The sequence below is a fragment of the Pituophis catenifer genome, unplaced genomic scaffold (genome assembly GCF_029215685.1).
Source record: "Pituophis catenifer annectens isolate HBS135680 unplaced genomic scaffold, rPitCat1.0.hap2 SCAF_1, whole genome shotgun sequence".
NCBI lineage: Eukaryota > Metazoa > Chordata > Lepidosauria > Squamata > Colubridae > Pituophis > Pituophis catenifer.
Genome location: NW_027256881.1, coordinates 161,848,571 through 161,920,659, shown reverse-complemented (window position 1 = coordinate 161,920,659; position 72,089 = coordinate 161,848,571). Strand labels below are relative to the sequence as shown.

The 72,089-nt window shown below is 39.5% G+C and overlaps 2 protein-coding genes across 3 annotated transcripts in view; both read right to left on the bottom strand.

The window, feature by feature from the left end:
* RCBTB1 (RCC1 and BTB domain containing protein 1) overlaps positions 1 to 8,332 on the bottom strand; it is a 24,875-nt gene extending 16,543 nt beyond the window's left edge. Inside the window, exons 1-4 of the mRNA XM_070956736.1 lie at positions 8,300 to 8,332; positions 5,206 to 5,394; positions 2,307 to 2,457; positions 1,052 to 1,218 (exon numbers count right to left, since the gene is read on the bottom strand). Coding sequence (XP_070812837.1) covers positions 1,052 to 1,218; positions 2,307 to 2,457; positions 5,206 to 5,331 — 444 coding nt within the window. The 5' untranslated portion in view covers positions 5,332 to 5,394; positions 8,300 to 8,332. The remainder of the gene's footprint in view (positions 1 to 1,051; positions 1,219 to 2,306; positions 2,458 to 5,205; positions 5,395 to 8,299) is intronic.
* A 17,359-nt stretch (positions 8,333 to 25,691) lies between these two features.
* KPNA3 (karyopherin subunit alpha 3) lies at positions 25,692 to 69,516 on the bottom strand. Of its 2 annotated transcripts, XM_070933131.1 has the most exons (17): positions 69,401 to 69,516; positions 53,786 to 53,830; positions 50,441 to 50,530; positions 49,272 to 49,301; positions 49,135 to 49,187; positions 48,947 to 49,042; positions 39,504 to 39,589; positions 38,013 to 38,099; positions 37,511 to 37,680; positions 36,629 to 36,673; positions 35,772 to 35,903; positions 32,637 to 32,765; positions 31,317 to 31,421; positions 31,152 to 31,223; positions 30,898 to 31,060; positions 28,563 to 28,657; positions 25,692 to 27,805 (listed from the first exon to the last, which is right to left on the bottom strand). In XM_070933131.1, the coding sequence occupies exons 1-17, from the start codon at positions 69,473 to 69,475 to the stop codon at positions 27,707 to 27,709; spliced, it is 1,572 nt and encodes a 523-aa protein (XP_070789232.1). In that variant the 5' UTR covers positions 69,476 to 69,516; the 3' UTR covers positions 25,692 to 27,706. The 2 variants fall into 2 exon arrangements, with proteins under 2 accessions (XP_070789232.1, XP_070789234.1); XM_070933133.1 differs by lacking the exon at positions 49,272 to 49,301.
* Between the last annotated feature and the right edge of the window lie 2,573 nt (positions 69,517 to 72,089).

The window sequence follows — 72,089 nt, the reverse complement described above, 5'->3', positions numbered from 1 at the left end:
TGGCTTAACACTTTTTTAAATGTTTTTAATAGGTTTGTTATTGTTCTTTTAATTATGGGGCCAAACGCATATATATCTTTTTAACTGTATGTTTTTTACTTTGGCTGTACACCGCCCTGAGTCCTTCGGGAGAAGGGCGGTATATAAATATATATATATATATATATAAATAAATAAATAAAATAAAACTCAGAACAAATAGCGTTCAACTCATGAACAATGATAAAAGGTAAACTAGCAACAGGATCTACATATAAAAAATTATCTCCTTGCTAAAGGTTATAGCACTTTTATACTAGGCAATTTTCAAAGGTTTATATCTGATATCTTCAAAACTAATTGTAAACTTTCAAGACTTGAAATGGAACATTATCCCCTTCATGCAAAACAAATAATCTCTAGTACCTGTCAGATATGAAATTAAACAGGCTTAGTCTCACAGAAGAGACCACAATACCTCCAAATATTATCCCAGAGTCAGACACTTTCCTTAAACACGTACCCACACAATTTAAAGGAGCCAAGTTCCATATTTATGCATCTATTTTTCAGAAATTGGTCTTCTTGTTACTAAAACAGGTATTGTATATCTATAAAATTTATTCTATCCAGCTGAAAAATTTGGAAATTTCAGCACTTGTAATTTCCCAAGCAAAGGGGAAATTCAAGTATCATTATTCCAAGTTTTATTTTTGAATCAGAAAACCTACTAGATCAAAAGAAAATATGTCGCTGTCTCACTGGGCACCGAATCAATTAAGTCCATTCAACCTTTATTTATATGTATGAAATCTTGTTTTTATTGTTGCTACTGAAAACTTGTACAAAATATAAAACCCCCATGAAATCAGATTGCCAAGAGTAGCTTATTTCCTCTATAAATATAAGAACTTTTATTGTCAAGATAAAATCTGAAATATTTCACTAAGAAAACACAGATTAATGGTAGTATCAATACCCTTTCTTCAAGGACAATTTTCAGACATTTGCCAAACAAAGAACATTCTTAACAGCAAAAACCTGAATAGCTAGTTAGAAAAGCAGAACTTACATCTCCATCAGATGATAATGCAAGAGAATGGTGGGAACCACAAGCTACTTCCGTTACTTTCTTAATGAGCAAATTAGTAGAAATCTGAATAGGCGTCACACCCTGGTTGGTTGTCCCATTCCCAAGCTGACTATATCCATTATGTCCCCAGGCATAAACTTCACCATCTACCCAAGAATAAACAAAGTAACGACAATGAAACATGCAATTAGGCCACATTTGTACACCTACTCAGACAGAACAAGTTTATTGCATTTTAATAAGCACTGTCATTATGTTTGGTTGCATAGCTGGTCAGTTGTGTAGACTGGGTTTGGCTTTTTTAATCTACTTATTATGATTATTATGGTCATTTCTCTAATGACTTGTTTTATGGGAAGATAAGGCAGTGGTACTGGAGAACTTGAATGAATTGGTATTACTTGACTGGGAAAAAGTTAAACAGCAATTGGCTAAAACTAAATGCACACATTCTTTCTGAAGTGTGAAGAATGTAAATGAGCAATATACTCTTCATCTTTAAAGCTTATCACATACATTTATCCAAACATTAGAGTTATTTTAACTAAGCAACTTCATTATGCAAAGATCTGACTCTCTTCAGAAGTTTATAATGCCGGGAAAAATGGAAAGAAAGAAGAAAGAGGATGACCAGAAGCAAGATGGATGGTTGAACTTAGTTACATCATCAATGGGTGCATGGTTGGAAGATCTGGAGCTAGGTGGGGGGGGACAAATTGTCTTGCAGAAAATCTATCTATTGGTTGAAAAGACTTGACAGCAACTTGATGGGATATCGTTTATTAATCAACTAAAGGAACATAAATGAGAATGTTATCCAGCATGATCACAAACTAAATTTCCAACAGGCTTTAAACATGCACTTACTTTAGTTTTAAAAACCTAACTTCTAAATACTTGTTGACACAAGGAATGTTGTTTCACGATATATTTTTTAAAAAAATTAAAAAGGAGTGAACATTCAATTTCTGTTTCCTGTGGAGATATAATTATGCCACCACCACCCTATGACCCTTAGTCACTGAGAGAAACTCACTCAAAAAAAATGCAGCCCATGGCTGCAAAAAATCTGTCCAGCCTACTTGAGGGGAAGAAAAGTGGCAAATGCAATTCACACCAAGATGACGGCCCCCACTGACAGAAGCAGACTACCTTTTTGCATGCTCCAATTCCATAACTAAGAATCAGGTGCTTAGATTTGTGCCTCTAATACTATTCAGAAAAAGTTTCCCACCTTCTGTACTAAGGATCACATGTGGCCCACTTCCATAGCTAAGACTGCAGATCCTCTTTCCGCATAAACCTTCAAGTTTTTTTGGTACAATAGTACTCTGATTATCTCCAGTTCCCAGACAATTACTGCAGTTTAGTCCAAATACAAAAACCTGGGTGGGGGAAAAAAGCAAAACCAATGAGCTGACATGGATATGTTCATTTATGGCATGTTAAAAAAAAGTCTAAATTGACTTTGCGATGTATAACAGATTTACAATGAAACTGAGATTTATAATAAATATGGAATAAGGGACTAATAGAAGATAAATCAGGTTTAAGAGCCTACACATCATTTCAAATTCAGACAGGCTATTTGGAAGTGTCTTGGGCTTGAAACAGTTTCAAATTGAAAATGTTTCCAAATTACCAAATTATTTCTCTGCCTTTTATGCTTCACTAGTTTGTTTTCACATAGCAAAGTAGCGATGTTTAGCTACTTTGCTATGTGAAAACACAGAAATATGTAGCTATTTTTGTACAAAGTAGCATCCTATAGCAGAGTTTGAAGTACTTTCTTAATCTGTAGTGTCTCATGACACTTGGGTATTTTTTTATGTTAAGGTAACTGACCTAATTTTACTTGTTATTTATTTCAACTTGCAGAAAGGTTAGGGTTAGTTCCTGGCTGCTTTCTGGTTTGAAGCCAGTCATATCTTGTAAAGTTTCTGTTAATATTTGAAGGAGTGACCAAAATATATTTTATCTTAACACCTGATGTGGATAGTAATAACAGTCCCCATATAGGCATTTCTATCTGTTAGAGGACAGACATATATCTATGTGATTTGTACTCTAACGTGTAAAGCAACTTGCTTGTTAGATATAGGTGACCTTGGAGAAACAACGCAACAGTTAGCAACGTGCTTCAAGCCCAAAAAAGAAAGAGAAAGTTTGAAAAGAAACTTAAAGCTGATTTAGCCTTAATTCCTTTGGGTATAAGAGGGAGGGAAAAGTAAACACAATCAGGCTTTTCAAGATTCCGTTGCCATTGCCTATCTCAATAAAGTAGAGATTGATCACACCTGAGCAGTCCCTTTCCTGATTTGGCCACCTTGAAGAGCTGACACCAAATGTGGTGGTGGACGATAAAGATGTGCAATATGAAGGTTTGGCCACAATAATATCCAAACTTGCTTTCAAATAAATAACCTAAGTTGTTAAAAATTGTAATCTTTAATGTGATAGAGGAAATACTTTTCTATTTTTTAAAAAAACAATCGTATTAAGTGTATTGAATTATATCTAAGTAAAAACTAAGACACTTTTTTTGTTCCACTCCTTTTCATATGCAATACCTGGCCTATCATTCAAAATTTAAAGATGCCTTTCAGCACAGAAAACAATGTGTGCATTGGCTCACTTTCCCATAGCAAAGGAAGAATAAGGCAGCTGAAGATACATCCATGTTTTGGACTGGGATTTTCTCTTTCTCCCCTTTCCCTTTCCCTTTCCTTCCTTTCTTCTTCTACCAAGTCATTAATTTTCTAGTGTTTCTGAATTCTCCCACTGTCTACCTGAACAGATTCTAACTTCCTTCTTTATAGTCCCTTCATGCATGCATGCCTTTTTAAGTGCTTTGAATCACTAGGTGGCTCAGTGGCTAAGACACTGAGCTTGTCGATCAGAAAGGTTGGCAGTTTGGCGGTTCGAATCCCTAGAACAGGTCTCCTGCATGAGCAGGGGGTTAGACTAGATGACCTCCAAGGTTCCTTCCAACTCTGTTACTTGTTAACTGTTAACCCTCCCTTGTTCAAAGCCCATCTTTCTCTAGACCTCCTGTCTGCTTCAAACTTCATGGATGCCTGGAATCAAGCTGCTTAGAACAAGCTACTTCTCTCCCCATCCCACCTCTAAATATCACACAAGTCAAGCATTAAACAGAGGCTCACAGTTTAAATCCACTGACATTAGTGGGCCCTCATTAGTTTTCTAGGGGACCATCGACACTTTAGGATTTTTGCAGTAAGCAACTCAACTCTGAGTGTCTTTTAATCCCATTCCAGAACACAGCAGTTTCATCCTGTGGTTTCCTGCTAGATTTCTGCTGAATGGAAAGGGAGGAAATTGTTTTTTTCATGATAAATTCTTGGATCTTCCATTGGTCAGAGATAGAAGGCATCAGATTAATTTACAGAATGTTAATGTATTGGACCATTTGCAGATCCAAGGCACTGAACCTCTATGCAAGTAAATTAAACAGACAGGAAATCCAAAAGTAAAAATCACAGAGCAGCCTTCCCAACCCAATTTCCTCCTGATATGTCCCAGTACAGTACTTTCTTTTTTTAAAAAAAAATGCAGAAATGGAGATGTGCAGCAATTAAAGAGTAACAATCTGGATGGGACTTCATTGCACTGATTGCCCTTGGCTTCAGATTCAGAATGGAGACGTTATCTACTTCCTGATGAAGCCCTCCATAGAGATATGAGCACAGGACAGTCTTCTGGGGAAAAAAGGGTTTTGTTTTGGGGTTACAAAATATGTGTTCTGTAATTGTATGCAGGGTATTTGAAAGTGAACTGAAGTAAAGTAGGAAGTGAGTCCTACTTATGGCTACCTATTTTATAAAATCTTGTTTTCTGAGGCAAGAGAAGCAATCCATATTTGCTCAGTGGAAAGTACTCTATGCTCAGTTTTATTTTTCAATGGGTTAAAAATATTAATTTTAGCTGTAACGAAAAAATACAATATTCATCTTCTTTAAACTGAGATTTATGTTTTAAATACTGATTAATTGTATGTGTATGCTATTGCAATCTTAAAACAAAAGTTTGCTATTTTTATATTACCCAATAGATATCCAACAATGTTATAGACAAAGAAAGTGGACACACCTATGTAAGTACTATAATCTTACCTCATCGCTGTGGGTGATATATATAGCTTCATTGGCAGATGTTCCAAATACACATGCCTTTCGAATAGTTGCCATTTCTTGAGGTGAAAGCAATGTAAATATAGGCCACTTCCCAACCTCCATCATAACTTTGCTGGAGTTATGAATATGTTATATTATCTGTCATTTAAAATGATCTCATAGTATTCTCTGGAAAAAAAGAGAATCCATTTTTATTCAAGTATGAATAAAGTCCATTTCTGTGGTGGGATCTTTCATGGGTGTCATGATGACTTTAGGGCTGCTCCAAATGTTATTAGACAGGTGGTCCAAAGAGGGAGAAGAAAATAATTAAAATAAATGTGTAAATAACTTTACTATCCATTTTTACAAGACATGTAATTCATTTTTACAAAAATGAAAACTGGAAATTCAAGGAATCATTCTTTAATTTTGAAGGAAAGGATTGCTTTTTAAGGAAATTGAAGATTCAAAATGTGCAACATCAAAAGTTATACAAAATGTGATCTATGGTATTAAAATATCTAAATAATAAATCCAAGTTGCAGCTCCCAAAACTGGAGAGTGCTGCCAAGTTCATGAGAGAGACACAGAAAGATCTCTATCCTTGGAAATTGCTGCAGGTCACTTTCTGCCAAATACTGGACTTTTGTTTCTTTTTTGCTCACCACTAAAGTCTCATGCCTGAAAAGTTTTTGCCTACCACATTTTGCATCAGTTGGTGCAATATCCTTGTGATTACAGTACAGGTACATAAATCCACAAAGGTAACTGTCAACTAATCATCAATATCTATGACTCTAAATCTATCCCCATTTGGTGGGAAAAAAACTAGAGAAAATAAGTGGATGTGGTAGAATAGTGCATGAAACTCACTGTCAGGCAAAAAGTCTGAAACAAGAGTCAAATTTTGATTCTGTTTAGGTAAATATAAGTACTGTATCCTCTACCCTGATCTTACTGACTTGGCACCTCCCTTGTGTTTAACTTCATCTCCTGAAGCAATTTGATCTAGACTAGAAGACAAGCAGCTAAGCACCCTGCCTTACCGGAAGTTCACCAAAGACTATTCACAGAAGGAAACCGATTATAACTAACTGGGAATTTTGCCAGGACAAAGTGTTGTAATGCCACACATGACACCTTAATGAATTTGTCAGAAAGCATACTTGTATATGTGTGATTACAAGTAATACAAATTAGGACATTCATTTTGATAAGTAGCATACATGTTTATTCTGCCTGCCCCTGCAAAAAAATGTCAGGGATTCTTTCACAGCACCAAGATTTTTAACAAAAATGATTCTTGTTACAATCTTTTTCCCAATAGGGGGAAGAAATGGGGTTTGATAATGGAAGATTCTAAATTAGGTCATTTTTCCTGATCTGAAGATTTCTTGCCCAATTTACGTCACCCTTCTGTAATACTACAAGAACCTATTATTAACAATGCCCCTCTCTCAGAGAAACCACCCATGCTCAAAATATTCATCTTGAACTAATTTATTTTTTCCCCAATTTATTTTGAGAAAATTTGAGGCAATTTTGTTCCTTACATTTGCTGCATGTTTGTACAATTAACTGAAAAAAGAGCAAGGCTACTCATATCACTTACAGGAAAACAGGAACTCGTAACTATCAATGCGTCATTCTCACTTATAGCTTCTTGGTACCAGCATTTTTTCAAGCTACATTCTGAAAAGTATTACAGTCCTAGATAAATCTCTAACACTATTGAATCTTTCCAGCATCTTAAGTGCTAATATAAGTCACAATGAACCTATTACAAAAGCATTAAAGAATAAAATAGATATACAATATGAATATTAAAAAAGCTAGACATAATAGAAATAGAGGAACAATACCATAGAGGTTTCTGAATGCTTAACATGGCAGTCAGAAATAATTTCTCAGCACATTCACAATCTACAAATATTGTGCAGAATAACATTAATAAAATGTATCAGCTTATTAAACAATTGAGCCACTGGGAAAGCTTGTCTCATTTAATTATTTGAAGGGATGAAGTATGAGATGCTCCTAACTCAGGATGCACAAATGCATCAGGACATCAACAAAAAACCTTGCAGGATTTTTCCCCCTTTCAGAAAGTTACTGTACTATAACAAGTAAGGCTTGTGCTTAGAAGAGGAGAGGTGTATTTCTCATTCAGTAACTCACATAAATCCCAGCAAATTTTGCTTGGTTACAATGGAAAGCCAGGAAACGTATGATAAAAACAAATATATATTGTTTCCTAGATTTCTGAGCAAGCTAGTAACCACGATGCTCTCTTTTCTGAGTTGGGAGAGGTTCACAGACTACTCCCTCGTAAAGTCCAGGAAAGGCACCCCGTTCGCAGTTCGTGGCTCATGGGCAGCGTTGCCAATGCAAGATTTTTAAACCCAGATCTGAGTTTTTCAATGTCTGTCTGGGTTTCTAGGGTTTTTTTTTTTTTAAAAAGTTTAAAAATGTAAGTTATTCTATACTTACATTAGGTTGTACGTATTGAATAGGTAAAAAAAAAATTAGTTCAAAACTGATTTATTGTGGGGAGGGCGGGGGGTTAATCTGGGTCTTTTGGGTAGAAGCTGGGTTTGTTTGAGAACGAAATCTTGATATATTTTTTTTCTTAAGAAAACCCAGCTGGTGACTTTGTCCCGGACCTCCCGATTCTCCACCCCTCCCCGAAGACTCGAGCCAACCCGGAAGAGACCGAGGCGTGTGCTGTTTATTTCCCCAACTGCAGCCAAGGAATCCTCCCTCCGCTCTTTTCCCTCTCTACGCAAGAGCCAGGCGCTCCCGTTATCCCGCCACTTGCACGCGTAACAAGACAGGAGAAAAGAGACCAACCCCTTCTTTCTGCAGGAAGTCCCCGAAGAGAAAAGGGGGCAGCTGCTAGTTCTCCTCAAGTCACCCGCCTCTTCCCCGGCTGCTTGCAGGCAAGAAAATAGTCGGAACCAGCTTAGCGCAGGGCGGGCCAATAGCAGGGAGCGGCTTCGCGGAGCGTGGAGGGAAGAAGAGGGCGTCCTTCGGCGCCTCTTTTAAACCAGGGGCGGAGCCCCGCCCAGCCGACCCTCACGCCTCTCCTCACCTGTTGCAGGTTTTGCAAACGCCGAGTCTGCCGAGCTGCCCTGGAGCTAGCAGGAAGCGGAGAAGCAAAGGAACTGACCCACCACGAGCGCATGCGCCGCGGGCAATGCGTGCGATTTATAATGCTAGCGTCTTTCCTTCTTGCGCGTCTTTCTGCATGCCCTCTTCTGATTCGCTCTGGTGAAGAAAGACGAGGCAGAAGAAGCTATTTTCGTGCTTTTAGTTTTCCTGCCCACCCCCCCCCCCCCCTTTTTTTTTTTTTTTAAAGCAAAGTAGGTTGTCTTTACGATTAGTAAATCTGGGCTGCAATGTTGCGGACAGCGCCAGCTGGGCAAAAAAGATGAAGTTTTTGTTTTCTCTTTACAACGCTGCCATCTAGCGGTTGCCTGGAGCTTTGCAGCCCAGATCTGGTAGCACTCTCGCTCCTCACTCTGCCTCGGTTTTTCCAGGAGAGAAATCATTTTGGGGGGACGGCAGAGAGGCAACAGCTGCGCTCGAATCGTTCGCCTTTTCAGTTATTTCTGCTCTGATCGAAGAAAAATAATGCAAAAGGTCCACAAAGTCAAAAGAAGCATTTCTGTCATAGAACTCATTTTAGAGAAAAAGACTAGTTTCTCATAATGCACTGAAAAACCTAGTTGTTTGAATTGTGGCTTGTTGAGTAAACCACACTTGATTGACTTATGTAGGATAGTAGATTTAAAAAGTTGTCCTGAATAACCATACTCTGCCCACTCTTTCATTTCCTAGGAGAGCATCATACTAATATTTCACATATATGGCTCTTTTATTTTAATTGAGGGCATACCCGCCAGTGGTGGATTTCAAACTTTTTTACTACCGGTTCTGTGGGCATGGCTTGGTGGGCGTGGCAGAGGAAGGATACTGTAAAATCTCCATTCCCTCCCCAATCCAGGGAAAGGTTACTGCAAAATCCCCATTTCCTCCCAATCAGCTGGGACTCAGGAGGCAGAGAATAGAGGGGGCGGGGCCAATTAGAGGTGGTATTTACCGGTTCTCCAAACTACTCAAAATTTCCGCTACCGGTTCTCCAGAACTGGTCAGAACCTGCTGAAACCCACCTCTGATACCCGCAGATTGGCGTGGAAAGGAAGAGATTGTTGTTAGACCATTAATAACCCAGCGCAGGTATTGACAGCAAACATGCCCTGAACTTTGGACATCTTGGAGCAACTATGCAAAAACTACCTATCTCCACTCCCTGCTCACTCGTTTAATCTGGATTTTCCTTTCATTTGAAGATGGTGGAAAGACATTTTCAATGGTTGCTGTACTACTACTAAGGCTTGCTTGATATCACATTGAGAACTTTCTGGCTGCCTTTTGTAAATAATAGTCCCCCCCCTTCTTCAAATAACACTGATTAATTTTGTTTCTGCCTCTATGTTGTTATGCAAACATGTATTTCTCAATGTTTCTCTCTAGAGAAACATGTATTTCTATAAACATGTATTTCTGCATCTATCTATTGTAGCAAAAGAATAAAATTTGAGAAAGGACATTTTCACTGATGCTGCTACATACCTGCATTATGGTCTTTTTAAAGCCAGGTAACATTTTTGCATTTCCTAGGCATATTAAAAAGAACAGTTGAAGAACCTAATTATTTTATTGCTATTTTATTACAGAGATATATCTATATGCTTCTAAACTATTTTGTCTGTTAATTTGTAACCTTGAATTGGATGAAATTGTGTGTCACAGGGCAACAATTTTTGAACCAAGACACCTCAAATGGGCCCATTTACAGAATGCCATGACTCATGACTCCCATGGGAATGAAATTTGGGAAAGTTGTTGCAGCTTCAGCAACACTGCACTGCTGCTGCTTCAATGCTATATGATCATTATTTCCAAAGTTCTCTGGTAATTTCTTGTTATCAATGGAGAAGCCAGCAGGAAGTTGAAAGTTGATCAGGATTGCCAATGCTCCCTGACAGCTTCCTGGTGGTTGCCACTGGCTTACCTTTATGCGCCCTTTGAAATCCACATGGCACCTCCTACATACCACCAGATACTCACATGCCTTCCCTAATCTCCATGGCCTCTTGTGTACACTCATGCACACTTCCTGATCCACATTGTGCTCCCATGCAGTCTCCCCAACTTGTCTAGCACCTCCAATGCATCTTGTGTCCTCCCATAAGAGGCACCATGTTAGTCAGGGAGTGGGTCCTCCATGTGAGTTGGGAAGGGTGCATGAGAGGGGGCACACAGGTTGGGAAGTGTGGATGGGGGTTCACAAGAGGAGCTGTGCAGGTCAAAGAGATTGCACAGGGGTGCGGCTCTGGTTGGGGAAGGTGTGGGGATACATGAGGATGCCTGAGACTCACAACATGGTTAGGGAGGATGTACAAGTGATAGGTAAGTGAATATCTCGGAAATAATAACTCAATGTATCATAGTATATTTATCTGTAGTTCTTATTTGTCTTATTTGTGGTGCTGTCAGGTATGTAGGCAGTTGGTCAGCCATTTCCTTTGAAGATCCACTTTCGATTCCTTGGAAGACACATCCTACAGTGGAAAGAAAAAAAACACCTCCTGCATCTCCCCCCTCCCTTCGCCCCATAACTAATCCCTCCCCCGTTTCTTATGGCAGCTGAAGCAGGCAAAGCTGAGGTTGACATTTGGCCCCTCTTGCAGAAGAGACATTATTCCTAAATAAGAGGAAAGAAAGGAGAGAGAAATAGAATATATACAATAATTAAGGTTTATCTGGGTATTTGGTATAGAATTGCTGTACTTTCTTGGGAGCTCGGACATCCCGTTTATTCACCCATTCAGCTTGAGACAAAGGGAAATGTTTCCAGGCAATCAGATATTGGACTTTACCATGGTGTTTTCTAGAGTCCAAGATTTCTTTAACTTCAAAATGTTGCTCCCCCTCTATGAGAATGGGAATGGGAGGGGTGCTTTGGTCAGCCCTTAGGGGAGACGAGTGTTCAGGTTTCAATAAACTAACATGAAATACAGGATGTATACGTCTCAATGTTTTTGGTAATTCCAATTCAACTGTTACTGGATTAATCAGTCTAATCACACGGAATGGTCCTACATACTTAGGCCCCAGCTTTTTGGACTTCTGGGTGTCTGTAAGTATTTGGTAGACAAATAGACTTTGTCCCCCACTTTATAAATGTGAGCTGGGGACCTTTTCTTATCGGCTTGCGCCTTATGAGCCCGGTGTGCCTCATCTAATGCCTTCCGAGTCACTGCCCATGTGCTCTTTAATTGTTTAATCCAATCCATCGAGGGATTTTGGGGATCATCTTGTGGTAGCTCGGGAATGGGTACAAAATCCTGGCCCGATGCAACCTTAAAAGGGGTGAATCCGGTGCTACTGTGTACAGAATTGTTATATGCCACTTCTGCAAATGGCAACAAGTCTACCCAATTGTCTTGCTGGTAATTTACGTAACACCTAAGGTATTGTTCGAGCACCCCATTGGTTCTTTCACAGACCCCATTTGTCTGAGGGTGGTGACTGGAACTTAACCCCTGTGCGGAGCCTATCAATTTCAAAAACTCCTTCCAGAAACTGGAAGTAAATTGCATACCCCTGTCAGAAATTATTCTTTTCGGAGATCCATGTAGTCGGTAAATCTGCCGAATAAACAGTTTTGCGAGGGTTTTTGCTGAAGGGATCTTTGAGCAAGGGATGAAATGTACTTGTTTGGAAAACAAATCAGTTACTACCCAAATGACAGTGCAGCCCTCACTGTCTGGTAAGTCCACAATAAAATCCATAGATATTTCCTTCCGTGGGGCGTTCGGTCTAGCCACACTTTGCAGTAATCCAGGGGATTTTCCTGGAGGTCTTTTAGCCGAGGCACATACTGGACAGCTAGCCACATATGCCTCTATGTCCTTTTTAAGTGCAGGCCACCAAAATTGTCTCTTAACAAGATGTAGAGTCTTGACAAACGCAAAGTGTCCTGCGGCCTTGGCATCATGAGCATATTTCAATACGCTTGTTCTTAATGTGGCTGGAACATACAATTTCGATCCAACCCAAGCTAGTCCGAAGTGTGCATTCATTCGAGTGGGCCTTAAACCACTCATCAGTTTTTTGCGCTTCTCATAATTTTTCGAGCAAATCCCCAGAGAGTTCTGGTTCGGTTTTACTCTGCGCTCTGGTAGTGATAGGTGTTGCCAATTGCGTTAAGGGGATCATTGGTTGAACCACTTCTTTTTTTATGCTGTTGTACTGCGGCAATCTGGAAAGTGCGTCCGCCATGAAATTTTTTCCACCAGGAAGGTAACGTAAAGTGAAATTGAAATGCTTGAAGTGTTGGGCCCAGCGTGCCTGTTTTGGTGATAGTTTGTGTGGTGTTTTTAATGCTTCTAGATTCTTATGATCAGTCCACACCTCAAAAGGGTGTTTTGCCCCTTCTAAAAATTGTCTCCATGTTAACAGCGCCCGTCTAACTGCAAACGCTTCTTTCTCCCATATGGCCCATCTCCTTTCCGTGTCTGATAGTTTACGGGATGTGTAAGCACAGGGTTGTAATATCCCGTTCTCATTCTTTTGCAAGAGTATTGCTCCTACAGCGACGTCGCTAGCATCAGCTTGTACTACAAAAGGTTGTTCCATGTCGGGGTGTTTGAGCACAGGTTCAGCTGCAAACAGTCGTTTCAGTTTTTCGAAAGCAGCTTGACAGTCCATAATCCATTCTAGTGGTTTCGAGGGTTTGGGTTTTACTTCCCCTTTGGTTTTTAGCAAGTCTGTAATTGGCAGCGCGATTTTCGCGAAAGAGGGGATAAATTGTCTATAAAAATTTGCGAACCCTAAGAAACTCTGTAACTGTTTACAGGTGCGTGGTGCGGCCCATTCCATCACTGCCCGGACCTTTTCCGGGTCCATCTCTATTCCCTCATGCGATATACGATATCCAAGATAGTCGATTTTGTCTTGGTGGAATTCACATTTAGAAAGTTTGGCATAGAGTTCAGCTGCTCTGTTTATTCAAGACCGCTTGAACCAGTCTTACATGGTCGGCCATGTTATCAGAATAAATTAGAATATCGTCCAAATAGACCAACACCCCCTTATATAGGTGCTCATGCAGCACTTCGTTGATCAACTGCATGAATGCAGCCGGGGCTCCCTGTAGTCCAAAAGGGAGTACTCTAAACTGGAAACATCCCAGTGGGCAATTAAATGCTGTCTTCCATTCATCTCCCTCTTTTATTCTCACTCGGTAGTATGCCTCTCTTAAATCCAGTTTGGTAAAAAATTTTCCCTTCCCTAAATGGGCTAACATGTCCTTCATGAGTGGGAGGGGATAGACATTTTCTACGCAAATGGTGTTCATGTTTCTATAATCAACTACTAATCTGAAGGATCCATCTTTCTTTTCGTGGAACATTACTGGCGCTGCCACCTTGGGTTTGGCTCATTCGATGAATCCCCATTCTAAGTTTTTATCAATAAAATTTCGCAATTCCCCCAATTCTCGAGGTGTCTTGGGGTAAATTTTTGGTTTGGGAAGCTTCACCCCAGGGAGTATTTCAATGGTGCAGTCAGTGGCCCTGTGGGGAGGCAGAGCATCCGATGCTTTTTCGCTAAACACTTCCTTGAGGTCCCAATATTCCTTTGGAATTTTCTCTTCTCCCTCAATATGGTTAATGGCTACGGCCGCCCTTTCTGATTTTATGTCGTCCCTCAGGGGGGGACCTTCCTTTCCCGGAGTTGGTTCTGCCGTGCGGATGCATAGGACCCCCATTTTCCAATTTACTCGTGGGTTCCATTTGCGAAGCCAGGGCAGTCCTAGAATGAGGGGTCTTTCCATACCAGGGGCTACAATAAATCTGAGATTCTCTACATGATTCCCCAACTGCAGTTCAAGGGGTTCAGTCATAAAGCTAGCTGGGCCCCCTCCTGCAATTGACCCCTCTAATTGACAAAATGCAATGGGTCTTTTTAAAGTTTTTAGTCTCAGTCCCATTTCCTCCACTACTTTGGGGCTAATTATGCACCTAGTGCACCCCGAGTCCAACAGGGCTAACAATTGCGTGTGAGCCCCTGTGGAGGGCACCCTTATTTCTACGGGGATGAGTAAGGGTTCTTCCGTGTGACTCACCCGATCGTCGGTGTCTGAGTCGGAGTCCGTCTCGCTGTCGTCATCGTTGGTCGGAGTTCCCAACTCACCCTGGTTTCGGGGAGTGAACTCAACGACTTCTCCTTTCAGGGCGGTGCCGTGGGTTTTGGCGGGTATTTTGTCACCTTTCTTTTGGCCGGCCCCAGAAACTTTTGGCGGTGGCTTGGAGAAACATTCGGCAGCCCGGTGACCCTCTTTCCCACATTTGAAACAGGTGAAGGGCTTTGACTTGGGTTTGAATTCGGTCTTCCCGCCAGCCATCTTGGGTGCCCCCTTACGGTGGAAAGAGGATGACTGGTCCCCCATCCGCCTTCCTCGGAGTTCGCTCCGTCTCAGCTCGATCTCTACGTCCTTAGCTACTATGTACCATCTATCCAAATCATCGGGGACCCCCATGCTTCTGTAGTCTCGATATATCTCTTCATTCAATCCATCCTTGAAACTCTCCAAAAGAGCCATTTCTGACCAGCCTGTCATATAGGGTGCCAGTTCACGAAACTCTTGGATATACTCTGCTACCGGCCTCCGGCCCTGCTGAATGCTCTTCATTCTGAGTCTCGCCTTTCGTTCAGCTAAATGGTCTTTAAAACGCCTCCTAAGGGCCCTCATGAACTGGTTGTAATTTCTCAGCAAGAGGGAGTTGTTATTGTGGAGAACCACCATCCACTCAGCAGCTACTCCCTCTAGGGCATTCGCGACGCTTCTGACTTTAGCCGCCTCTGTTTCGTAGTCCTCCCCCCAATCCTGCATGTGGTTCCACACTTGGGTCAGGAAAAATCCCAAGGCTTTAGGATTCCCATCAAACTTCCCAGGAAGGGGGGGGGATTTTTGGCTTTTTACGTCTGCGGGGGGGCCTGCAAGGCTGGGGTTCTCTGGCCGGCTGCATCTCTCCCTCGAGCTGCCGAAGCCTGGGATGTTTCCTCCTCAAACTCTTCCTCTCCCCCGCAGGCTGTCTCTTCTGGTTCCCCCCTGGGGCCTGCTTCCCCCTTCTCCACAGGAATTCCAAAAGACTCACGGTTTTTTCTGCTTTCTTCTACATCACGGATAAGCTGCAAGGCTTGGTCTATCATGAGACGTTCCTTCTGCTGTTGCATCCACACTGCCTCCTTTTTACGGGGTCTGGAAGTCGTCACTCCTCGGGGGTCCTCCCCCCAGTCCGGCAGTCTCCCCACTCCTTTGGACCATCTAGCTTCCTCCGGCTCCAAACGGAGTCTTTCCAACCATTCTGCAGTTTCTCTTTCCGACTGGAGGGCGGTTGAACTCGCTGCCCCCATCTTCTCTTCTCCATCACTCCCTCGATCTGACATATTTATGGATTTACAGTCCCCTTGGTTTTTGTCCGGGATGACTGGTGGTGACTTCCAGCTTAATGTCAGGTATGCTTCCTTCAGTATCCAGGAAAGAAAACCCCAAACTCAAGCATTTTGAAGAATTTAGTACTTTTACTGAATATGAAATGATAGCAACCCAGGTAAAGCTGGAAGTGAGCAAAACGCGCGAAATAGCATCTACTAAGCTTCTCCCCCCCCCCGTGTCCATTGGTCATCAGCCAATCCAAAGGTCTCCCAAAGGTCAGGTGGCATCATGTCTGGCAGCGTCATTCATCAGGAATGTAGGGCAGTTGGTCAGCCGTTTTCCTTTGAAGATCCACTTTCGATTCCTTGGAAGACACGTCCTACAGTGGAAAGAAAAAAAACACCTTCTGCATCTCCCCCCTCCCTTCGCTCCATAACTAATCCCTCCCCCGTTTCTTATGGCAGCTGAAGCAGGCAAAGCTGAGGCTGACAGGTGCCATTCTCTGTCTTGACCTTTTATTGTTTTTATATTGTCTTAGCATTGTTTAATATCACCCTTAGATTGTTTTATAGCTTATAATACTTAATATAATAATGAATTATATTTAATACTTTGCTAATACAATATATTGAATACATTGATTTAAACAATGGTCTGACAATGGTCTCTTGAGTGATTTAATTCATTTCCTTGATCCAATTGTGGGAATTGAAATCTTGCAATTATTTTCTGTCTTCATTGTAGAAAAATGAAACATTCGGGATTTTTTGAGAAATCAGGCTAGTAAGTTCTGTTCTTACATCTCTTGGATTTCTTGGATCTTCTGCTAGGATTACTTTCCTGCTGTTTTTTTAAAGTTTTATGTGCATACACACATACACAAAAACCCGGTGCATTTCCCAGATCACTTGTTTAACCATGTTAAGCAACTGACCCACTTCAGGTTTGGTGTAGTGTTGTGGTGTAGTAGTTAAGGCTAGAAAAGGGAACACCATGACTTCTAGTCCCGCCTTAGGCATGAAAGCTGGCTGGGCAACCTTGGGCTAATTACTCACTCTCAGCCCTAAAGGCAGTGGTGGGATTCAAGTAATTTAACAATCGGTTCTCTGCCCTAATGATTTCTTCCAACAACCAGTTTGCCAAACTGCTCAGAAAGTTAACAATCGGTTTTCCCGAAGTGGTGCAAACTGGCTGAATCCCACCACTGCCTAAAGGGGAGTGGGGAAAACCACTTCCCAAAAACTTTGTCCAGAAAACTGCAAGGACTCAAACCTGACTCGAAGGCAGGAAAAACAAAACAAAGCAAAAGTATCATAAGCAGACTTGCTGAGCAAAACTGCTCATTCAAAAAACTGAAAGGTGGTTATTTCCAGTGACTGGGTTTTTTTGACTACCAAGAAATCCTTCTTCAGAATGTAGCACTTCTAGGCATGTGTCATAGGCATGTTTTCTCCTCTAAACATGTTCTAGTTGACTGTGTCCTTAAGTTGTGGTGGCTAAAACCTCATAAATACAGGAGAAGAGAAAACCACTTCCTATGATCTGGCTGTTTCTTGGTATGTGTCTTAAAATTTTGCTAGCTCATTTCAGTTTCTTATCCATGCATAAACCCTTTTTGCCTGTTCTGCTCTGAAATCAGGTTTTTGTCCTTGTATACCTGTGTTTTTAATTCCTGGTATGTAAATTCAAGAGTTCATTTATGTTAAATCTAATATGGTTAGTTTTGGCCCCATCCTCATTCTTTAAGGTTTTTGAAGCCTTAGTTTGCCTTCTTTTGATTTGTCTACCCCTTCTATATTTGATGAATCCCCAGAGCAACAAATCCACTTTTGCAGTCTCATTTTTGTCATGCGATGGAGCAGCAGAAGCTCCAGGACAAAGCCCAGAAGGACTTTACTCAGCCATCCTGCCAAGCTGATGCAGAAGCCATTTATTTCACAGTTGCTAAGGTTAATTGTTTAAGGACTTGTTGACCTACCAAAGAGTTGTAATTTTGCTATCTTGTCAACACAAATGTAGTGGAAAACTTTTAAATGAAATCATAATTTCCCATGATCAATACTTGATTTACTAAAAATAGGCACAGCATATCAAACAATGCATTAATTTCCTGAGATTACTAAATCAATTGTTCAAGACTTTATTCTCTCAGGTTCTGTTGTCAGTCTTAATCAGAAGCTATCAGAAGTACATTTGTGGTTCATTACATGGTAATTTTTTTCTGTAGGAAACATAATCCAAGAGATCACTAAAGCTTTGTACACATTTGCTGTTTAGATAAAATTGAACTAATTTCCCCAGCAGATGCAAGATTTTCTTCAACAGAACAGGAAAGAGGGAATCTTCTCCAGAAGATGTCCCAGGATTTTGGAGTGAAGGGATGGAAAAATAAAGTTTCAAGAAGGGGGAAAATTGCCCCCTTCCTGTTCCATTGGCCATATCTTTTTAAGAAAGGAATTACTAAAAGGATACTACTTTTTTTTGCATTTAGTTTCAAATCTTTGTGTTTAGGATTCAATTTAAAGAGGAAACATACCAAGATAAAGTGTAAATTATCACAAAAATCATTTGATTGAAGAAATAAAGGTTTATAAAAATAGAAAGCAATATTTTGTCCTTCAAAAAGTTATTACTCAAAGGAAAACCCTACTGTATAATGTGATTAATAAATTTGTAAATATTTTTCAATGTTTACTCATTGTCTCTACTGAGAGATTCAGTAGTTGATCATAATAATTGGTTTGCTAGTTTATGGAATTATTGCAACTTCTTGCAGTCAAATATTGTGATAACTTTATTAAAATGTCTTTTAGCATTTTAAAACTCAGATTAAGAACAAAAAATAATTGTAATACACTAGTTTGCATTCTTCAGCTATATCCAGCTACCAAGTCTGTGTTCAAATCTCCAGACAACCACTAGAAGGCAGAAAAAGTAGCAAAAACTCTGTCTTAACGTTTTGGATTGTCCAGAAACTAGGCCCATAAGACATTATGATCTTTTTCTGTCTCTGTAGTAACCTTTAACTAAGTCATAACACATATTTATATCCTACCTTTACTCAATAAAAACAAGAATGATGCTGGATCAGAGCATAGACCTATCTAGTTCTGTTTGCAGAGACCAAGAGTCATAATTATCACTATTATTTCTGCTAAGCAGTTCTCCTAAGAGTAGCAGTCTTTTGCACTGTACTGTAGTGGGAACTGGTGGGAATAATATCTACTAGGGCAGATATCAGACTAGTTTTCATTTCTGCATTGTGCTTCAGTCCACTTATTGACTTGAAAGCAGCTGAGAGCAAGTTAAGTAACATGGGAAATAATCAAAGAGAGATCCAACCTTAAACTAAGGAGAAATTTTCTGACAGCGAGAACAATGAACTAATGCAGGGGTGTCAAACTCATGTCGTCACGGCGGTGTCAGGTGACGTTTCGGTGTCATGCCCCTTCGCTAAACCGGGCGTGGGCATGGTGCATCTGGCCTGCGGGCTGGGAGTTTGACAGCCCTGAACTAATAGAATGGCTTGCCTTCAGAAGTAGTGGGTGCTCCATCATTGGAGGCTTTTAAGAGATTGGATAGCCATTGGTCCGGAAAGTTATAGGGTCTCCTGTAGGGGATTGGAGTAGAAGACTTCCAAGGTTACTTCCAACTCTGTTATTCTATAATTCCTGAGTTGGAATTGGTTGGGTTATTTTTAAATTCCATCCATGCATTTGTACATTGTCTGCTGCTCTTTATTTCAGGAGAGTTTGACTATCCGCCCCCAACTTTGTTCTTTCCACAGTCTCACTTTTACAACAGGCTGGATTCATAATTGAGAACATGCAGACAATGAAGCAGCCCTAATTTTTTAATAGATAAGAACGGTCTTTTACCTATTGTAGATGAACAACTGGCCTTAAGAAGCAGATGATGTAAAAGAAGAAAAACATTTCAGTTTCTGTAACAGAAAACAGATTAACTTTGGGTGCTACTGGTATGTTAGATAAAGAGCCTGTTGAGTCTCACTTTTAAATAATTTATTTAAAACTTTACAGCCAAAATCTCATAATCAAATTCAGAAGAGCTTTCTGTTCTTGTGAGATCATGCAGAATGCTGCTAGTTTCTTTAAAAAACAAACAAACATAGAAGTATGGCTCCAGCATTGTACGAAAGAAGTTGCCAATTGAGTCATGAGCGAAGAGGAAGGCTAATTGCAAGCAACTGTCCCCTTCTGCTCTCCAGTTCCTGAACAGCACAGTAAAGAGCTTGTGGCTCAGTATTGGCTGCACAGCTCATGAAGATACTGCTCAGATGCTCATTTGGGCTTTTGTTCATGAACTGATTGAGCTAAAGTATTAAGTATAACATGTTTAAGGTAGAATAGAAATAATTGTCAGAGCAAGATGATTTTTTAGCACTTGAAAAAAGTTTAATCTTTTTTTCTTTCAATACTGAGGTTTTATTTACTGTTATCTATTTGCAATTCCACATTATTTGGCTTTAAAGTAGCTTTTTTATTAGTACACTGTATTAATTTCATAGGTTTTGCTCATAAAAATGTTTCTCTGTTCTCTGCTTGTCCATTTCATAGTCCCTTATGTTTTAAGAGAGACTAATCCTCCATTAACACTTTGTTTCATAGTCTGTGGTATGGTATAATAGGTTTATCATAGATATAATCTGATAAGTGCAACGCTTGTGACAAATTTAAGCCTACTAATGCAAATACCACTTTCTTTGGGACAGTTGGATTGTTGATATAATGTTCAAAAATCTCATCAGTTAAAAAGAGCTCATTCCTCTTTCCCAACCAAAGGGGGAGGCTGCTCACTTGTTGTTCTTGCCCCATTTTCTTCCTTTTAGTCATTTAATATTCCAGAGGATCCAAGCAAAACAAAACAATTTGCTGTTTAAAATGTCTGGCTGTTATCTCTTGTGTTTTAAACAGAGAATCATTTTCAAAAGGAATAATTTCCCTTTAAGAACATAACTGTTGTGAAAATAGTGGAGTGGGAATGGGGGCTAATAAAAAGAACATTTAAAGATGTGGTAAGCCTTGATATTGTAAAGACAATCGTTTTGGTGGAGATCTATGGGGGGTGGGGAGTTGGTACCTACAATTTCAGAGACCATCAATTCAGTTTCTTGTTAAATTGTATTTTCTTCCTTTCCAGTCCTTCATACTTACTGATTTTCAAAAACTTCTAAATAAGTAGAAATAGAAAGTTTAATGGACTACATTATAAACAAAACTAAACTCAAGTGTTGATGACCAACTCCACATCACAAGAAAATTTAATGGGCTATATCTACATATGTCACCAGAACTCATCTTGAAGGTGATTGTTACTTTATATCAGCATATGTTAAAACTAGAGCAAATGTAAGAAAACTTGTTCTGTATCTTGTAGTGATTTCAATAGAGCTCAGATCAACAATCACAATTTCACATCTGTTCCTATTGAGATTTCTTCAGGGTTTTTTTTTTTTTGTGTATGACAGAACTGTCAAACTCTCAACCTGCAGGCCAGATGTGTCATGCGCTGGCCATGTCCACACCCAGTTTAGCAAAGGGGAAAAAAGTCCTGATACATCACATGATGCTACCATGACATGAGTTTGACACCCCTGGTGTGTGGTGATATTAGCCAGGAAACTACAATGCTTAATGCATAGCAGTTTGGCTGTTTATTAGCTGTTTGGTACATGCTTGTGCGCTTCCCAAGATGTGTCATAGGAAGGAAAACTATTCAGCACAAGAAAAATGACTTTTCTGCAGTGACATCTGAAGCCTTCTCCCCTCACAAGTGGATGTTGCAACTGGAAAGGTCTAGTGCCAGCAGGATTGTAATCATCCACACGTCCATAGGTACTGAAGTGGTACTTATTTATCTACTTGTATAGAACATACTTTCGAACTGCTAGATGAGCAGAACCTAAGGCAAGCTCACTCCGCCAAACAATGCTAGGATTCAAACCGCTGGAGCTGAGACCATCTCCAGTGTCATTAAGTCATTGGGCCACCATGCTGATTTTTTCCTTCCTAATGTGATTAATTTTTGTTGGGCTCCTCACAACATATATAAACCAATCATGTTCTCTCCATAAAGAAAACTAACCAGTCCCTTTCTAAGCTGGATCCACAGCCTCTTCCCCACCTCTCACAAGACAGACCTGGGTCAGTGCCTCAAAAGAAACCAATGTTGATTTAACAATCAATTCTGAGAAGGTAGCAGCTCACTAGAGACAGAATTCTTTGGCCACTTCTGTCACTTTTCTTAACTGGGGGGAATGTTCTTAGAAGTTGTATTTTTAGATCTATATATATCTCCCCATCTTTTTTCCAGCCCTGTGGTGCAACTAGATTATTTTAAATTCCACTCTCAGTGGTCTTTGGAGAAAAAAAGGCTCTACACAACCTTGAGTCAAAATGGAAATAAACACCATTCTCTAGCAGAAAATCATAATGCATTTTAGGATTATGCATTATGGCAATCACCATTTGGCCCCAGCATGAACACAACAGCCAAAGTATTGCAGCAAGCCTTTTATTATTTCCTAATGCTTTGGGTCAATTGGAGGCTCTCTGAAGGTTGGATTTTGGACCATGAGATTCAGATTTAGCTAAATCATTGTTCTGCCATTTCTTTATTTAACGTGTTCCAGAATTACCCTTTGCTTTATAAGTATCAAGCATGCAGGAAACTATAGCATTTTTTTTTTTTTAGAAATACAAAGATGATTATGGCATAAGCATTTATGTATTGCAGTCCCAAGACCCTACTGTAGTTTCTATCTGGCACACAAAACCAACAATTCAACTTCACTCTCTTTGAGTTTTAGCAAAGTGAGCAAAGCAGTATGTTGTCCATACTGTATTGAATCATTTGGAACAACAGGGGACATATACGAGGTTGTTATTTGTGGATTATAGCTCTGCCTTTAACACCATTCTACCCAACAGGTTGTTTCTTAAAATGACCATTTTGGGTATAAATCAGAGGATTTGTTTGTGGATAAAGGATTTTCTGACAGATAGGCCAGAGTCAGTAAGGATGGGATCTCACCATTCCTCTACTCTGATACTAAGCACAGGAGCCCCCCAGGGTTGTATGCTAAACCCCTCCCTTTATTCCTTGTATACACATGACTGCACCCCATTGTATAATACCAACGCAATTATTAAATATGCGGATGACATGACAATGGTGGGGCTCATTAATAAGAACAATGAGTCTGCTTATAGAAAGGAAGTACAAGGGCTGACATTGTGGTATAAAGAAAATAATCTTATACTTAACACCAAAAAAACTAAAGAACTTATAATTGACTTCAGGAGGAAGAGAGATGTACATTTACCATTGTACATAAATCGTGAGGAGATGGAGAGGGTTGGTAGTTTTAAATTTCTGGGCATTTATATCTTGGAGGACCTGTCATGGACTATGAATGCTGACATGCTTGTGAAGAAGGCACAGAAGAGGCTGTACTTCCTGAGAATGCTCAGGAAGATAAATCTATCACAGCATCTACTTCTGTCCTACTATAGCAGCACCATTGAGAGTGTCTTGACATACGGCATTCTTGCATGGTATGGGAGCAGCTCTGCAGCGGGCATAAAAGCTCTACAGAGAATTATTAAAACTGCCCAGAATATAATCGGGCTCCAGCTACCAGCCCTGGATGACATCTTCGCATCTCGCTGTTTGAGGAAGTTGCACAACATTCTCAGAGACTCTTCCCATCCTGCTTACAATCTTTTTGAACTGTTGCCTTCTGGCAGAAGATAAAGAACAATTAAAACTCAGACCACACGTTTTCTGAATAGTTTTTATTCCAGAGCTATAATTGCACTCAACAATGAACTAAAGGGCCACCATCAGTGAGCTGTTGGACAGCATTACTTGGTCTGCTGTGTGATGCTTGGGTGGTTTAGGGATGGGGAATTTTTGGTGGGTGGGGGTGTGTCTGGGGATTGTCATGTGTGTTAGGCTTGGTCTCTGGGTGTTATGTGAATTTCATTGTATGGGCATACTGTGTATATACGTACAATGACAATAAACTTTATATATAAAAATCAGTTACTCTGATGTATATTTGAGCTTTCTGACAGCTGGTTTCATATTTATCTGTAAGATAATGGTTGTTTTAATTAACACATTTTTTAAATCAGGGCTTAATTTTATTTTATGTTTTATGTGAGCTAAACTGCCTAGAGCAGGGATCCCCAACCCCCAGCCCATTGACCAGCACTGGGCCACGGCATGTCAGAAACCAGGCCACACAAACAAGCAAAGCCCCATTTACAGGATGCAGGCAGCATGTGAAACCATGTCCCCTCCAGTCTGCGGAAAAAAACTCTCTCCATGGAACTGGTCCCTGATGCCCAAAAGATTGGGGGCCACTGGCCTAGAGGAGGCATGTCCAGCCCACAGGCTGGTTGTGGCCATGGCTAGCAATGTGGCCCCACAATATACATACATACATACTGTGTGTGTATGTGTAGATAGTCCTCAACTTACAACAGTTCATTTAGTGACCAAAGTTATAACAGCACTGAAAAGAGTGATTTATGATCATTTTTTCACACTTATGAGCATTGCATCATCCCCATGGCCCCGTGATCAGAATTCAGATACCTGGCAATTGGTTCATATTTATGATGGTTGCAGTGTCCCGTTGTGATTGATCACCTTTTGCAACCTTCTGACAAGCAAAGTCAATGGGGAAGGCAGATTCATTTAACAATCATGTTACTAACCTAATAACTTCAGTGACTCACTTAACAACTGTGACAAGAAAGGTCGTAAAATGGAGCAAAACTCAGTTAACAAATGTTTCATTTAGCAACATAAATTTTGGGCTCAATTGCTGTTGTAAGTCAAGGACTACCTGTATAGTAAAGTTGTTATTTATATACTTTGCCTATGTTATATATTTTACATGCAGCCCAAGACAACTCCTTTAAATTAGCTAAATTTAAATCTTGCCATAACTTATAAACTTGTAGGGCAAAATGAAAACAATATTAATATAGGAAAAAAATTAAGAAAAAGTATCTGCTATTGTCAGTCTAAAATCAACTCCGAGGATTAAGTAATTTATAATGCATCTAAAACGATATGTTTTATAAACATCATCACATAATATTTTGTTTCCGTCAATGGACCCATAATCTTAAGAAGGCACTGAGCAAAGATCTGGATCAAATATGAAACTTTCTTTGTGATGAACTTTCAAAACGAATGCTCACTTCAATTACTAATTTAAAAAAAATTTAAAAGGTCATTGAAGGGATCTTTTAACTCAAATACTGCATTGTCAAAGAAATGAAACCCTTCAACAGACTAAACAGTGATGAATTTTCACTGTTTTCAAAATAAGATCTTCCATATTTATAATATTCGATAGCAGCTTTTTATTGGTTATAAAACCTAAGCCCATATACAAAATTAAGAACACATTTAGATGCCTCTGTTGAAGGAACAATTTACTCTGTTAACTGAGAGTTAAAAAAAAACACAATGCAATTTTAACACTTCTGAAAACTTAAAAGTGCAGCAATATATTTTAGCTTGAATATAAAGACCCCATTCCATGGCATAAATGGAAGAAACTCACATATGGGGTTAGAGATCAGTTTGCCCATTCCTACTATCGACATCTCCTATCAAAAGCAGTTTTGAAGGGTCTCCGGCCCCTCCAGCACCACTTTCTGTGGACTGTAGATGGAAGGAGGGAGGAAAGAACAAGTGAAAATAAAAACAGCAATTCTCTCAACACAGTTTCAAGTAACTTCTGCTCTTGTGCAGCAGGATAATTAAATCCAAGCCTTTATCCCTTTCTGAAAAATACAAAATGGTTGAATCTCTATCAAGAGCTGATAAGGTGATAATGAACTGAGAGAAAGACAAGTTACTGTTCTAAATTGATTTTCCTATGTTTATCTATAATGCACTGAGTGCAAGAAATAAATCATTATTCACAGTAGTGAAAAATCATCAGTCTTATTTTGAGTGAAGTATCTAAGACAAGAATATAGGCATAGAGGATACTGTTTACAAAGAGATTTGTTCACATTATTAACTGCATATCTGCTTTGAAATTCCCAAAATTGACAAAATCTAATTTTGATTTTCTTTTTACTTAGTTTTCAGCAAAAACAGCACAATTTCAGGATTTTAGACTATAATGTTAATAGGATACAGTTACCAAATTAATTTAATGTCTGGGTAAAGAAAAAAGGCACAATGAACTTCAACTCAATTTTATGTGCACAGGAGTTGAAAAGTCTGAGCCACCTTAAAGAGAAATTGATTTTAAAATTTATAAAATCTATAAATAGAGGCCAAAACACTGTATTAAAACAGATTATCTAGCAAGTAAAAATCTTGCACTTTAAAACACATACTTGTATCCTTTGCGATACAAGATCACTCTTTAAAGTGGCTCTACCTTGGCAGATATAGTAAAAGAATGAACACCTGCAATGTCTTGCTTAATTGTGGAAAAACAGCTGATCAACAAAGCTTTCTTCATGGCATCTGTCTGTATCTTCATCACAGTAAATACAACCCACATCCAATAACTACGTTACTTTTACGTTTTGTATCCCTTCACATCAAGGCATTGGGAGCAAAGTACATCCAGTGAACAACAGCAACAATATCAGTTTGTCTGATAGCTTACACAGTTTAAATTTCATGTTTACCCACAGCAATCCTAAATCCTCTTTAGAGCCAGGTTGGATAATTTCCCCATTACTCCCAAATTACCAGCTCAAGTAAATGTCTTCATTGTGAGCTGTACATTTATGCTTATGCTGAATAATAGCAGCTTCCACAAAGCCTCACACAACTAGTATGTATTTTAACTATATGAATAAGTTTATAGACTATTTTTTCTATAACTCTTCCAATACTCCAAAAAGAAGCTATTATGGTGCTTCTAAAATAGTTGCTAGTTTGTTGCCAACCACATCATCGTAAGCACTGGTAAGTAAAAAAATAGTTTAAGACTAAATTACAGTAAACATGAAAGCTCCACAGTTTAAACCAATATAAATCAACATTATTCAGTTATAAATTTAAACCCAAAATATATTGACTACTGAAAGATGAAAGCAAGATTCTTGTCAACCAATGCTGATTTGGAATAGCTTTGTTACTTTAACGCTGGACTCTTGCTTTCAGCTTAAAACAAAAGTTCAAGTCCATAATAGGTGGTAGCTCAGGTAAAATACCATGCACAGCATTTCATTATTTCAAAAAAAAAAGCAGGAACACACAGGCTGAAGAGTGGTCAAGTACAGCTTGCTGTTCTTAGAAATTAGGAATAATGGTCACCTTTTTATTAGTCCAAATACAATGTTCATTCTTCAAGCCCAAGCTTCTAAGGCAGTAATGAACACAATTACTGATATATGTAGTCTGTTTTAAACCAATTAATTACCAAGTTTTTAAGAAGTTTTTTTTTAATGTCAGTATCACCAATGAAAATAATTTGACTTGCTTTTCCTTTATTTATCTTCCACATTAAATATATGAAAATATGTTTGTAGAGGACAACAGTTGAGGCTCAAAAAAATTAAAATAGACTGGGCCTCTCAGAAGTCTTCCAAAATCATACTAAAGAGTCTTGATCCATAGCACGCTATTTCCATAGAAAGCTATTCTTGTGTGGGAAGCCAATGTGCCACCACGAAAAGGTATTCTTAAAACTGTAGACTGCAGTTATCAGCTTGTGGCCTCACGGGAAAAGGAAAAAAAATCAGGGGAAAGGTAGCAGAGACTGTTAAAAAAATTGAACAGTGTACGAGATCATGCATATGCATTTACAGTCCATGTGACAGGTACTTTTGGCAACTGCAAAATGACTGATATACAACTTGCTTTTAGAAGCATCAGACAAAGGGGCATGTGCTTGGAGCCTGTTTTTCCAATGGTAGATATCTGGTTGTGTATTTTACCGATGCAGGGTAGTCAAGCTGCATTGTCGTGAGCTTAAAAATTAAATTCTTTTGTTTGAAGATTGGCTGTTGGATCAAAATTGTAAGTACCTCCTTGTGTTGCTTCAGGAATGAGGCTGGGGTCCTCATCAATCTGCAAAGAAAGTACAGTCTGGAGTAATTGTAATCTTTATTATACAAGTAGGAAAACCTGCTCATCTAATATCTGGTCCAACTTCACTCAGATCTGGGCATTACAGTCACACTCTATCTCTTCAAACATATTAAGTGTTGAAATGTCCCCATATCTTTTGAAAAGCTACAATGAGAGTTTTCCCTTATGTTAAATAAGTAATTCTGTGAGATGTATGGAAGAAGAGGATAAAGTGAGAAATAATAAAGACAAAACAATTTAAAACAAAAACAAAAACAAACCTATTTTCTATTGAAAATATTCTTGCCCTATAAACTAGCAAGAAAGCTAAGGTGATAAAAAGACAAGAACTATCCTCTAGTAACAGGCATACAACAACCAGTAAGAAAGAAGTCTTCCAGCAACTCTCTGCGCATATCCAAGTTGATGTATCTGTTCCACAGTATCATTAAGGCATTTTAAAGGCTTCTCTTGAAAAAACAGGCGGAGGACAAGGATCTGATTTGCAAGTAGCAGCCATCTCACAATGGCTGGGATTTGCAGTTCTCAGCCATAAATTTTGCTTTTGTAGGTAGCCAGATTACTTGTGCACTGAGTGCCCTAGCTCAGTCCTAGATGCAGTGTATGGAAAGTTAATGTATCTTCAATGGGAATAAAAGGACTTGACTTTGGCATAGAATATTATGCAAAACTTTTTATAATACTTTTTTTATAATCATACTATTTTATAATATTCTGAAATGTCACAGGTACTTACATCATCACCAGAAAAATATTGATCTATTATCTCAAATGCTAGTTTATAAATGTCTTCATTCTCATGTTGTTGCAGTGCTTCTATTTTTTCTAAACCTAGCAAAGAATATGAAAATACAATTAACTTTACAAATTATTATTTTTAATCCACTGGTTTTGGCATATGACCTAAGACAGTTCAAATATTTTAAATGCAAATACAGGTATCCATCGTATCTTGCTGCTTTGGTCAAATGATGAAATGCTTTGGTCACACTGCAGGCACCAACCCTTTTGTGTATGCATGTAAGCAACCTTTTTAATACTTGTACAAATAAGTATGGCTTATGGCATGACATTTTGTTAATTTGACCCTCCCACACGCACACACGCTTCAGACACTGTTGAAAGGCAGTGGGTATGAAGCGCCTCTTCAAATTTTTAAAATAGTCACATTTTTTTTGCCATGGTTGTTTCATAAACTGCAGCTGTATGTGGGTGTAGCCAGCAGATCTCAATTTCTATGAAGACTTAAAAATACTCTATGGAGAGTTTATCATGAAGTTTAGGTAATTTGGCTCTACTGATATGGCTAATATGAGGAATTATGCTGAGATTTAGGCATTCAGTAATTTCATCGATTCACAATCATACATGTATTTACACAGTAGTAAAATTCAACTGGGCTGACCCTGAACTAAGAGTGTTTAGGATTGCCCCTCAAATGAATAAAATCCATTTTAAAAAGCAGTAGAAATGTGAAGTAATGGCAAAGGTCAGATAAGAGCAATCTGAGCTCAAAGCAGGAATGGAATTTGAGAAAATATCCCTGTAACATTTTAACCTTGATTATTAGACAACCCATGACCTGTTAATTGTTTCAGAGATATTTCCTTACCTAAACAGAGAAACAGAATGATCACAGGTGGGCAAGAAAGCGGGAGTGAATTCTGACTTCCTGCTGATTTCCCATTGAGTTTGTTTGTGGGAAACTGGCTGGTAACTTCCTTTCCCCTTTTCCCTCCTATCCTCTTCATTCTTTATTATTTATTAAATTTATATGCTACCCATCTCACTATCCAACATGACTTTGGGTGGTTTACAGTGCCAAAAAATCATAAATATAAAAGTTAACAACAATTAACTAAAAGCCAAGAAAGATTTTTTTTTTGGGGGGGGGGGGGTGTTCTGCCAACCAACCACCTCCAACATAGTGCACCCCATTAGGGCCCCAGGGTACATGGGAGTGTACAGGAGGTACTGCATGGGAGGCAGTGCTGATCAGGGAGAGTGTGTGAGGTTGTGCAAAAGGCGCTACATAGGTTGGGAAGGCTACATAGGCTGGAGAGCAGCACAGGTCATGGAGCACTTCCTCCCTTCCTTTCCTGCATTCAGGTTAAGTGGCTGTTGCAGAGTAGAGGAGGGAGTAAGAGAAATTTTTAAGAAACTAAAAATGTGTAAAACCTGTGAAATTTTACAGAAAGCCTAAAAATTGAAAATTATCATAGTATGCTGAAAATGAAGGTTATGTGACCACAGCAGCAGTGCAACAGCAGTCAGTAGCACTGAGGCAGCCACAACGTTTCCAAATTTCATTCTCTTGGGAGCTCCGAGTCCTGGATTTTTAGCTCATCTGACGTACCTTGGTTCAAAACTGTTGCCCTATGATGCACCTTTTCACCCAGTTAAAGTCATGACACTGACAGTTTTAATAGTATACAGATACAATCATGACAAGGCTATACTCTGTACCCTACACAGCAACTTTGAAAGGATCACTTTTAAATGCAAACTCTTGGCATGAAGAACAAAATGGGATCCTCTGGGATACTGTAGGCTTTGAACAGGAGTCTCTGAGGGCTACCTAGCATAAGCTTACCAAGATGAGCCAAAATTTCCATATCATGTTTCCACATACAGTACTTTCTCATAAATTGTCTATCCAGGAGTCTTGCAGAAAAGGTGAGATACTAGTCCAGTCATCACCAAGATTGATGCTGTATTCTAAATTGAGAGGTGGAACAGAACCAATAGACGAGGATCTACTTTTTACAGTAACAATCGTATCTAGAATCTTAAGTACCTGCAGAACATACAGAATAATGAAGAAATGTCAGACATGCTGACATTTGAGGGATCCCTCAAGGATTTTCATTCTATTTTAGAGGATCCAATAATCAGAAAAAGTGATCTAACCGTGACATGCAAATAAAAAACAGATTAAAATAAAAAAGTACATCTCTACTCTCCACTCACAATATTTTCATCAGAATAACAATATCAATTAAATATCACAATAAGTCAATTACGACAGATGGAGGTGGGGTCAAACTCCATCTTACCAAATGAAACCTTACCTCCACATTCTTCTATAATTTCTGCTATTGTGCTTGCCTCATCACCAGCCATTATTAGAATATTTTTTAGGCCATCCAGAACCACCTGCACTACTTGAGAATCTTTCACTTGCAGCAAGTTACAGAATGGTGGGATTACATTCTGCTGTACAAGATATTCAACCTGAGCAATGCAAAAGATATTTACAATTATTTGTGGCATTAGATATAAATCATTCTAAAAATTCTGCATGAATTTCATAAGATACACGAACCTGATCTTTTCTACCACTTATCGTTAAATTACTGATTGCCCAGGCAGCTTCTTTCTGAGTGCCAAAGTCACCCTAGACAATATAAAAATGATTTGCATTAGCAACATAACATCTTATGTTAGCTTAACAAAACATAAAAATAGGGAAATCTGGTATTTGACTGACCTTAGCCAATTGGTGAATTATCATAGGGATAAGTCCAGCATCAATTACAGCTTGAACCTGTTGCTGATTTCCTGCAGTAATATTGGATAGGAACCAAACAGCTTCCTACAATGAAAACAAAAGTTGCTTAAAGAGCCTTGATAGTACAGTGGTTTAGTGCACCCTGTTATTAACACAGCTGCCTGCAATTTCTGCTGGTTTGAATCTCTCCAAGGCTCAAGGTTGACTCAGCCTTCCATCCTTTCTAAGGTAGGTGAAATGAGGACCCAGTTTGTGGGGGCAATAAGCTGACTTTGTATAAAATATACAAAAGAATGAAGGCTATTGCTTAACGCATTGTAAGCCGCCCTGAGTCTCCGGAGAAGGGCGGCATATAAATCAAATTAAAAAAAAAAATACATGAAACTAACTTAGATGGACCAAGTGTGTCATCGGCTGATCTTTGAAACTTCCATTCCTTCCATTCAGGTGTATGGTTTTTCCTAGCTTTAATTTTATTTTACTGTGAACTAGAAAAAAATGAAACACAAAATATTTTACCAATATTCTGTGAGTTACATCTTTTTGCCTCACTGTATAGTACTTAATTATAAAAACTTAGATAATGTCTCCTAGGATTTTAAAAGAGACAACTGAAATTTCTCAGTTACCCTGTGGGATTTCTCATACCAATACAGGTGAACTCACTGTATCTCTCTTACAAAGCTACCATGAAGAAAGACTACCATGAAGAAAGGCATTAAAAGCCACTGATTGCTAGGAGTAGTTCTGCTTCTTTTTCTTAGGAGGACCAAGAGGATTTTATACCAAAAGAAAATTGAAATAGGTCTAAAAATAATCCTGGGGATTCTGTTCAGGAAACACCTGCCCTACCATTTTACCAAAAGGATATTCATAATTGGCTGACACTCTACCTACACTCCAAAGATCATTTTAAAGAGTGAATGTATGATGGTTTCTTCAAGGTTGTTAGGACTTTCCTCTTAAAAAGAGGTATTAATCATTTGGATCCAGTAAATAAATCCTCTCTTATTAGATGTTTACAATGAAGACCAAATTTATAATTTGTGAATATATAAATAGTACTTGTCTTTCTCAAGCTAAAGATAAAATACAATCCTTACACAGTTAATTTTTTATATAGTACATACCACTTTTTCCCTTTCCATTAATCAAAGATAGAAATTGACTAGAAGCACAATACTGGATTATACTAGGTGTGAAATCTTTGCACTTCTTTTAGCATTAGGAAAAGAAATCATTCCCTGTTAAATTTTTTAAAAAATGAAACAAGATTACCAAAATAATTTCAGCACTCACCTTATTTATTTTCTCTTTAGGATGTGTCAAAAGATTTGGGAAATGGGAGAGGACATCACAGTTGAGAACAACTTGTGTCTGTTCATCAGTACCCGTTACTATATTGCCAACTGCTCTTAGTGCTGCAGTCTTTAATTTAAGAAATGGTACAATTAACATTCTCTGTACTTTAAAGGGTCTATATTTCATTCTTAGAACTAGTTCAAATATGCTACAGACATATAGATTGAACACATATTGAATTATAGAAATACTCAAATATACATGCCTTTCCTCAAGCTCGCAGACAAAGAACATTGACTGGCTCTATGCACATATGAGAACTGCCCCTCTCTTTTTTAAATGTTACTTTCAGATTTGTTAGTAATCACAATCAATGCCAAATTCAAATCATATGTATAATGTCAAATCATACAAGAACAGATTACTCAAGAAATATGCTATTGAAATGTCTAGCCCTAGGCTTTATAATGAAAGATGTCGTATTTAATTTAAAAACATTCTATGTCCACACACAGGCATCTTACTGAATTGTGACAACTATTTACATGGAAGCTACAATTATTGACTCAGCGCAGGCAGAAGTAATGGTAAAGACACCCAGCAATATAATTTAAAAAGTAACAAATCCTACAATGAACTAGATAAAGTTGAAATTATTTTAGTGTGCTACCACTAAGATATGTTTGTATTTATATTTTTTGATCCAATGAATTACAATTCTTAGACGTTTCAGAAATGCATGTTTAGAATAAAGAAGCTATTCTGGTACAAATTCAGAGAAGAAACTAACAAAGGAACTTTGTACAGGTAGTCCTTGAGTTACGACCACAATTGAGCCCACAATTTATGTTGTGAAACATTTGCTAAGTGAGTTTTGCCCCATTTTACAACTTTTCTTGCCACATTTGTTAAGTCAATCACTGCATTTGTTAAGTTAGGAACACAGTTGTTAAATGAATCTGGCTTCCCCATTGACCTTGCTTGTCAGAAGGTCTCAAAAGGGGACAATGTGACCCTGGGACAGTGCAACCATCATAAAAATGAACCAATTGTCAGGCATCTGAGTATAAATCACATAACCATGGGGATGCTGCAATGGTCATAAGTGTGAAAATTGGTCATGTCACATTTTAGTGCTGTTGTAAATTTGAACAGTCACTAAATGAACTGTTGTAAGTCGAGGAATGCCTGTAATTTTACTGCAGTGTAAATTCAGTCCATTGTACTCATTTTGTCAACCTTAATGGCAGCCATTTTGGGCTGTCTATTGTAATTTCTTTCAAAGCCTAAAGAAATTGGTTATCTGCCATCTATTTGTTTCAATTAATAAATTTGCTAAACAAGCCTGCTCTGTGTAGGAATGGATAAAAAAATTATACTTCCACAGTTTATTATAGGCATGTATATTTCTTTTTCCAATTTCAGAAACTTTATTAAAATCTTAGCTAATTAATAACATTAGTATGTGTTTATATATAAAAAATCTGCAATAAACCAACAAATACTTATGGATGCAATCTTTCAGTTAATTTGTGTAGTGTACAAACATCATGGTACTCAAGTGATTTTGTTTTGCCTCAGTATAAACATAACACTAAAATGCCATTGCACTTCTTTTGTTCAGAAATTGCAACTTTCGTGCTTCTTACGGACCTGGCAAGCTCTCTATTCTGCTATTTCTGCATTCTTGATCAGACTACAAGAGCCTTTGAAACTTAACCATTTATACAACAAGAATCTGAAACATTTTTGAAGCTGATGGGAGTTACAGAAAGCACATGAGGTACAGAGTTTATGAAACTAATACTGCTTTTTTGAATCCTAGAATAAACTACATGAACAGAGGAGTAGGAAAATACTCAATATTATTGTTCTTATATCAATACACCCACTCATTTAGTGACTGAATTGTGTTCCAACGATCAGGTCCTTAAATAAAATAGTGTCTAACTGAACGTGTGTGTGTGTGTGTGTGTGTGTGTGTGTGTGTGTGTGTGTAGGGAGGAAGAGAGAGGGAAGGAGGGAGGGAGGGAGGGAGGGAGGGAGGGAGAGAGAGAGAGAGAGAGAGAGAGAGAGAGAGAGAGAGGGAGAGAGAGAGAGAGACTCTCTCGTTTGGATAAAGTTTTCTCAGATAAGTATACCAGCAATGCTGACTCCAGCATGCATAGTCACCAGCACACAAAATGTGTTGTAAATGTATGAACTGGTCCCAAATGATTTTTTTATTATTGTTTATTACCATCGTATTTGTGAATGGTTGCTAGTTAAGGTAGTTACTAAATAAGGAATGGCTATAGTAATTTGCTAACAAGCTTTTATGGACATAACTTAGTATATTCCCCTTCTTTCATTTGGAACAACCATACAATTACTCAGTTTTCTACCGATGTAGTCCATAAAATATGTAATATGCAATGAGAAAACACCTATGACTTAAGGAAATTATTTGTCTAAAAGATGGAGTGTACAGTAACTTTAATAAACATACATTGACCTGTTAAGTTAAAAAAAAAGTAGATGTAAATCAGCATTAAATACTTTCTCAGCACCTGGCTGACCTTGATTTGGGCTCAGAAACTAAACAGGGTTAAGCCTGATTAGCATTGGGATGAGAAACCACCAGGTCATCCCAGAGCAATACTGATTACCAGGAAGTAAAAAAAAAACTATCCTGGAAGAAGACAGTGGCAAATACTGTCAGATTATTGCCATGAAACACTGCATGGATGTATCTAATAGACAGCAGAAGTTGAGCTTGAGTCAAGAGCATATTTAGGGCATGTCAAATTTTTCAACTTTCAATTTCCAAACATTAGGGATGCTCAAAAGTTGTGACATGCCTTGGGGATTGTAAATATAGTTTGGTTACTTTAATATAATTTAGATGTGTATGGTAAGTAACTACATAAATATCGTAACTTTTAACATTTTGTTTGTTTCATTTGAAATAAAGCATGTTTATTGAGGAAGTATATTCAAAACACTCTTCAATGTTTATTTAATATATTTGCCTTTAAATAAGTGGATTTGACATACAAATAAACAGATGTTATCCAACAAAGATGTCTGAATTTTTGTCACTGATATACATTTTGTAATGTCATATCACATTGTACAATACTCAAAGCTTACCTGAACTTTTACTTCCTGATGGCTCAGCAAGGGGACTAAAAATGGTACTACACCTGAATCTATCACCATCTGTATTTGTTCATTCCCACCATCTGTTAGATAGGACAAAGCCCAAACAGTGTCCACAAGAATCTGTGCAAAGAGGACAGGTTATATATTAATATAAGATGGTAATTAACTTCTGAATCAGATTTTCTATGCACAAGAGTTTCAATTTATTACAGATTTTATATGTATTCTCTAAATTGCTTTCTATGGTTTTCTTTGCTGTTTTTTCTCATCAAGGAATATTTAAAAATTCTACCCCAAATAACTCAAAACATCTGAAGTGATGGCAATATTACTAACATTTAAAGAAATCAAGCAAAGAGAAAATGTTTAACCCTTCCACTATACATTTATTTTTCCTAATTGTTATAATTTTAATCCTTACTTTTGCATGAAACCAAACTGTGCCAACTCAGTAATCCAAACACATGAGCACAAGCTGAATTTCTGACATATAAGTATTGTATGAGTCAAACAAAAGCAATACAAAACAGCATCACCCACAGCAGGATTCAGTATAGCATGATATTTTATGTACAAGTGATTTGACTGCATCATAACGTCTACCATGTAAGGACCACTTATAGATCACCAGCAACAGAAAATTAACACATAAATAGAATCACATGCATCCCTGCACAAGGCAACTGATTTCCAGGTGTCTACCAGTTGCAGTATTTATGAAAAAGTAAACATATTTGGCAAGGAAGTTTTTATAGCAGCAATTAGGCAAAATGTAAGTAATACAGCTATTGATTTAATAAATAGTAATCTCCAGGAGAAAGAATATTCCTTTAGGATTTACTTACATTTATATCTGTATGATATATTAGAACACACAAGGCTGGTAAAATCTGTTGAGAAAAAAGGATTACCAAAGGCCATTAATATTTGGAAAGCAAAAATACAATATATCTTTCACAGTTCTCAACCTACACCTATTCGTTTAGTGATAATTTGAAGTTACAACAGTAGTGATAAAAAAGACATGACCATTTTTCACACTTACAACCTTTGAGCATCCTCTTGATCATGTGACCAAAGTTCAGATGCTTGGCAACTGGCATCTATTTATGATAGTTGCAGTGTCCCGGGTTATGTGATCGCCTTTTGTGATATTCTGACAAGCAAAGTCAATGGGGAAGCCAGATTCACTTAACAACCGTATTACCAACTTCACTTATCACCTGTGGCAATAAATGTTGTAAAATGGGGCAAAACTCAACAAGTGTCTTGCTAAGCAATAGAAATTTTGGGTTCTATTGTGGTCATACGTCGGGAACTACCTATATAATCTCCAAGCTAGTGAGGTTATTTTACTTGTGTGGTTAAGGACATTTCTCAAGTAATATAAACTACATGGCAGTGGATTCAATTTTTAGAGGCACAGTTTTCACACTACTATCTTAGGTTCAGACAGATCTAGATTCAAAGCTTGAAAATTTCCTTAAGTAATTGCAGTATTTCAGAGATTTCCCTGAATATGCCTTAACAGTCAGTATTTCCTTCACTAACAAAATTAGACTTGGAAGTCACAGTTAAATAAAATAGAAAACAAACCTAATGAATAACTAGTTATTGAAACAAGGCTCAAATGAATAGGCCTTAAGACAATGTATCATATATTATGGGAAAGGTGATTTGCAGTGCAGCTGAGCTGCAAAAGTACACATTGGTAGTTCTTTATTTACCTCCTGAACTGTCTCCATAGGTGGTGGGGGATCCTTATTCCTGCAGAGATTTACAATGACCCATGTGACGTTCCGGAGAAAAGTGATGGGAATGGAGGGGTTGATGAAGGATAGAAGCGGTTTGACAACTCCCAGTGATATGACATAATCTCTACACTGAGGACCATCACCTACAGAAGTGAAAATTTAAAAAAAAATTATATTCATAATGGCAAATTCTTGGAATGTATGCAGTGACATGTATGGGCACTGATGTTCTGTGACACAGATTCTATGTTTCTCCATTAGAAACTGCTCAGCAAAAATCTAATTGCACAATTTTGCATTTATTTACTATAATTTAAGCTAAATTCTCCAAAACATGTTTTATTCTGCTGCAGTAGTAAAAAACAAAAAATAGATCTTGGAGAAACATAGTCTCATCAGGTAATGCCAATGTATAAGATTAGAGTTTAAAGCCTTCAATGCCATTGAATTTGCTTTTTAAAATACTATTACTTACCAATAATATTCCCAAGGGCCCAAACAGCTTGTTCACAAACATTTTGATGCGGTGAATGGAGCAATCTTAAGAAGAGAGGTACTGCATCTGTAATAAAGGTATGCTTCAGTGAAATGTGATCTTCAAGACACATATTGCATTTTGGTACTTAACAGAAACAAAAATAACACAAAAGTAATAGCTGAAATTCATCTAATGTTAACTGGGAACTAGATTCCATGCTATTTCAGGAGGAAAATGAGTGAATTTTTATAGTAAGATATAAGCTACTTTAACCATCCAGAAATAACTACTTGCTCTATAACACAAAAGATTATGCTTTGCAAAAAAGAATGTATTTATTTATAGAGGATAATTCCCAAAATCCTCTCCTTGAAATGGGCTGAAAGATAATATAAACATTTGCAATCTTCTTGGAACAATAATTTCTGACTGACTATACACTCTTTCATTTTCTGTCACTAGATTCAGAGGATAGGAATTGTGCATTTAAAATATTTCAGTTTCACCTTATTATTTATTATTTATTATTATTATTATTATTATTATTATTATTATTATTATTATTATTATTTATTTATTTATTTATTTATTTGATTTATATGCCGCCCTTCTCCGGAGACTCAGCGTTATGCAATAGCCTTCATACTTTTGTATATTTATACAAAGTCAGTTTATTGTCCCCACAAACTGGGTCCTCATTTAACCTACCTTAGAAAGGATGGAAGGCTGAGTCAACCTTGAGCCTTGGAGAGATTCGAACCAGCAGAAATTGCAGGCAGCTGTGTTAATAACAGGGTGCTTTAAACCACTGTACTACCAAGGCTCTTCTAACCCAGGAGCTAATTTCAAGGTTGTATGAACATTTATTCATATTTGTATTTACATTTTCTTGGTTAGGGTAGTAGCAGATAAATCATTCATAATCAACATTTCTGCAAGGCATCAATGTCAACCTTAGCATCAGAGATATGCCTTAATTCATAGGAAAGGCCTCAAATAAGGAGGCTATCTAGCTACCATTGTGACTATTGCCATGGTTGGGAATAGGATTCATTTTCCCAATCAAATCTAAACATTATGGGAGCAAAGATAAAGAAACACAATAATTAAGATATAAAGATATAGGCAAGTTTTTTTATAGATGGTAGAGCTCTTTAACATAATCAGGTCTGAAATTGTTTAAAATAGGCAACAGCATCCCATTCCCCAAAGATGTATTAATGATTGCATGGACCCAATAAATGGCACCTCCCAGGAGGCCTTAACTAACCAAGAGAATATGGATCAAAAACATAGATGGTTCAGTCCAAAATTCCAGAACCAATAAACTCCTCCCAGATAACTTACATATATACAGGTTATACAGTCTATGGCATGTGAAGGTTATATAAAGTATGTGCCAAATATTTACATGAAGAGGAAATTATATATGCTTATTATATTGTTAAAAGGTACTTCATTTGAATATTAAATATTTAAAACACTTACTAGACTGTACAACAGCTTGAGTCTGTAAAGAAGTGCCTGATGCTATGTTAGTCAAGGCCCAAGCAGCTTCAAACTGTAAGGAAGGACTGTTTATAAAAAGACAAAAATACAATATAATAGCAATGACATCTACAAACTGCAACAAAGAGGTATTCAGTTATTATGAAAGCATTAATTTACTACTCTATAATTTCCTATATCCATTCCTTATGTATGCTATTACAATATCCCTGAAAAGTGACCTATTTTTAATGATAATTTCAGGAAATTATGAGCTGTATAGTAATGCACAAATGTTTATTTTGGCAGAACATCAATGCGTATTAAACTCCTGGCATAACTTTTTATTTGACAGGTTGCCTTTTTTCCCCTGGATTTTCTAATATACTGAAAACTGTTGCAGCACTGTGGATGCAATCTAAACTATTCAATAATTGAGTATGGCTCAAAACTTTGATGGCTTTTAGCGCAGCTGTGCACTGATATAGAGTGCACAGACCATTTTGCACACTTGTTGTAGTCCATTTGTCACACAGGTGACTTTTCCTGTACATACTAAAGAAGTTCATCCTATCCTCTCTAAAATGGACATTGACTTACCTGAATGTCCTTTTTCGGAACGCTGCGTATACACTCCAGCATTGGGAAAATCCTCTTATCTGACAGCAACTGAGAGAACTTTTTTTTTACTTATCTACCCACTCTGTGCTCTATCCACGCCCCCTTTTGCACCCGAATCCCCAGTCTTGAACGAAGACACCACAGGTAAACTACAACAAAATTTATTAACACAAAACCACCACAAGCCAACATACAAAGAAAGGGAGGGAAATGGAGTGTATACGCAGCGTTCCGAAAAAGGACATTCAGGTAAGTCAATGTCCATTTTCCAGAACGCTGCTACTACACTCCAGCATTGGGACATACCCAAGCCTAACTCCCAGGGACGGGCAAAACACTATCCAACTCAGAGGACCCAGACACCACTGCTTGCAAAACTCGTCGCCCAAAAGACGCCTCAGCCGAGGCATAGGCATCAATCCGGTAATGTCTTATGAAAGGCGACAAAGAAGTCCAGGTAGCCGCTCTACAGATGTCCAACACAGAAGCCTGGGTAGCCCAGGCTGCTGAAGTAGCCGCACTCCGCGTAGAATGAGGCAGAATGTTCCCAGGAACAGGACGACGCTGATTCTCATAAGCAGCAGCAATACAGGCCTTAATCCAACGACCAATCGTAGTCGACGACACTTTCTGACCCATGGATGCAGGATGAAACGAAACAAATAGGGCCTCCGTCTTCCGAAACTCGGCCGTCCTACGCATGTAACGTCTCAACGCCCTGCGCACATCCAGAGTGTGCCAAAGAACCTCCCGATGATGACTCAGCGACGGGCAGAAATCCGGAAGCACTAATTCCTGCGCCCGGTGAAACCACGAATTAACTTTGGGCAAAAAGGCAGGATCCATCCTCAGGACCACAGTGTTAGCATGAAAAATGCACAAGTCTTTCCTGACGGATAAGGCAGCGAGCTCAGAAATGCGCCTAGCCGACGTGATCGCCAGGAGAAAGGCAACTTTGAACGATAGAAACTTAAGTGAAGTGGAACCCAGCGGCTCAAACGGGGACAAAGTGAGAGCCTGCAAAACTAAAGATAAATCCCAAGAGGGATAACGGTGAACCGTAGGCGGTCTCAGGTTCGTAGCTCCATGAAGAAACCCCTTCACCCACGGATGATGAGCCAAGGAAGTGTACGGTGGACAGGACAGCACAGTGGCCAGGGCCGCCACCTGGCGCCTGAGAGTGGCGGGAGACAAACCCCGCTCCAAACCCGCCTGTAGAAAGATGAGGACATCCTGAACCGATGCAGACGTAGGATCCACATGAGCAGTCGCACACCAACGGCAAAAGGCCCTCCACGTGGCTTCGTAGATCCTCGTCGTGGATGGACGACGGGCCGACTGAATCGTACCAATCACCGTATCCGGCAAACGGCCTTTCTTCAGGAGGACGCGCTCAAATGCCAGACGGCCAACTGCAGCCACTGGGGCTCGGGATGACGAATGGCCCCCTGACACAGCACGATTCGATGTGGAGGAATCACCCACGGTTCTGTCACCGAAAACTCCACCAGATCCGCGAACCACGGCCTGCGGGGCCAATGTGGAGCCACCAGTAACATCTCTGCCCTCTCCGCAATCATCTTGCGAACCACCTGCTGAATCAGTGTGACGGGCGGGAAGGCATACAGCAGACCCGCTGGCCAACGACACCGCAGAGCGTTCGTGTCTTCTGCCGCTGGAGTCGGATAACGAGTGATGAACCGGGAAAGCTGGGCGTTGGTCGGACTGGCGAACAAGTCCACCAGGGGCCGTCCGAAGCGAAGACAAATCTCCTGAAATAGACTGGGAAGCAGCTGCCATTCGGCCTGGTCTATCACTTCTCTGCTGAGCCAATCCGCTCGTGTGTTGGCTTCCCCGGAAATGTGGTCTGCGAGGATGGACTCCAGATTCCTCTCCGCCCAGTTGAACAGACGTGTCGACTCGAGCATCAGCGACTGTGACTTCGTCCCCCCTTCCCGGTTTATGTGCGCTTTGGCAGATGTATTGTCCGTGAGAATCAGGACATGACGACCCCAAATCAGCGACTGGAAATGCAGAAGGGCGAGACGAATAGCTCGAAGTTCTAATAGGTTGATGCTCAGTGCACGTTCCTCTGGAGACCATAGTCCTTGGCCCACCTGGGCACCTAGGTGGGCTCCCCAGCCATGGAGACTGGCATCGGTGGTGATCACGATCCGGTCTAGTTCCAGGAAACTGCAACCTTGCAGGATGGCCGACGACTTCCACCAACCCAGTGACAGTCTGACTCGCGGAGGCACGACCACCGTCCTTGTGGAGTTGGAACTGCCCGTTCTCTGGAATGGAAGAAGAAGCCATTGCAGTGGACGAGAATGTCTGCGTGCCCACGGAACAACGCGGAAGCACGAGACCATCTTCCCCAACAAACGTGACAGCGTCAATAGCGGAGCCCTCCTCCGGGTTAGCACTTGGCCCACAAGCGATTTGATGTTTTTCGCCCTCTCTGAAGACAGGAAAACCTGACCCTTCTCTGAGTCTATCAGGGTCCCGAGGTGTAGGATCGCGGTCGTGGGGACGAGCTGGCTCTTGTCCAAGTTGATGGAGAAACCGTGCTCTCGGAACGTCGAAAGCACCCTGTCCCTGTCTTGCGCCGCTTGTGTCCTGGACGAGGACAGGATCAGAATGTCGTCCAGGTAACATAACACCCTCACCGGAACGGTACTGAGAGAAGCGGCCACTACCGCCACCAGCTTGGTGAAAGTCCTGGGAGCCGAGGAAAGACCGAACGGCATCGCACAGTACTGGTAATGCCTGCCCGCATACTCGAATCGCAGAAACTGTCGATGCGAAGGAAGTACTGGAACATGCAGGTACGCTTCTCGCAAATCCACCGACTGCATCAGGTCCCCTTGGCGAATAGAAGACAGAATGGACCGAAGGGAGTGCATCTTGAAACGACGGTAACGTACCGCCCGATTCAACTCCTTGAGGTTGAGAATGCCTCTGACTCCTCCCGAACTTTTGGGAACCAAAAATAGAACCGAATAGAAGCCGGTCCCCCGCTGGTCCAACGGGACCGGTTCTATCGCACGGATCTCCAGCAGGTGCGCTATCTCTTCCACCATCAGGTTGCGAGAGTCTGTGGACAGGGAAACTGGGCACCGGACGAACCGTCGTGGGGGCCGATCCATGAACTCGATTGCGAGGCCCTCCGAAATAGTACGACGCACCCACTCGTCCGGAGTGGACCGGGCCCACCGATGACAAAAGGCCCGAAGACGACCTCCCACTGGTCCCGGAGTCGGTGAGTCATTTGCCCCTTCTGAAGGGCCTAGAAGTGGATCCACGATAAGGGCGCTTGGAGGAGGACTGTGATCTGCCACGCTCTCTGAAACGTTGTCTGTCGGAGAAGCGGTCTGGAGTCTGGAACGACTGCCGGTAAGTCGAGGGGCCTCCCTGCCCCGAGTAGGAATGAAATGGCTGACGTTGCGTGTAAGGGGTGTAACGCCTGTCCTGTCTGCGAAAGGACGAGGGCATAATTTTGCGTTTGTCTTTGTCCTCCACAAGAATCGGCTCCAATGCCGTGCCAAACAAGTTCGGAGCTTTATACGGGGCCGCCGCCAACTTCCACTTGGTTTTCACATCGGCTTTCCACGGCCGTAGCCAGAAAAGGCGTCGGGACGTGACAGAGGTCGCTAACGCCCGCGATGCAAACTTGACAGAGTTCAACGAAGCATCCGCCGAATACTCTGTGGCTGCAATAATTTTGTTAATATCGTGGCGCAAGCGGGTATCCTCTGGAGGGAGTCGTTCCTGAAGTTGGCGCAGCCAGATCAAAGAAGCCCTATTGAAGAATGAAGTAGCCGTGGCAGTTCTAACAGTCCAGGCCACGGCTTGATGAGACCTACGAAAGGCCAATTCGGTGCGCCTGTCCTCCGATTTGAGCCCCTCCAGCGGATCGGATGAGACCATCGAATGCGAAGTGAGAGACGCCACCGGTGCATCCACAGTGGGCACGTCCAACATGGCTTCAAGTTCGGGCGCCGCACAGAACAGCTTCTTATCTAAATTGTTTGGTGCAGTGGACGACCCTGGTTGGGCCCAAGGCGCTTGCAGAACATCCGCGAACAGTTGAGGGCACGGAATAAAGTCCTTCTCCTGCTTGACTTGCTTAAACAGGGCATCATGAGGACCGGTCTCAGACGGGGTAGTCGGGGGTTGTGCTCCCACCGAACCCAGATTAGTAGTCAAACGAGCCTTGTGAAGGAGGGACTTAAATAGTGAGGGACGAAACAAGCCCGTGAAGGCTGGAGTGTCAGGTAACAGACCTTCATCCTCAGAGAATTCGAGTTCATCGGGGCCCTCCTCGTCATGGCCCGAGCCCTCAGACGAAACAGACTCACGAGGCGAGGGGGAACGAGCCCTGCGAGAGCTTGAAGAGGCCAACGTGCCCGAAGTTCCCGCCGCCGATGACTGGGCCGCTGTCTGCGCTCCGGCCGCCATAATAGAAGCCAACGCTGTTGACAACATCGTCTGGAAGTCGAACTGGGACGAAGGCGGAGGATTGCCCACTTCTCTGAGTCCCGCTGCTGTAGGCGTAAAAGTGGCCGAAGGTTGGCTTCGAGGAGGCGGGAATGCCTCCAACCCCGCTGAGGAAACATCAGGCATCGACTGGGACACGCCCTTCTGCCAAGCCAAGGAACCGGATTGGACCGCTCTCCGCTCCGAAAGGTCAGGAACCGGAACCGTCTGGTGGGCGGATCCCGCATCACCACGGACCAAAGAAGCTGACGCCTGCTTGGCCTTCTCACATCTCTTTTCCAAGGCGTTATGACGCCTGAGAGCATCCTTCTCAGCGGCAGAGGAGGTCTTAGAGTGGCGGGACTTGTGACCGCCAGACGCAGAGCGTTTGCCCGATTGTTTCTTGCGGGACTTAGATCTGACAGGGCTAACCTCCTGATCACTGTCTGAGGAGAACGAGCAGTCCGCCATGGTGAGGATGCCCAAATTGAATAGTAATTATAAATTAATTGTAGTAATAAATAATGAATCAGTGATTGATTGCTTGATTAATTGATTAATTGATTAATTGATTGGAAATATGCTTATTTGAATAATTAATTGATTGATTGGATGACTGGCTGCTTTGAAGACAAAATTAAGAGATATCCGCTTGTTTGATTAATTAATTGAATGAGTAGATGAAATTTTGCTTAATTGCTAATTGATGTAGAATTGATAGTCTGGCTACCGCTCTGGGCAATGTACTATGCCCCAACAAACAGTGCTGGCCCTCCTGCCACGCTGAATCCAAGGGCCCCCTGTTTCTGCCCAGGAGAGAGGACAAGCCTTGCACAAAAGGCTGCAAACGGGGTGAGCGATAGACTGGTGATGCTCCTCCCCCCTTCTTTCCTCCTTCGAGTCAATGCCCAGACCGGGACAGAGACTCAGCAGCCAGACCTCGGAGTAAAGGCTGCGGCCCTTTAACTAGGGTCCGCGCTGCCACGAGGTGCATCCAAAATGGCGGCCGCCCTGATGCTCAAAATGGCGGCCGCAAGTTGGTGGCGTAGTTACAAATGGCGGCCCGCCCGAGCTTCGAAGGATGGCGGAGCGCTTTTTCCCCCCCCTGGCGCCGCTCAGACGCGGACGCCAACCAGGGCTGGAGATCGGAGCGGTTTTGGCGCGTCGGGAGGGTAGCGAGCCCCGACAGCCACGCTACACCCCCCCCCCAGTTAAAACTTACGGCCGGAGCTCCGAGGCCGACAATCCACGCCGTCAGAACACAGCGCCGCCCGCAGAAGCCTGACGGGACGGTCGCTGGATGAATCACGCCTCCAAACTCAGCGAGCCGGTAGCCGCGCCTGAAATGTCCTCCGGCCCGGCTCGCCGTTCCACACGAGAGTCGGGGAGCTATTCCTTAGCCCCGACCTCTCTGGCAATAGTAAGGCTTCACCGGATCCGCCCCGCAGGGACAGAAGCCGGCAGCAGCAGGCGCTAAAGCGCAAAAGCCGGTACGACCCAGCTCCCTGGGCACGAAACCGACAAGCAGCTGAGGGGCTCACCAGAAAGAAGACAGAAGTCTAAACTGAACCGAAAAACAAAAAAAGGGAAAAATAAAAAGGGGGCTAATCAAAAATAACCAAAGGCCTAACGCAACACTCAGAGCACAGAGAAAATCCTCCCAGTGTGTCAGCAACTGAGAGAAAGACTGGGGATTCGGGTGCAAAAGGGGGCGTGGATAGAGCACAGAGTGGGTAGATAAGTAAAAAAAAAGTTCTCTCAGTTGCTGTCAGATAAGAGGATTTTCCCAATGCTGGAGTGTAGTAGCAGCGTTCTGGAAAAGTAGCTTTTGTAACCCACTCCAGTGGATTAATAGAAAGATTTACATTTCAAAATACCTTCTGTCCTGGGGTGGTGGGTAATCTTGAAAGCCATGGACGTTTTTTGAGAAAGTAAGATTCACGCTGGGCATGGCAAGAATGCAAAGTGGGGAGGGCTTGGATTTTCCATTGTTTCCCCTCAATTTTATGTCCTTTTGGAGGGTGTTATTTTTGAAGCTAAATTAAGCTTACTCTGTTTGCACTAAAGTTTCCTGTATTTCAAAATGAAGATAACCTTGCTGCCCATGGTCATATGGGACTCCCAGACAACAACAACAACCAAAAGTCTATGAAGGTTTCATTAAGATTTGGGATCTCAAGTTTACCAACCCTGTTTCAATTCATACAGGTGAAGGCAAGAGTACAATGCTGAAGCTGTTTTTCAAGTTAATCACTGTGGTCGACATGTAAGAATATAATATGAACCACGCTTAAAGCTGTATTTAAAATGATCCAAGTAGGAAGCCATCACCACCATAGCAAATTCCTATCAGCTAACTGTACAATCTCAAATGTAATTTAAAAAAAGTTTTTCAGTGGAGGAGTTCCAATCTTTTCAAATCTGTTGGTTATTTGTCTTCTAATCCATTTCCTGGCCTATAATAAACTTTTGGAGATGTAATGATAAGAACAGTAAACAATATTCTAAATGAAGTAACATCTTACGTAATTTATATAAAGGCATTACATAATCTTAATCCTGAAGGTGGTGATGAGACCTTTAATAAGATCTTATCAGATAGGCAGATTCAATTTGGAGAAGGCAGTCATGGAAATAACTAGGACCTGAGCCATGTAGGACTTTCAAGGTGTAGTACCTTGAGTTGCATTCAAAAGCCAATGAAGCTCCCACAGTCGTGATGTTACATGGGGGAACTTTAGTGCACCATAATTACTTGGACTGCTGAATGAAGCAGAAGTTCTTGATAATCTTCAAGACAGCCCCATGAACAGCACACTACAATAATCTGCTGATGAGATGACAAGAGAATGAGTGACTTAACTGAGTGAGGCTTTTTGATCTAGGAAAGGTCACAAACAGCTGACAATATGTAATTGTGCATAAGCCTTTGCATCTTCCCCTGCTATTTAAGCAGGAACTGTAAGTCCAAAAAGAACCCTCAAGTTGCAGACAATTCCATTTGGGTAATGTTACTTTGTCCACAGTCAATGATAACTGGATTCAGTCAGCTTTCAAATCTAAAGCCATTCAGTTTGGTAGAATTAAGTCTAACCCTGTTTCATCTCATTCTTAATATAAATTAAGTCACTTTAAACAACCTTGCTGAATGGTTATCCAGATATAATAAAAGCGAGAGGGAAGCTTGCTTTGCTACTTTATTGCCACAGTATAGACTTGAACCTCTCAACCATGTTCGGTGACATTCATTAACCTGGCTACCTACTTATTAAATCCCTGCCCCTACTGGTTGGTGAAGGCCACCTGAGGTGGGGGCAGGGGGAAGGAATGTGAGGTGTAGCTGGGTCCATGAAGCAGTGCCTGTTTAGTTGGGAGAAGAAGTTGTACTACCTGCCTTGAAGGTCCTGTAAGGTGCTGTCTTAAAAGATAACCAATTCAGACAGTAGCATCATGAGCAGTTATGGACATGCCACAGTATGACCATATAATGCCTCTATTTCATGAGCTGCCATGGTTATCTGTAAGCTTCTGGATGCAAGGTACCGGTTATTGCTTATAAAATCTTCCATAGCATAGAGCCTGGTTATTTGAGAGACTTTCTGTCTTCCAAAGTTTCAGCCAATCCTATATAATCCAGTATAGTAGGAATACTCTAGATACCATCACTCAAACAGGGCAGAATGGTGGGACCTAGGAAGAGGGCATTCTTGTTTATTAAATAAGTTAGGCCATGATCATCTGGGCCCATAGTTGTGATAGTGATTGTGAATTTTCAACCTGCCTCTCCCCTCTCCAAGAAAGGTAAGTTGAATTCTCCAAGACTGAAAGATATAGAGAATGCCAAAACCAACCCTGCGAGAATGTCAAACAGTCCATCACAAACACACAGTCCTGACTAAGGGCTATAATGAGGGGAAAAAAAAACAGTATTCCAAGGATATAAATCAAAGAGAAAAATAAGCCAAAGGCATTTTTACCTACTAGAATTAGAAGGACAGCCCTATTATATGGAACAAAAACTGACAAGACTAAAAAGAAAACACTGAGAAAGGAATACAGATATTGATGACTACATGTAGACTGTGCTGAAGGAGCACAATTTGTGCAGAATTTGTAGAATGACTGTGCAATGTAACAAATAAAAACAACCATCATAATCTGTAAATTTATTAATGTTAAGATGTATTTAAACTAGTGAAATAATATTATTACTGATACAGACAAGTGTTCAAAATAAAAAGTACATTAGGAAGAGTAATGTTTTAGGGTTCTTAACTGCAGCCCTTCAAGAAAAAAAACCTTTCAATTGATATTATAAACATTCAGAAAAAAGCACTACTTACTTGTCATCCCTTTCTAGACATTTAACCAATATTGGTAAAATTCCAGACTTTATTAAATCATCAATAGGAGGATTTCTATCACTTGATAATAATTTTCTGTAAAATTAAAACAAAGCTAATCAATAAAAATACAATATGAGGAAATGATTAATAATGCTTTAAGTCTTTCAAATAAAATAAATGCATACCTTGCAGCTTGAACAGCACTCAGCTGGATAATAGGATTATCACTAGTAGCATTCTACAGCAACAAATAGATTTCAAAAAATTAGATCAAGTATTAAACAAATCCAGCTGAAAATAATAATAATTGTTATCAACTTACCTGTAATATAGTTTCTAGTGTAACATTTTGCTTAAAAAAGAGAAGAAATGGTTTAGTTCCAACTCTCATTAGAATTCAGTATTCTCAGAAAAATAACTAGCCCATTAATTTTAAAATAATGTTACCAGTATATCAAGACCCCAGAATGAATGTTTCCATTTTCTTTATTAATCATACCAAAAATGAAAGAAACGTAAATAGAAATAAGAACTTCAATACAATGTAAGTATAAATGGCAATATAATTGAGACTCAGATATACAGGCTTTGCTGATTATTCTGAATGACAACCACTATAAGTTTTATGTGGCCAATTGTTAGAAATCAGAGATTGTCCAAAACCTCTAGCAGGTATCTTATCAACCTATTTCAATCTAAATTAACAAAATAAGAAATATAAACTCAATATATAATGTATGAAGGAAAAAAGGAGAAAGGAAATATTACCAATGTGGTCTTTAGTTTATCTTCCACATATATTTCCTCTTTTCTTTATAGGTTTCAAAAAGTGCTCTTTATTCTAGGGAGATTACATCATCCTTCTCTCAGTGAGAGAAACTGGATTGAAGAGAATATTATTCATGATTGGCCAGCATGCTAAACAATGTTATGATATTGGAAAAAATAGTCAAAAGGGAATGAAATCTGGGAGTGGAAAATAGATAGTCCTTGATTTACTATCACAATTGGGACTGGAATTTTGCTAGCTAAGAGATGCGGTTTTTAAGCAAATTATCATATAACCAGAACTATTTTTTGACCATTTTTACCATGGTCATTTAGGCAAACCATGTGGTCATTAAGTGAATCACAGTCATTAAGCAAATTTGATTTGCCCCATTGATTTTGCCTGTCAGAAGCCAGTTGGGGAAGGTCACAAATTACAATCGCGACATCAAGACACTGCAACTATAAATACTAGTTAGTTGGCAAGCACTCAAATCATAATCATGTGACTGTCGGGGTTTAATATATTAAACATTACGAAGCACTGGACACCATGGAAAAGAGGCAGTGATTCATTTAATAGAATTAACTTCTTAATATAATTGTATGATTGATTGATTGATTATATAACTGAAATAAGCAAATGGAAATCCACCAAGATCAGTTTGAAAGAGTAAAGGTAGGACAATTAGAAATAGTGATTCCATTAATTAAATAACTTACTGCTTTGAAGTCAGCATCAACATCTGAATCTTCTAAACTTTCTTCTTGGGGCACATTTCTTTTTTTCAACAGATGTTCATCTCTTTTGTTCTGAAATGAATATTTTAATCCTTTTTAATGTTTATTTATTCTTCAAAGTAAATTTTAAATAAGCTTTACATGTATTAATATTAGTCATGCAAAGTTCTGTAACTGATAAATCCTTTAAATACAAAGGATTATATATTTATATCTATGATTGAAAAGTTACCTCTATGAGTAATGTGAAATATATAAATAAATATTGTGAATGGGTCCATTGATCGATTATGTGCCATCAAGGTGATTTAAATTCTTACCAACAATATACATAGATTTCCTCCATGACAATCTGTTCTTAATGTTGTCAATGGTATACCCATTCCCACCGTAGCTTAGGCCAGGGATCCCCAACCTCTGGACCGTGACCCACTAGTGGGCCGTGAGGTGTTTACAACCGGACTGTGGAAATGGTGGGCAAGCGTGTACACACATTTGTTAGTTTTCTTGACTGTCCACAATATTCTCAAGAGTCTTCTCTAAGACAAAAGTTCAGAAGTATCAATACTTTTCCTATCCTGCATTTTCAATGTCCATCTTTCACTTTCATTGAGTATAATATGGAATACCATTGCTTGCACTTTTCTGATTTTTATAGGTAGAGTATAGAACGTACTTGTGTCTAAATATCTTTTCCAAAGCTTTCAAGCCTGCTTTACCTAATGTTAGTCTGCAACGTATTTCTTGACAAATATTCTGGAGGAGAACTTATACTAGCAGATGCTAGAGATGTTATTCTATGTGTACTTTCATACAAGCAGGCAGGAAAAATGTAGATAGTCTGGGATGTTTCTGAATTTAATACAATTTAGTACTCAATTAGTAGGTCTGAGTTGAGAGAGGAGAACTCAAAAGATTGTGTCACATTAATGTAAAAACTATAACTGAAAAAAAAAAATAACAATCAAGTCCTAAATTAATGTAATCAAAACTAATTCAGCAATATATTGGATGAAATGAACTGCATAAAGCACATATGTCCTGTTTCAGTCCACATGCATCTGGAGAAGCCATCACATGTGTGTAAAAGGTAAAAATACAGATTTTTCATTTTGGGTCACTGTAAAAGTTAATGACAGAAGGTAAAGTTTTTCACTCTTTTGTGTAAAAATTCTTACTACTCAAAGTAATCAGAAATAAGGATCTTGTTTACTCCTCTCTTTTGTCCCTTGCTAACAAACTAAAGCACCCAAAGGTTTGTCTTTATTATCAGATTTGCTAATAAAGAGTCTTCATTTGCTGATGATAAAAAATCAGTTAAAACAAGGTCTTTTTAGATATTCATAAAGAGTAATGAAATAATTATAATAGATTTAAATCAATTAACAAATAGGAGCATTTTTAAGCTATGTTTGCATTTATTGTAGAGTTATACAAACAATTATATTTCAATACTAAATAGTCCTTAGTTCCAATAAACAGTTTTGAGTTTCACTAGAACTGTTTCAATGCTATTTTACCTTTACCAGAAGTGTTCCAATCTTGAAATAGCTCAACAGATCTTACAGGACTGTTCTGAGATCAAAATCATTCTAATTAGGGTTAGAATGGTTTTAGTGAGGCTACAAACACCCGTTTTGTGTCTGAACAGTTTGTACTCTTGAATGTTTTGTTCTTCTATTTAATTCTAAACATATTTTAACAGACTTATATTTTTAATATACTGAGTATAAGCAACAGCTGCTACTTAAAACAGCACTCGGCTACTTTGTGTGTTTTTCACTATTTCTGTACTAAACAGAATACATTACTTAGAAATAAGTATCTGTGAATTCAATAGGGTTTACTTTTAAGTGCATTTATACAGAATTGCACACTTCAAAATAAAAAACCAAGTAGTAGTAAATAATGGCAAGAAAATAATCCTTGAAAATACTGAAGTGGGGACTGTACATATGCGTAATTAAACAACTGCTTGTTTAATATTTTGTATAATTCTCTCATCTTAAATTTTAATAATGCATAGAAAATAAAAAAAGAGTTCCATACTCGTTTGTCTACTATCTCCATTTGATCTTAGCGCCACAAAAGGAGATGAAGAAGCAGAAAGGTAGTTGCTTCTCTTCTTTCCAATCTGGTGTTATGAATGAGGTACTGGTAAGTAGCACAACTGTAGCTGCTCCAACCACATCTCATTAACCTTTTTCTCAATTAACTTGGGTTCCTTTTCTTCCTAACGGTTGTTAGTACAGACTAACTGGCAAATCTGTTGAGTCAATTTTCCCATTCTTCCTTGGCTTTTTTTTTTTCTTTGCCTTTTACTTACTTAGGGAAAGGAGCCTTTCCCCTCCACCCTAGTGCTTCCACCAAAATTACCAACTGTTTAAAAGGGGGAAAAAAGTGTGCCTCTGGAATAGAGGAAGGACCATTGTACAAAATAAAATTCACGAGTTGCTTTAGCAGTGTTTCCCAAACTTGACCCTTTGAAGATGTATGGACTTCAACTCCCAGAATTCCTCAACCAGGCATACTGGCTGGGGAATTCTGGGAGTTGAAGTCCATGCATCTTAAAATAGCCAAGTTTGGGAAACACTGCTTTACTGGGTTAATCCAAGCACAAAGTTTTTCTCAAAACTCTTCTCTTCTCTTCTACTCTTGACATTAAATTACTTAGTTTAACAAAATGGTTTTACCTGCACTTCATCTATGCCACCAGGTCAGGTTAGCTCAAATTTTATTCAGAAAACGATTAATGTTTTCAGAAAAATAAGGTGCCAGAGCTTTGAAAACAGTTAGTGAAAAGTAATACGCAATAGGAACCTAATTTTTGCAATTTCCTAGAAGAAATGGTGGTGATATAAAAAGAAAGATTGAAAAAAGCAAATTCCATGAGTGACCAGAACAATGACTGATTGGTATTTGTAAACTTTAGGCATTGATCCCATTAGTGACTTGTAAAAAACAGAATAAACAGCAACACTATCATTTAAAGGGTTAAGAAATGCTGCAGTTAAATGTACCAATAGTGACTCAAGAAACTGTAATTAAAACCCACGGAAAATAAACTATTTTTTAAAAGAGACACTATTGGTGTTCTCAGCACCACTAGGAAAAAAAATGAAGGCATTTCCTTGCCCTATTTCTCCAGTAACCTCAAATGATCAGCTAAGGCTCTCCCAATTTTAAGAGCCATTTGAACAATTTTAGCTAAATGTAAATAATCCACGATTAGAAAAAGCAATACTATCTGTGAAATATTTCTACAACATAATGATGATTTAACATAACATGAAAATGCACCCAGGGTAGAATTTATTATATACTTACTTTTCTAAGTTCAATTGTCACTTCATTTCTATGTCTTCGCATGGTCTGGAAAAAAAAATGAAGTCACTAACATGAGGTACAGAAATGAATGCACTTGTATGTTTGCTGTATTTGTAAACCACCAGATGGGAGCCAGTTTGGTATTGTGGTTAAGGCATCAGGCTAGAAAATGTGAGGCTGTGAATTCTAGTCCTGCCTTGGCACAAAGCCTTCTTGGGTGACCTTGGGCCAATCCCTCTCTCTTAGCCCTAGAATGTATGCTAGAGCAAATCACTTCCAAAAAAACTTGCCAAGCAGACAGTCTCTGAGAATTGGACACAATTGCATGGGAAAAAAATCAGATAGAAAAAATATCTCCTAGTGATTTATATCACAAAAACATGAAACACTTTAAAAAAATAAGATTAAGATATAATACAAATGTATCATAATGCAATAGGCATGAGGATGGCTATTCACTGTCCCAAAGCTCTCAGAAGCAGCCCTGCATGTATTAACTTCCATAAGGCCAGTGTCTGAAGTAATCCTTCAGATTCAAAGGATACAGATTATTCAATTTAATCCTTTGGAAATGTTAGAAAATTCACAATTGCACTACATATTATGAAACTACATGCTATAGGTCTGTTGATTTTCTTGAATGGCGGAATAGAAAATGATTTAAAGTGCAGATCCTCTACTCAAGAGTTTTTCAAACTCTGTTCCATAGGACTCTAAGGTATCCCAAGAACCTGATAAATTTCCATGGGAATTAAGCCCTCCCCCTCAAAAAGGTCCCCTCAAAGATAGCTAATTTTCAATCAGTACATTTTTCCTTCTTGATTGTGGGTTCTGGGATTCTTTTTACAACAGATTCTGCAGTCTGGAAGTTTCAAAACCTTTGCTCTACTCTATACAGATAGTCCTTGACTTTTGCTTGTTTAACAATGATCCAAAATTATGACAGCCATGGAATGGGTGCTTTACGGCCCATAAAGCACTTCTGGCCATCGCAAAACATTGCACCACAACCCCCATAGTCACACGGAGGTGAGCTGGGTACTTGGCAACCTGTTCTCACTTATGACCAGTTGCCAAGCGACTCGCAATCGTGTAATTACTATTAGCAATCTTCCCTGCCAGTTTCCCCAGAAATTCAATGAGGAAGTCAGCAAGGAAGGTGGCAAGCTGCTGTCGCCTACCACAGAAGTGAAATTTCCTCAAGACAGGTATTTCTTTGAGAACCAAAAGGAGGGGGAAAATTTCAGCCAACCCAGTTGAACTGAGATTCTTCTTTCTCACAGGGAGCCCTCCAAGAGCAAATGAACTGCCCACCGAGCTACAGAAACAGAAGTCAGATTCCAGGATCTGACCTCCAGTCCTGCAGCTCTTCAGAGGAGTTCCCTTCTGCACATGAAAAGGGAGTTGAACCTGGCAGGCAACTCTTTCATTCCGTCCACTTAAGACCCAGGAGATCGCTAAACAACCATAATCAGGAATGCTGGAATTGAGGTTGTTGAGCAAAGTCATGTGAGTGTTTCACTTAACAACTGCTTTGCTGAATGGCCAACTGTAGTCATAAGACAAGAACTACCTATGCTTCTCTTTCCAGAAACACCTTAGAAAAATGGTTCTGACAAAGAACAAACAATACATGCAGAGTTGACTCCCTAACAAAGATAAAGAAGCTGTTTTGAGAAAAAAATACAAAGCAAGCCTTGCTATCTGTCCTTCTCAAGCAATGACATGTACTTATTGCACAAAACCTGATGGAAACAACAGCCTGTATTTTAAATACTCATTGTGATAATGCAACTTTAAGTTGAGATCTATACTATATATGCAACTATAGGAAACAACATAAAAATATACCTACATAAAGAAGAGAAATGCTACAGAACAATTGCAAGAAATCAGAAGGAGGTTTTCATCCATTTCAAAAGGAATTTCATCCATTAAAAAAAAAACTGGAAGTAACAAAAAATTAAAAATTAAATAAACAAATAAAAAATAGTACAAAAAAGGTTAATAGCCCTGTGTCTTGCTTAATTTTCTACTGGGCTACTCAATGGGAAGCAAAACAAATTATGGAAGTATAATTTTGACACCATATTTCTGCGTAATTATAAACTGAGATTCCTGCTGACCATGAATGCATTCTATTCCTATTCACTTGTAAAGCAGAGTAAATTTTTGTTGCCAGTATGTTTCACTTTAGTAATGAAAAATAAGCCATGTTTCTGACTATACAGATATACCAAGCTATCAATTTCTTTTTTTTTTTTAAATGGCATTGTATATTTTTATTACTGTCTTATGTTACCTCTGAAATTCCCAGTCACTGTTTTATTTTTTTATGGTACAGGTTGTCCTCACTTAACAGCGACATAGGGGCCCAGACTTTAGATCATAATCATTGCAGTTGTTAAGTGGCTCACTACAAGTTCTGACTCAACTGTATAACCATTTTTACAAATGGTCATAACGTAAATCACTATTATTATTAAGTGAATGATGTGGTTGTTACATGAATCCATTCAACTGAATTGCCATTTTTGTGAGAAACTGGCAAAAAAGCCACCAGAATCTGGCCAGAAAACTTTACAAGTTGTGGTCATGTGACTTTGGAATGCTGCAATCAGTCATAAATTCAAGCCATTTGCCAACTGCCTGGATTTTTTCTTCCAAAAATTATCAGAATAAAATCTGTGATTTTAGAAAATATCAACATATTCTTGATTGAGGGGTTGGTAATAGATATCATATACAAGTTGTCTTTGACTTAACAACCATTCAAACTTATGACAGACCCCCATAAGGCTACTTACAACCCAGTTTTGAAGTTTTGATGTTGGATGCCTCTGGCAGTCGTTTGACTACACTTTGGGGAATTCAGCAATCCACCTGTTTTTACGGCTGTTTGCAGCATCCCACAGTCACATGACCGTGATTTATGATGGTTTTGCCACAAACTGATGTATACTACTCTTTCTGGCAAAACCTAGCCCACAGCAAACAATGGGTTCACATAACAACTATGGTGTTCACTTAATGACCCTCACAAAAAAGGTAAAAATTAGTTCAATCACATGGTACTTTACGACTGTCATGAACATAATTGCCAAGCTCAATTACAAGTACTACCTGTACTTTTATTTATTTTAATCCAAATGCTTTCAACAACATATTGTAGATTCCATCTTCCTTTCTATTGCTATGCTTCTTCCTTGAAATACACTATAGTTGCTGTATTCATAATAATTCTACCAGATCTCCTTGTATCTGTTAAAACAGTATCTGTTTTCTTGTACTGAGACATCTTGTACTCCAAGCAATATTTTAGACACACCATGAAGACCTTTTTTTGAATCAATATTTTTTCTTAATTTTTCATTAGGGAGATTTAATAGACTTCATACAGCTGCTCTCATTTTCTTCTACAGTACAAAAGATTTATTTGAAGTTCTTCAAGGTTTTTGTCTCCAGTCCCAAGATAAATAAATAAAAAAATAATAATAAATAAGTTTATCTTATTCACGATAAACTATTGACAGTAAGTGCTTAGGAACACACACTGTACACATATTAGGCAGGAGCTCTTTAAATAAGCCACATCTTTTTCATGCTTGGTGCTGTTTTAATGAATCACATTAATTCTGTGGTTCCTTTAAAGATGTGCTATGTTCATATTCCTGAACATTCTAATGCACTTTGTTCCAAAATTTTTTACTACCAGTTCTGTGGGCGTGGTTTGCTTGGTGGGTGTGACTCGGTGGGCGTGGCTTGGTGGTCATGTGACTGGGTGGGCATAGCTGGGTAATCATGTGACTGGGTGGGCATGGCCAACTTGACGTCACTCATGTCAAGGGTTATGGTTAGGGTGCCTGGCCTCTCCTCGCCTCAAAGGCCTCAACGAGATACAATTTCCCTGTCTATTTATTTACTACTACTGAACATCCAAAATATACTATTTAACTCTATGTACAAATGCCATATGTGTACATATATATTACATAGTATAGAGTGTGTACAGGCACACAAAAAGATACATTGTTTACTATATATACTGTATGTGTATGTACACACATCTCTTCTAAAACTATACACATTCAACCTCTTACATTTGGAAAAACACACTCAGAGTCCACTTTCTGCCACACATTTAACTATAACTTCTGTACATTTAGAACATTACACATGCCTTCAGATTTACTTCCCTACCCTGCACATGACTGTTAGAGCCAGGAGAGATCATGGATTGAGTAAAATGTGGTGAAACTCACTTAACAACGCTCTTGCTTAGCAACCAAAATTTTGGGTTCAATTCTGGTCATAAGTCAAGGACTACCTCTGCCTTCCTCTGCATGGCAGCCTTGTCCTAGTAAACTCCTTCTCCTTTCTGGCAATTTTCCTCTGTTAGAGGCACCAAAATAATCCAGGTGATGTAAGGTTTCCTGCTGGAGCAGGGGGTTGGACTAGATGACCTCTAAGGTACCTTCCAGCCCTAGATTGCTGTCCTGTTTCAAAGCATCTTCTAAAGCCACGTCTAGTGCCAGGGTTTGTGGTCCTTCCTTCCTTCTTTCTCTTTTTTTTGTCTCTTTTTCTTTCTTTCTTTTTGCTCTCTCTTCCTTCCTTTCCTTCTTTCTCTCCTTCTCTTTCTTTCTTTCTTTCTTTCTTTTTCTTGTCTCTCCCTTCCTTCCTTTCTTTTTATTCATTCTTTTCTCTCTCTCCCTTTCTTTCTTTTCTTTCTTTCTCTTTTCCTTCATTCTTTCTTTTCTCCCTCTCCTTCCTCTTTCCTTCTTTCTTTCTCTTTCTTTGTCTCTTTTTCTTTCTTGTCTCTCCCTTCCACTTTCTTTTTTTTCTCTTTCTCTCATTTTCTTTGTGTCGTTTTCTCTCTTTCTTTCTTTCTCTCTCACCCTCTCTCCTTCAAAGTCTAGGAGAGTGAGACTGGGAGGCCCAAGAGAAAGCGCCAGGCGGCAGCAACACCAGCAGCCAGCAGCACCCAAAACAGGAGCTTCAGGCTGTGGCAGGTGGGGGTGGGGGCTGAAACAGGAGCTTCAGGCGGCAGCAGCGGGGCATCCCGGACCACCCGGGAAGTTTTCCTATGTTGCTTTTGCCGTGGCAGGTAGCGATGGTGGCGGCGGCAGGGCATCCTGGAACGCCCGAGAACTTTTACTGTGCGGGTTTTGCCACGGCAGGCATAAGCGGTGGCTGCTGGGCATCCTGGAACACCCGGGAAGTTTACCTGTGCTGCTTCTGCCATGGCAGGCATCAGTGGTGGGGTGTCCCGGAATGCCCGGGAACTTTTCCTGCACGGCTTTTCCGGTGTCTGCCTCCCTTCACATGCGGTGCACATGTGCAACAACACTGGGAAATCTGTTCGCCCTCCTGCAAAACCGCCGCTGCTGCCACCCCTCTCAGCCCCAGCGCAACGGCTCCATCTTCCCAAAGGGCCACCCACCCACCCACTGGCTAGGCCGGGCCAGACCGGGCCGAAAGTGGCACGTCTCCCGTCACGGGCTGCATGTGTGACCCAACCTCGGAAGGCAAAGGTGTGGGAAGGCCGCTTGGAAGGCAGGCAAGCATGCCAGGCTGCAAGGAAGGGAGGGGAGCTGCTAGCTCCCTTCCCTATGGCCGGGCGGCCCTGACACGCTTGCCTGCCTTCTATGCGCCCTTCCCAGCGATCCGGTGGCCAGGCCCACTTGCCTGCCTTCCCCCCCCCTCACTGCTTCTTTGTTCGGCTGCTTACCTTCTGCTGCGGCTGGTCCAGAGTCGGGAAGGCAAGCTAATCGGAGTTTTCGGCAGCCCCCATCCAGCTGCTGCTGCTGAAAAGCAGCTGGGAAAGAAGCCTCTGAAAAGGCTTCTTTGCCAGCCGCTTTCTCTGAAGGCAAGCTGCTGCCATCGCCGCCATGTTCTTCATGTATGCACACATCCCATTTGACTTGCAAGGCAATGGGATGTGCATGTGTGAAGAACATGGTGGCAGCGGTCGGGGCAAGGAAGTGGTGACCGGGCGACCAGTTTGGGGGCGTGGCCAGCCAGCCACTGCTATCGGTTCTCCGAGCAGTAGCAACCCACCACTGCTTTGGAATGCACAATCACTTTGAAACCTGTATACACAAATTTTAATTTAAACAAACTGGAACAGGTATAAGGGAATTGGATAAAGGAATTGGATTATGTTTAGCATAGAAAAGGCATACAACAGCACAATATTAAAAAAATATCACATAAACGGCAGCCAAGTCCTACAGTATTTGTATTGTTTCATATAGAATAATGAACTTCAGTTAACAGGAAAGATGTTTCCAACTAAATACCAGGAAAAAAAATTCCTAAAAACAAAAACAATTTGATAGTGGAGCCAACAATTACCTAGAAATAATGCTCTATCTTTGATTGAATTTAGATGGCTCCTTCTACCGGTAGGTTTACTATGGAGGAAGATTTGTTTTGACAGAAATCCCTTTAATGATCACTTTTATAGATGTTGTAATTTGTAAATAATCTGCAATGAATTTCCCAATGCCACTTTTTCTGCATTTAATTTGATGTAGACTGTTAACTGCTGTGAGAACATTTTTATTTTGTTAAAAAAATACTAATTCTAGGCTATAACTGCAATAAATAATGAAAGTACCAAGAGATCAAGGTAATGTATTTGGGATTGTATTACAAATAAGAAAAGATAACTAAAGAGAGATATACATGCATTTATATTAGTACTATTTTATATAACACATGTTGAAGGAGCTTCTGCACACTGCAATACTAGAATTAAATAAGATCTATATGACACCATGTTCCAGATTGACAAGAAGATGTAATTCTTCAAGCAACATATCTCCTCATGTGGTAAGACACAAATTAAAGCAGAAATTTAGATCCAAAAATTAATTTACAAAATTCACCGCCATAAAAGCCAATAATATGCACTAGCTCAGCATGTTGCAATATAAATGTGCTCTTCCATAGAATATGATATTCCAATTTCGTTTATTTCCCTCTATCCTAAAAATGTCACCATTTTGTGATAACTGGACATGCTCTGCTTTTCTTGAGTTGTCCAGAAATTCTTCAATGGCAAAAGGTCCTGTGGAGCGCTTTGCATGGAGGTCACCATTTAAACAAAATAAAAACTGCTGCTCATAGCAATGAATGAGTAGTATATTACAATCATCATCTTCTTTTAACAATTGATTTGATTTGATTACATTTCTATACAATCCCATAATCCCTTGCGGGGTGGAGTCTGGGCAACTAAATGGAGCTAGCTGAGAGTTTAATGGAAAGATGCCTTTCCTGTCACCAATGCAGTTTTGTTCAGCAGATATATTCCCATTGTACCCAGAGAGAGAAATATCTGTCTCTATCTAGGATCAAACATACAGTCTCCTGATTGTGAGGCGAGAGCTCCACCTTTAGGCCACCACACCGGAGTAGTATATTACAATATTCCTATAGAATAGCTAACCAAATGTTTACTTTGATCTTGAATTAGTCACAAATAGTGTAAAATTAATTTTATGAAAAAGTGTACAATTCTTCTGAAATGTTACAATATTTATTGCATTACCACTTGAATACATGTTTTACAACAAAGTCTTAGAGTCCTCTCTGAGTCAATTAGTCAAGTTCTATATATTCAATCTAGTGCTTATACTGAGTCCAGTTTTGGTCATGATACAAAAATGATGTTGAGACTCTAGAAAGAGAGCAAAGAGCAACAACGGTGATTAGGGGGCTGGATGCTAACCGTATGATGAATAGTTGTGGGAATTGGGAATGTCTAGTCTAATAAAGAGAAGGAATGCAGGTGACATGATAGCAGTCTTCCAATATTTGAGGGGCTACCACAGGGAGGAGATGGGTCAAATTATTCTTCAAGGCATCTGAGAGAAGACAAGAAGTAACAGATGAAAGCTTAACAAAGCGAGATCCAACCCAGAATTAAGAAGAAATTTCCTGTCAGTGAGAACGATTAGTCAGAGGAACAGCCTGCCACCAGAAGGTGGTGCTCCATCACTGTAGGTTTTTAAGAAGAGATTGGAGAATCATTTGTCTGGAATGGTAGGTTCTTCTGCTTGAGCAGGGGGTTGGCCTAGGAGACCTCCAAGGTCCCTTCTGTTATTCTGTATTTACTGTTCAATTTGAGTACATTCAGTCACAGAAAAATACAGAATTACAGAATATTTTTGGGTACAGATGAAAACTTCAGGGATGCTGCATACCTGCTGACTTCTGTCTCTTGTGAATAACAAGGTTGTATCAATTTGGTGATGTACAAAACAATCTTTGTCACTGCAATTGTAATAACTGAGCTTAAGTTTCAAGAGGTGAAAAACCAAACGTCAGGATCAAAAATTTTGGGATCTAAATCTCTGCTTTAATTTGTGTCTTATCATATGAGAAGATGTTATTATTTCTGAACATCCAAGAGTGTAATCAGTCTGTATATAATTAACAGAGCATAGCCCTTCTGCAGGCAAGTAAGTCCTGAATTTGATGGTGCAGGAAGTCTAAAGAAGAAATTTAAGTACCCTGAAGTAAGATGGATTTCCTATTGAAAATGCTTCAGACACACCTCATGATTAACAATATTAGCAACAGAGGTGCATTAATAAATTATACTGAGGAATTATTATGTACTATTCTCCTAACCTAATTCATAATGTGGAAATAAGTAGGCCAATCTTTTCCAATCTGGTACTCTCAAGATGTTTTGTGATTTCAGCTCCAAAATATTATGCTGGTTGGAAATCAACCTAACCCATCTATCAGACATAAGGAAGGGTGGTTACTGGAAAATGTTGTAAACTGTAATTTCAGCTTGCTGCAATAGAAGCTTAATATATATTAAGCTATACACATAAATATAAATATACACATGCATGCCTATACATGCACATATGCAGTTTATTCACAAAAAATGCAGCAATGTTACAGAATCTAACCTGCAGTTCATAATTATCATAAAACATTTCTTTTTCAAGTCATAGGATCTTCCAACTTGCAGTATGGTAATAATAAATTATATTTGCTTATATTTTCTCCTCTCTTCTGAAACATATCAAATTTAAATTTATCACAGCCCTGAGACCAGATACAGACCAGATATTGAATAAAAGAAGTATTACATCCTTCTATATATATTTGTATATGTGTATAAGAGAAACAGTATAAGTAAAATGAAGTCTAAAAATAATTAAGAACATTGTTGCTAAAACCCTAACCCTAACCCTAACCAACTATTATCAGAAGTCCAAAGTAATAGAAACACATCTGCCAAATTTCATGAGTTTGCTAAGTTTGTTAAAACTTATATACAGAGTGGATGTTGCCAATGAACTATATTAAACGATAACACTCAAAGAAATGTATTGTAATTAAAATATGCTGATGAGGATGACAAGTTAATTTGAATGGACACATTCCTAGACAATAAATCAGTCATTTTAACTATGGCAGTTAAAGATCCAGAGGCCAAGCACAAAGGACAAATGGGAGAAGGCCAATATTTTCATATTTTTCTTTTATTCATTATTATCTCAAATTTTCCCTATTATAAGACACTGCCACTGTGGATCAGAGCTTGCTTGCTCACTTGCTTTAGATCGGGGTGTCAAACTCAAGGCTCGCGGGCCAGATCCGGCCCACAGGGTGCTTAGATCTGGCCCTCCCGAGCTCCATTTTCACTAACAGAGAGTTGAAGGAAGCCATCGCAGCCGAAAATGGAACTCGGGAGTCTGTTTTCACTGGCAGAGCACTCGGGCCACCACAGGTGCTCCCGACACGAGTGATGTTGAGCTGGCCATGCCCCCTGCTCCCCTGAGGTCAAACACAACCTGATGCGGCCCTCAATGAAATCAAGTTTGACACCCCTGTATTAGATTGTTTTTATTCTGCCTTTATTACTTTTATAAGTAACTGAAGGCACCAAACAACATACTACTCCTTCCTCCTATTTTTCCAACGGCAGCCCTCTGAGATGGGTTGGGCTGAGAGAGCGAGACTGGCTCAAAGTCACCCAGTTGGCTTTCATGCCTAAGGTGAGACTCACAGTCTCTTGGTCTCTAAGCCAGCACCTTATGTATCAATGACTATTTTATTGAGATTTTCAAAGATTCCTTCTGAATAATTAGGCATTATGCATCATTTACTGTGATGAGGGAAACCAAAGTTTGGGCAGGACTGATCAAAATAAATTCTGATTGTTTACAGGAGGGGTGTCAAATTTGCATCGTCACGTGACATATCACGACTTTTTCCCCTTTGCTAAACCGGGCGTGGGTGTGGCCAGTGCGTGACACCTTTGACACCTTTGGTTTATAGTAATGAAATACTGACCTAGTTGGCATTGCTTATCTCTTTAACTGCACTAAGAGGGTGACTACTTTTTTCATAATGGCACATCACATGTTGTTAACCTTTGGTATAAAACAAATGCAATGAGGACTATACATTTGATGTTATTTTTTTTTCACTTAGACTCCCTTTACATACATCATTAGGATTCACATTAAAAGGCAAAGATATGCAAAAAAATCAGAATGTTTTTGGGAAATACTAGGATTGAAATTCTATAACTAAATGCACTGCACTCTGTACTGCTAATTGATTCTTGTATATTCAGGTAAGAATATACTAACAAGTGATCTACCCTTGAAGAGATAAAATGAAAAGGATGAAGTATTTTTCAACCTTTCTTTTCTCATCAGTTCAAAAGCAGCACCCTGTACTACTCTTCTCTTAAATAGGGCAACAAGGAAATGCCACCGATTTATAAAAGCTCCCCCCCACAACAATTATGTTCTAGAAGCAAATACAAGATGAAGGAAAAACAGAATATTTAGGAAAAGAGTCCTCATCTGATTGTCAGCATCTTCAGTAGGTATCATTCCACACAGCTCTGCCTCTGGTTCCAGAAAACTATTACTGGACAAAATGTGTGAAATGAGTCAATAATCTGACAGTTTCAGAGTTAATATATCCTTAGACTAAGTATTTTGAATGCAGAAGAAAAGTTATTAAAAATACTTAAAGGAGGATCTTCTTTGTATTGTACAATACAAACTTCCTGATGTACTTTAAATGTGACTCTACAACTCATATGAGCAATTCTTAGTTTGGAAAATGTAAGCATGGAAAGATACTGGTTGAGGGCGTATATCTTATATCCATTTAGCAAGATCATTTCAGTTGATGCTCATGATCCTATAGTACCAGTATATTCAAAATGTTTGTCTCTTTATCATCAAAAATCTAATACAACCATTGTTTTAGCAACCATTCCACACTAATCTTCCACACAGGTACTGTATATATGTATGTATATAATGTGAATGCCAAGATACTTAAATTTTCCCAGTTTTATCAACAATATTCTTAAAAATGTACTTTATTTTAAAAAATGATCTGACTTCCTGAACCAATAAGAAAGATTCCAAATCACTTTTCACTTACACAGTGACAAAAAAAGAATTATTTACAACTTGGAAGCACCAGGATTCTTCTTATTAAGTTTGCTTTTTCCAATGAACAATATTCTTGTTGCAATAATTCATACTTAGGTTGGCTTTTGATGCCATTGACCAGGGTATCCTTCTGAACTGGTTGCAGGGGCTGGAAAAGGGAGGAACTGTATTGAGTGGTTTGCCTTACTCCTTAGTCTCAGTTGGCGTTTTTTTTTTTTTTTTTAATTTGATTTATATGCCGCCCTTCTCCGGAGACTCAGGGCGGCTTACAATGCGTTAAGCAATAGCCTTCATTCTTTTGTATATTTTATACAAAGTCAGCTTATTGCCCCCACAAACTGGGTCCTCATTTCACCTACCTTAGAAGGCTGAGTCAACCTTGAGCCTTGGAGAGATTCAAACCAGCAGAAATTGCAGGCAGCTGTGTTAATGACAGGGTGCACTAAACCACTGTACTATCAAGGCTCATTTTGATCGGGGAGGGGGGATCGTGCCCTTGGCCCATCACTTGTGGAGTGCCTGATGGCTCGATGCTCTTCCCCCTTCTGTTTAACAACTACATGAAACTATTGGGCTTTGGCATCATCAGTATGTTGATACCCAGCTGTACATCTTACCCATGAGTTGCACAAATGAAGCTGTCAATGTACTGACCCAGTCTCTGCAGGTTGTGCTGATCTAGATGGGAAAGAATAGACTGGCTCAATTCTGACAAGACTGTAGCTATGACTGTTTGATCTCCCTGAGGTGGGGATATTTTTATCATTGGACTTGGATGGGTTGTACTTTCCAATTCAAAATAGCTATTTGGGGATCTTCCTGGAAAAGCAGCTCCTGCTTGAAAATATGTGCCTTATTCTCAACTAAGAAGCCCTTCAGATAGTTGTTCATGCCCTCATCTCCTTCACAATTGGACTATCGCAACGCACAATATATAACGCTACCCTTGAAGATCACCTGGAAGCTACAGCTGGTGCAAATTACAGTGGTGTGAACAGTATAACAGGCACTTCATGTTATACACATTGCATAAGTGTACTAGATGAGCTGCATGGATTGCCAGTAGGCTTCCAGGTGCAATTCAAGGTGAAAGTCATCCTATATAAAGCCTTTCAGGTACACTCCAGGTCCCCTTTATCAAATGTTGCCGTCTATTGGAATCGAGGAAGTATGTCTCCTATCAGTGTCCCTGCCTTCTGGAACAGCGTTCCCCACCCCCCAAAATATGAATAGTATCTACTTCTCTGGGGGTTTGGAAAACTCTTAAAACTCAGCTCTGCTCCCAGGACTGGGTTAATGTTTATTGAAGTATTTGTGGTCCCCAGTCATAATCTGTATTGTTTATTATTTTGGTTGTTTTACTCTGCCTGTTTATGTATACTTAACCATTTGTACCATTTCTGGATTTTGTAAGCCACCCAGAGTCTAATGGAATGAGTGGCTGTAACAAATGTATTTAAATTAAATAAAGTGCTTATATGATGAACATTACTGAAAACTGTCATTTAAATCACTCTGTCCAGACTGCAGTAAGAAATTAATTTCTATATTGTCTATGCTTCCTAATTGTCACTTTTTTTCCTCCAAGGCAAAATTTGATTTGTTTCAGGCTTCCTGTTACTCCTCTCTTTAACGTCATTATCTAACACTGGTTTGGAGTTTAAAGATATCTATTTTTTTAAAAAAAAACTATCATGGATTGCCTATTACAATCTCATCACTGATATATTATCTAAATCTTGGGAGAGGAGAAATCTCAATGGGTTAAAAAAATCAAAGTTTTACATTTTAAGCCCACAAGGTATGAATCAGTCAAAGTAAGACTGATACAACAAGAAGAAAACATTTTCCAAATACCTAAGTAGTATGAAACACTATCAATGAAGATATATGATTTACTGCTGTCACTTCAGCACTAGAAACATTAATGATACACCTTTCTTTTATTTATGCCAATATTCTTCAGTCTGCTACTATTTTAGGGGTAAACATTTCTAGTTGCTCCTTTAATCTTGATTGTCAAGCTTTTTGAATGAAATGGGGACATAAATATTTTAAGCACATAAACTGTAACATTAGATGGAATAGCACCATCTAGTTGTCCTAGTGAAATTCAACTAACTTGGGAAAGAAAGGTAGAACCATTGTACTAATCAGGCTACAGCTCTTACCTGCATTATAAAGTCTTTAAAACTATAGTCTTGAAATATGGTCTTCTACTTATAAAATTTTAAAATTTTAAAAATTTTATAGATGGGGATTTAACATCACTATTTAATCATGCTTGTGGTAAAATCTATGGATCTAAACAATATAAGCATATTAAACATGCCACATTTCAGTAGACGTATTTGCAAATACAATCAATAACAAAATATAATATATGCAATATATGCTACACATATATGCAACACATACATATCAGTACGAAGCAGAATTTTGCTTCTTTTTAAAATGTGAAAATGCAACAATTTCTTTAAATGTTTGATTAGCTAGCCACCACAACTATAACTGAAAAAATAGAAACTTTACATATTGTTGATTATTAGACCCCAGAAAAAAATACTGGTCAGCCAATATTATATCTGAAGTTACCAAATAATGAAAGGAAAGGGGTATTCTGAACTCTAAGACATATCATTACTTATTTTGATACTAAAATCATTAATTATTATAGGAATCCATAATTTCCAAATCAGAAAGTTTCAGAATCGACAAATATGGGAAATATTAGTATCTACTAATAGGAGACCTTACAAAGAATTATCTCTGAAGAATTGGGTGAGTGATCTCCAAAGTAGCTAGTTCATAAAATAAAGTATAAAATAAAAAATACGTATTATGCTTGTGTAAGAAAAGAACTGAATTCTATGGCGTTCCAGGTGTACTGCTATACTCTACTGTACTCTACTGTATGGCAGACCTATAAAGCCTAACAAATCAGCTATAATTAAACAATATATAGTCTGTCTCTTACATTTATTATTAGATTTATATCCTACCTGTACCTGCACAACTCAAGGCAGTATACATAATGCTCCTGTCGTAGTTTGTTACTACAATATATTAAGCACTGGTTATTTGTGCATAAACTGTCAAAACCAAAGAACTCAGCCTAAGACTATATTACCATATTCCATATTCTTCAAACTATTCTTATCACTTCCTACCTTTAAATCTGAATACAGTCTTGGAAAATCGAACTTACATAGAACTTGATTTTTTTTTCTTCCTTCTTACATTTGTAGTTAATTGTGAGGCACTGCTGCCAGGTAAAAATGCAAAAGCTCACTTTTGTTAAGTAGCGAGTGATATCACCAACATAAAATGGTGTTCTGTGGCTCATACCTTGAATTAAGCATTTGTTTAGGGGGTAAAATTAAATTTTGTTCAGAAAATAAGAATGACTCAAACCAACCCAGTGGACTATACGTGTATCCAGAGCTGCAATACCCTGGAGCAATAAAAGCAATAAAAGGAAGATCAAACCTGATAGGAATTCCACGGAGATGTATAGTAGGTGCATCAGAAGTAATTAGGAAAGCAAAGGGAGACATTGTAAATCTCTTCCCAAAGCCTTATTAATAAGGAAGCTAAAGAAGTGACGGAAATAGGCTGTCAAACTCTCCTAAGTATCTCATTGGGAATCCATCCAGTGTGTACACTATTCTGGGGGAATGATAAAGGACAAAGAAGATCGGCCAAGCCCCACATTTCGGCGTCCTTGGTGAAGAGTCAGAAGGAAGATTACGACCTGCTTCCCCACCACCAGAAGGTGAGCAAGACTGATAGGACTAATCAGGCTCTCGCCCTGCCGGCATTATTATTGTGTCTCACGGACAAGAATTCAAAGCGAGCCCGATCAGCCCAGACTCACTTCAAGTCTGGGGAAAGAGCCGAATCACAAAGGGAGCCTGAGAAACCCCGCTGCCCGCCCGCCCACTTAAGGGCCGGATCCCCCCATGCCGGCCCGGTCGAGGTGGGCAGAGGGAACCAGGCCGGGCCCAGCAGGCAGATGGCGGAGGCGGTGCGTGTGTCGGTGCGTCTGCCGACATGGTCCCACCACCGGGCGCAGAGCCACCAAGCCTCCCGCTGGCTGGGAAAGTAAAACCCGGCCACTCCCCCACCAGACGGAAAGGGACTGTCCCAGGCCGGCACAGACCTCCACGTCGCGGCCCTTATTCTTGAAGCTCTTGAAGCGGTGGTTCTCCAGGCCGGCGGCGGCGTTGTCAGCCATGACGACGGCGGCGGCGGCGGCAGCGGCTCTGGGCTGAAGGAGCGACGACGGCGCGCGCGCGAAAGGGGAGGGGGGGGCGGAACGGGCAGGCAGACGCTCAGTGACGAAACAAACGGGAAACGACGGAGGGCGGCGCATGCGCACAGCCGGCTGGACTGTTGCAGGAGCGGAGAGAGAATTCCGAAGCTCCAGTGGCCGGGAGGCTGAGTGAGGCTGCCTTGGTAGGAGGGTTGGTTCCGCTCGCTTTTCTGAGCGGAAATGACAGCTGCCCATGTGCGGCGCAGGCATCGAGGGTTGGGGCCGGGCAGAGTAAGCGGGAAAGTACAGGCTGAAGGGAAAGGACCTGCTCAGTTTTCCTCGTAGTCCGACTGAAGTCCGCTGCTAAGTGGTCTGAAGTTCACTGAGGATCCCAGGGAAGAGTTTAGCTAGCAGCCACCGTAAAGAGACGGGCTGCGGGCTGCTTGGGTCTGCAGAAACGATGCGTTTCCCCGAAGTGCGAAGCAGCAACGTGGCCTTCGTGAATCTAGTCATTATGTTTTATAAGTCGAGGGCGATCACTTGTCGCCAAGGTAGGAACCCGACTAATTTTGTCTTGTTGAAGAAACGGTGGCCAAACAAACATATTTGATATTTCTTGTTGTTTAACTCGCCATATAAAGCAACAATTAAATGTGCACTGCAAGTAATGCTGTGCTCACCCACAAATTTTGTAAGGCTTGATTTTTTTCATGAATATTCAGTAGAGTTGAAAATTGAATTAGTTTTTGCCCCTCATATTGGGATACCTGGCAACATTTGGAAGCCTATTAAAGAATCCCATGGGCCAACAGCCATCTGATCATTTCAAAATCTACCTTGAGGACCACAAGGTGTTTGCCCTGGATACATTGATTCTTCATGCTCTGGCATGAGGTTGCCCCGTAAGACAGCCATCCCTGAGATATGACTGTGGATTTATTATGGGTTTATGTTTGCAATAAAATGGGAAAGTGCAGAAATTTGTTATGACCAAATACCATAGTAGGACTATTTATTTTTATTTTTTTTACTGAAACTTAGATTTGCATACTTTGTACAAATGGAGGATGAAGACAATCCATCCTTGGAAACTGATAGAGCCTAAGGGATTTCTGAAATTTTCAAAAAGTTTCCCAATTGTTGGTCCTAGCTGGTACAGTATATGGAATCAATGGATAGTTAATATAACCACACTTAAGTATTTTCTTCTAACAAAGACAGCAGTTGGCTTTATGAGTTAGTAGAGAATAAACAGGTAGAAGAGACAGATGGGATGCAAGTTGAAAAAAGCAAATCTCCAAGTTTGATCAGAAGCAAGTCTGTTGATTTAATGGTAGTGATATTAGCATCCTCACTGGAAAAATCCAGTGTGATTTTTCTTTCTTGTTTACATGATTTAATATCACTTTCAAAGTCCTGCCAAGAGATATTTGTCACTGAATAAAATTACTATGCTAAAATGCTGCAGTTCAAACAGTTTAAAATATATTTTAATGTATATAACTGCCCATCTCATCATAGTGACTATGGGTGGCTAACAACAGTTAAAGCAGAAAAAGTAATAATCAGATGCCAAGATAAAAGAGCTATCAAGCTACTCACCTTGTAGGCTCTATTTCCAAACCTCCAATCCCTCCAAAACCCTTACAAATGAGCAATCAGGGCTAATCTAATTTCTGTGTCCCAAAAGACAGGCAGAATAACTAAAACCTCTCTCTTCCTGGGCCCTTTAAGATGACATTCTTGATGGGATCAGTTCATTCTGCCAAATTAGATGGGATGAGTAGAGGTACCTGGGGAGAGGTGGTCCCTCAAAGCACCATCTGGTATTTTTTCAGATTTTCAACTACTGTACACAAAAATAAGGCTTCTTCATCTGTATAGCCACCATACAGACAACCATGGGATGGTAGTAAGAGATATAGAAAACTCTGCCAAAGATGTGGATAAGGTCCTTTGAGGGAAAATGTACAGACATTTTAATGATTATGATTGATTGCTGTTCTTTTAAGTTAATAACACTTATCAAAGATTGGCTCTGTCCAGGAACTGATTTTTAAAAAAGTTTTCAGTTATCTTGAAGACCATGCTCTCATAATCAATCTCTCTCTACGAGACTCTTTCTGGTCTGTGAAAATCATAATACCTATATCAGTCAACTGCAGCTACTCTATTTGCAGGAAGATATTTGAGCAACCAGCAGTGATATTGAGTAATTCTAAAATCTTTTGGATTACATTGATTTTCTAGAGAATAATTATGTTTTCTGGCTAATATTTACCTTGATTTTATTTATATCCCACCTTTATTATTTTTATAAGTAACTCAATGTGGTAAATGTACCTAGTACTCCTTCTCCTCCTGTTTTTCTCACAACAACCCTGTGAGGTGGCCCAAAGTCACCTAGCTAGCTTTCATGCCTAAAGTGGGACTAGAACTCACAAGCCAGCATTTAATCACTAGACCTGACTGACTCTTCAAACAAACTAGGAAAGTTAATCGATAATTCACTATACAGGTAGTCCTCCCTTAACAATTAGCCATTTAGTGATTGTTCAAAATTGTAACAGATTCTCTCCCCCCCAAGCTCCTTACA

Bases quoted from the DNA above. Each gene is read 5' to 3' on its own strand.
- KPNA3 (XM_070933131.1), bottom strand. From the start codon at position 69,475: ATGGCTGACAACGCCGCCGCCGGCCTGGAGAACCACCGCTTCAAGAGC. The intron at 32,766-35,771 runs GTAAGCTTTGAG...CTTAAATTAAAG, and splicing joins ATCAGGAAGTAAAAGTTCAG to ACTGCAGCACTAAGAGCAGT. The intron at 27,806-28,562 runs GTAAGTACCTGT...CTTTCTTTGCAG, and splicing joins AATATTTTTCTGGTGATGAT to ATTGATGAGGACCCCAGCCT.